The sequence below is a fragment of the Xenopus tropicalis genome, chromosome 6, assembly GCF_000004195.4.
Source record: "Xenopus tropicalis strain Nigerian chromosome 6, UCB_Xtro_10.0, whole genome shotgun sequence".
Classification (NCBI taxonomy): Eukaryota; Metazoa; Chordata; class Amphibia; order Anura; family Pipidae; genus Xenopus; species Xenopus tropicalis.
In genome coordinates, this window is record NC_030682.2 from 2,802,132 (window position 1) to 2,871,196 (window position 69,065).

A 69,065-nucleotide genomic window follows, 5' to 3' on the forward strand; every position below is an offset into this window, starting at 1 on the left:
TGAATAGGGCAGCGTAGTAGAGTGGGTGAGAGTGAGGGGGGCAGGTATTAGAGTAGGGGGCAGGGGGTAGTAGAGGTGGCGTGTGGGCGAGACTCGGAGGAATCAACACTCAGGCAGCTCTGAGCCTTTTCTTTTGCCTCCCCCTGAGCCGCCTGTGAGAGACTGACAGCTCCTCCCCCCTCACTGACTGTACCCGGCACCCCCGTCACATCTGCCCCCGCCCCTCCTCTCACTCCTCCCCCAGTGGGCGGGGCCGCCGCTTCCGGCCTGTGTTGCTGAGGAGAAGTGAGAGGCAGAGATTTCCCTCAGGGAGCGGCGGGAAGCGCATCCAGTGCGGGGGGGGGAGTCAGGGGTAACTCTCCTGCGGGGCGCTCCGCGTATCCCCGTATCCCCGGCCCCCGCCCCCGTATCCCCGGGGCGCGCGCCTCCGCGGGGTATCGCGCGCTATCCTGGCCCCCGCCCCCCTATCCCGGGGCCCCGCCCCCCTATCCCCGGGGGCCCGCCTCCCCCCGTATCCTGGCCCCCGCCCCCCCGTATCCCGGGGCGCCCCGCCAGTACAGCGGCACTGGCTTATAATTATTTTATTTAATGTTATTGGATGTTGAGGTCAGTCAGTGCGGTGGGAGGGTTATCTGTTTCATTGTCGAGTCGCGTGCGCCGCGAGTGAGTGGTGGCCCTTTATAGCCCCCTGGTTGAGTCCCTGATGTTGGCCGAACGCGGAATGAGTTTCCAGGGATCAGGGGAAAACTTCTAACAGTCTGTGTAACCTGGAGTGAGTGTGAGTGTGGTTTGGGGCGAGCCAGTGAATGATGTGAATGTGGGGTTGGGGGGGAGCCAGTGAGTGTAGGAGTGTGGGTTGGGGGAGCCCGGGCCGCCGCGAGTGGGGAGCCAGTGGGTTGTGAGTGTGGTTGGGGGGGAGCCAGTGGAGTGGTGAGTGTGGGTTTGGACGGGGAGCATGTGAGTGTGAGGTGGTTGGGGGGACCAGTGAGGGTGTGGGGGGGGAGCCAGGTGGAGTATGTGTGTGGTTTGGGGGGAGCCAGGGGCAGAGGAGGTGAGAACGGTGGAGTGGAAGGGGAGGGTGGAGGGACATATATACCACAAACTAACAATGTAAAAAAAAATTAAAGATAAGACCTACTTTCGGTGAGTGTGTGGTGTGGGGGGGACCAGGGTGAGTGTGCGGTTGGGGGACCAGTGAGTGTGTTTGGGGTTGGGGGAGTCAGGGAGTGTGTGTGTGTGGGGGGAGCCCACGTGAGTGAGTGTGTGGGCGGGGGAGCCAGTGAGTGTGTGTGTGGGTTGGGGGAGCCAGGAGTGTGTGTGTGGTTGGGGGGGAAGCCACGTGAGTGTGTTGTGTGGGTTTAGCCAGTGAGTGTGCTGTGTGGGTTGGTGGGGGAGCCAGTGAGTGTGTGTGTGGTTGGGGAGCCATGAGTGTGTGGGGTTGGGTGGGAGCCAGCTGAGTGTGTGTGTGAGGTTGGGGGAGCCAGTGAGTGAGTGGGTGGGGAGCCAGTGAGTTGTGTTGGGTTGGGGGTGGAGCCAGTGAGTGAGTGTGTGGTGGGGGAGACCAGTGAGTGAGTGTGTGGGTTGGGGCGGAGCCCAGTGATGAGTGTGAGTGTTGGTGGGGGGGGAGCCAGTGAGTGAGTTGTGGGTTGGGGGGAGCCAGTGAGTGTGAGTGTGGTTGGGGGACCAGGTGAGTTGAGTGTGGGTTGGCTGGGGGGCCAGTGAGTGTGAGTGTGGGTTGGGGGAGTCAGGAGTGTGTGTGTGGGTGGGAGGAGCCAGTGATGAGTGTGTGGGTTGCCGGTGGCAGCCAGTGAGTGTGTGTGTGGGTTGGGGGGAGCAGTGAGTGTGTGTGATGGGTGGGGGGGACCATTGTTGAGTGTGATGTGTGCGGTTCGGCGGGGGAGCCAGTGATGTTGTGTGTGGGTTGGGGGGGAGGCCAGTGAGTGTAACTGTTGTGGTTGGGGGGGAACAGTGAGTGTGTGTGTGGGTTGGGGGGAGCCAGTTGAGTATGAGTGTGGGTTGGGGGGGAGCCAAGTGAGTGTCATGTGGTGGGTTGGGGAGCCAGTGAGTGAGTGTGGTTGGGGAGCCAGGTGAGTGAGTGTGGGGTTGGGGGGAGCCAGTGTAGTGAGTGTGGGTTGGCAGGGGAGCCAGTGAGTGTGTGTGTGGTTGGGGAGCCAGTGATGAGTGTGTGGGTTGGGGGGGAAGCCAGTAGTGAGTGTGTGGGTTGGGGGGGAGCCAAGTGGTGTGGTGCTGGGTTGGGGAGACCGTGAGTGTGTGTGTGGGTTGGGGGGTGTGTGAGCCACGTAGTGTGTGTGTGGGTTGGGGCGGGAGCCATGTGAGTGTGTGTGTGCGGTTGGGGGAGCCATGTGGAGTGTGAGTGTGGGTTTGGGGGAGCACCAGTGAGTGTGGTGTGGGTTGGGGGGGAGCCAGTGAGTGAGTGTGTGGGTTGGGGGGAGCCAGTGAGTGTGTGTGTGGTTGGGGGGAGCCAGTGAAGTGGTGTGTGGGTTGGGGGGGAGCCAGTGAGTGTGCTTTTGTGGGTGGGGGAGCCAGGAGTGACGGGTGGTTGGGGGGAGCCCAGTGAGTGAGTGTTGTGGGTTGGGGGGGAGCCAGTGAAGTGTTGTGTGTGGGTTGGGGAGCATGAGTGTGTGTGTGGGTGGGGGAGCCAGTGAGTATGTGTGTATTGGGTGGCCAGTGAGTGTGGGTTGGGGGGAGGCCAGTGAGTGAGCGTGTGTGGTGGGGGAGCAGTGAGTGAGTGTGTGGGTTGGGGGGAGAGCAGTGAGTGTGTGTGTGGTTTGGGGAGCCAGTGAGTGTGTGTGTGGTTGCGGGGAGCCAGTGAGTGAGTGTGTGGGTTGGGGGGAGCCATGATGAGTGGTGTTGGGGGGAGCTGTGAGTGAGGTGTGGTTGGGGAGCCAGTGAGTGTGGGTGTGGTGGGGAGCCAGTGAGGAGTTGTGGGTTGGGGGGGAGCCAGTTGAGTTGTGTTGTGGGTTGGGGGGAGCCAGTGAGTGTGTGTGTGGGTTGGGGGGAGCCCAGTGAGTGAGGTGTGGTTGGGGGAGCCAGTGAGTAGTGTGATGGGGTTTGGGGGGAGCCAGTGAGTAGTGTGTGGTGGGGGGGAGCCCAGTGAGTGTGTGTGTGGGTGGGGGAGCCAGTGAGTGTGTTGTGGTTGGGGGGGAGCCAGTGGAGTTTGTGGGTTGGGGGGGAGCTGCACGTGAGTGTGTGTGGTGGGTTGGGGGGAGCCAGTGAGCGTGTGGGGTTGGGGGCGCAGTGAGGTGTTGTGTTGGGGGAGCCAGTGACTGTGTGGTGGTGGGGGCGAGCCAGTGAGTGTGTGTGTGGGTTGGGGGAGCCAGTGAGTGTTTGTGGGTTGGGGCGGAGCCAGTGAGTATGTGTGTGGTTGGGGGAGCCCAGTGAGTGAGTTGGTGTGGGGGAGCCAGTGAGATGTGTGTTGTGGTTGGGGGGAGCCAGTGAGTGTGTGTGTGGGTTGGGGGAGCCAGTTGAGTAGTATGGTTGGGGAGCCAAGTGAGTGAGTGTGTGGGTTTGGGGGAGCCACGTGAGTGTGTGTGTGTTGGGGGGGAAGCCAGTGAGGTGTGGTGGTTGGGCGGAGCCACCCAGCTCCCTGTGAGTGAGTGTGTGGCGTGCGAGGCGGGAGCCAGTGAGGTGAGTGTTGATGGGTTGGGGGGGCAGCAGTGAGTGTGTGTGTGGAGATTGGGGGGCCAGTGAGTGTGTGTGTGCGTTGGGCGGGAGCCACTGTGAGTGTCGTGTCTGGGTTGGGGGGAGCCAGTTGATTGTGTGTTGCGGTTGGGGGGAGCCAAGTGAGTGTGTGTGTGGGTTGGGGGGAGCCAGTGAGTGACGTGTGTGGGTTGGGGGTGGGAGCCATGAGTGAGGTGTGGGTTGGGGCGGAGCCAGTGGATTTGTGTGATGGGTGGGGGGAGCCAGTGAGTTGTGGTGGGTTGGCGCGGCGGGGAGCCATGTGAGTGTTGTGTGTCGGGTTGGGGACGCCAGTTGAGTGTGCAGATGTGGGATTTGGGGCAGCCAGTGAGTGAGTGTTGGTTGGGTGGGACCAGTGAGTGTGTGTGTGGGTGGGGGGAGCCATGTGAGTGTGTGTGGGTGGGGGCGAGCCAGTGAGTGTTGTGTGGGTTGGGGGGAGCCAGTGAAGTGAAGTGTGTGGGTTTTGGGGAGCAGTGAGTGTGTGTGTGGGTTGGGGGACCCAGTGAGTGTGCAAGTGTGGGTTGGGGGGCAGCATGTGAGTGAGTGTGTGGGTTGGGGGGGAGCCAGTGAGTTGACGCGTGGGTTGGCGGGGGATTGCCAGTGAGTGTTGTGTGGTGGGGGGGAGCCAGTGATGAGTGTGTGGTTGGCGGGAGCCAGTGAGTAGTGTTGTGTGGTTGGGGGGAGCCAGTGAGTGAGTGATGTGGGTTGGGGGGAGCCAGTGATGTGTTGTGTGGCGTTAGGGGGGAGCCAGTGAGTGTGTGTGTGGGTTGGGGGCGAGCCATGGAGTGGTGTGTGGTTGGGGAGCCGTGAGTGTCAGTGTGTGGGTTGGGTGCGGAAGGGGGGCCAGTGAGATGTGTGTGTGGGCTTGGCGGGAGCCAGTGATAGTGTGTGGGTTGGGGGGACCAGTGAGTGTGTGGGTTGGGGGGAGCCAGTTGAGGTGTGTGTGGTGGCGGGAGGGGCCGTGAGTGGTGTTGGGTTGGGGGAGGAGCCAGTGAGTGTGTTGTGGGTTGGGGGAGCCAGTGAGTGAGTGATGTTGGGGAGCCAGGTGGAGTGAGTGCTGTGGGTTGGGGGGAGCCAGTGAGTGAGTGTGTGGGTTGGGGGGGGAGCCAGTGAGTGAGTGTGTTGGGTTGGGGGAGCCAGTGAGTGAGTTGTGCGGGTTGGGGGCCAGTGAGTGTGTCTGTGGGTTGGGGCGGAAGCAGGACGTGAGTTGTGTGCGTTGGGGGGGAGCCAGTGATGTGGTGTGTGGGTGGGGGGACCAGTGAGTGTGTGTGTGGGTTGGGGGTGGGCAGCCAAGTGAGTTAGTGTGTGGTGGGGCGGGAGCAGTGATGTGTGTTGGGTTTGGGGAGCCACGGAAGTGAGTGAGTGTGTGGGTTGGGAGCCAGTGAGTGTGTGTGGGTTGGGGGGAGCCAGTGAGTGTGGGTGGGTGGGGGGCCAGTTGAGTGTGTGTGTGGGTTGGGGGAGCCAGTGAGTGAGTGTGTGGGTTGGGGGGAGCCAGTGAGTGAGTTTGTGTGGGTTTGGGGGGAGCCAGTAGTGAGTTGTGGGTGGGGCGGAGCCCAGTGAGTGAGTTTGGCGTTGGGGGAACGCCAGTGATGAGTGGTCCTGGGTGGGGAGCCAGTGAGTTTGTGTGTGGGTTGGGGGGGAGCCAGTGAGTCGTGTGTGTGGGTTGGGGGGAGCCAGTGAGGTGCACGTGTGGGTGGGGGGGCAGCAGTGAGTGTGTGGTGGGTTGGGGGGGAGCCCATGAGTGTGTGTGTGTGTGGGTTGGGGGGAGCCATGAGTGTGAGTGTGGGTTGGGGGGGAGCCAGTGAGTGTGTGGGTTGGGTTGGGGGGAGCCAGTGAGCTGAGTGTGTGGGTTGCGGGGGGAGCCAGTGAGTGTGTGTGTGGTTGGGGGGCGAGCCAGTGAGTGAGTGTGTCGTTGGGGGGAGCCACGTGAGTGAGTGTGTAGGGTTGGGGGGAGCCAGTGCAGTGTGAGTGAGTTTGTGGGTTGGGGGGGAAGCATGTTGAGATGTGAGTGTGGTTGGGGGGGAGCCAGTGAGTGAGTGTGTGGGTTGGGGGGAGCCAGGGAGTGAGTGTGTGCGTTTGGGGGGGAGCCAGTGACGTGTGAGTGAGTGTGTGGGTTGGGGGGAGCAGTGAGTGTGTGTGTGGGCTTGGGGGAGCAGTGAGTGTGTGTGTGGGTTTGGGGGGAGCCAGTGAGTGAGTGGTGGGTTGGGGGGGAGCCGTGAGTTGAGTGTGGGTTGGCGGGAAGCCAGTGAGTGTCGTGTGTGGGTTGGGGGGAGCCAGTGAGTTGTGAGTGTGGGTTGGGGGGAGCCAGTGGAGTGGTGTGTGGTTGGGGGGAGCATGTGAGTGAGTGGTGGTGGTGGCGGGGGAGCCAGTGAGTGTGACTGTGGGGTGGGGGGGAGCCAGTGAGTGGGTGTGGTTGGGGGGACCATGTGAGTGAGTGTGTGGTTGGGGGGGAGCCAGTGAGTGAGTGTGTGGTGGGGGGAGCCAGTGAGTGCAGTGTGTGGGTTGGGGGAGCCAGTGAGTGTGTGTGTGGGTGGGGGGAGCCATGTGAGTTGCTGTGTGGGTTGCGGGGGGAGCCAGTGAGTGTGTGTGTGGTGTCGGGGGGAGCCAGTGAGGAATGTGTGTGTATGGGGGAGCCAAGTGAGTGTGTGTGTGGGTTTGGGGGGAGCCAGTGAGTGTGTGTGTGGGTTGGGGGGGAGCCAGTGAGTGTGAGTGTGGGTTGGGGAAGCCAGTGAGGTGTGTGTGGGTGGGGCGGGGAGCCAGTGAGTGAGCGGTTGGGGGACAGTGAGTGTTGTGTGGTTGGGGGAGCCAGTGAGTTGTGTGTGTGGGTTGGGGGGGAAGCCAGTGAGTTGAGTGTGTGGGTTGCGGGGGAGCCAGTGAGTTGTGAGTGAGTGTGTGGGGGTTGCGGGGGGGAGCCAGTGAGTTGATGGGGGGGGGGCAGCCAGTGAGTTGAGTGTTGTGGGTTGGGGGGAGCAGTGAGTTGAGGGTGTGGTTGGCGGGAAGCCAGTGAGTGTGAGTTGAGGTGTTGGGTTGGCGGGGGGAGCCAAGTGATGTGTGTGTGGGGCTGGGGGAGCCAGTGAGTGTGTTGTGGGTTGGGGGAGCAGTGAGTGAGTGTGTGGGTTGGGGGGGAGCCAGTGAGTGTGAAGTGTGGGTTGGGGGAGCCAGTGAGTGTGTGTTGGGTTGGGGAGCCAAGTGGAGTTGGTGAGTGTGGGGGGGGGCAGCCAGTGAGTGTGTGTGTGGGTTGGGGGGAAGCCAGTGAGTGCAGTGTTGGGGTTGGGGAGCCAGTGAGTGTGTGTGTTGGTTGGGGGGAGCCATGAGTGTGTGTGTGGGTTGGGGGAGCAGTGAGGAGTTGTGTGGGTTTGGGGGGGAGCCAAGTGAGTGAGTGTGTGGGTTGGGGGAAGCCATGTTGAGTTGTGAGTTGAGTTGTGTGCGTTGGGGGGCCAGTGAGTATGTGTGGTGGGTTTGGGGGGAGCCAGTGAGTGTGTGTCGTTTTTCTGGGTTGGGGGGAGCCAGTGAGTGTGTGTGTGGGTTGGGGGGAGCCAGTGAGTGAGTGTGTTGGGATTGAGGGGGGAGGCAGTGAGTGAGTGTGTGGGTTGGGGGGGAGCCAGGGAGGTGTGAGTGAGTGTGTGGGTGGGGACCGTGAGTTGTGACTGTGGGTTGGGGGGGGAGCCAGTGAGGTGAGGGAGCTGTGTGGGTTGAGGGGGGAGCCAGTGAGTGTGGTGACTGTGGGTTGGGGGGCGCCAGTGAGTGTGTGGGTTGGTTGGGGGGGAGCCAGAGTGAGGTGTGTGTGCGGTTGGGGGAGCCAGTGAGTGTGACTGTGGTGGGGGAGCAGTGACTGTGAGTGTGTGGGTGGGGGGAGGCCATGAGGTGTTGTGGGTTGGGGGAGCCAGTGAGTGTGAGTGAGTGGTGGGTTGGGGGAGCCAGTGAAGTGAGTGTTGTGGGTTGGGGGGGTGGGACCCAGTGAGTGTGAGTGAGTGTGTGGGTTTGGCTTTGACGGGCGAGCCAAGTGAGTTGTGTGTGTGGGTTGGGGGGAGCCGTGAGTGTGATTGAGTGTGGGTTGGGGGAGCCAGTTGAGTGTGACTGTGGGTTGGGGGGGAGCCAGTGACTTGTGTGTGGTGGGGGGAGGCCAGTGATGAGTGTGTGGTTTGGGGGGGCCAGGAGGAGTGTGTGGGCTTGGGGGGGAGCCAGTGAGTGTGCAGGAGTGTGCTGAGGTTGGGGGGAGCCATGTGAGTGTGACTGTGGGTTTGGGGGGGGACCGAGACTGATGTGTGTGGGGTTGGGGGAGCCAAGTGAGTGAGTGTGGCGTTGGGGGGAGCCAGTGAGTGTGTGGGTGGGGGGAGCCAGTGAGTGAGTGTGTTGGAGGGGGAGCCATGAGTGACGTGTGTGGGTTGGGGGCAGCCAGTGAGTGAGTGTGGTGGCGGGGGAGCCAGTGAGGAGTGTTGTGGGAGAGCCAGGAGTGAGTGTGGGTTGGGGGACAGTGAGTAGTGTGTGGGTTGGAGGGAGCCACAGTGAGGTGAGTGAGTGTGTGGAGTTAGGGGGGAGCCAGGAGTGAGTGTGTGGGTTGGGGGGGAAGCCAGTGAGTGTGAGTGAGTGTTGGTTGGGGGCGGAGCCAGTGAGTGTGTGTGGTATGGGGGGGGCCAGTGAGTGAGTGAGTGTGTGGGTTGGGGGGAGCCAGTGAGTGGAGTGAGTGTGTGGTTGGGGGGGAGCCAGTGAGTGTGACTGTTAGGGTTGGGCGGACCATGTGAAGTAGTAGTGTGTGGGTTGGGGGGGAGCCAGTGACTGTGTGTGTGGGTTGGGGGGAGCCAGAGTGAGTGTGGGTTGGGGAGGGAGCAGTGAGTGAGTTGTGGGTGGGGGGGAGAGCCATGAGTGAGTGTGTGGGTTGGGGGGGAGCAGTGCAGTGAGTGTGCTGGGTTGGGGGGGAGCCAGTGAGTGAGGGGGTTGGGGAGCCAGTGAGTGAGTGTGTGGCGTTGGGGGTGGGGAGCCAACTTGAGTGAGGTGGTGGTTGGGGGAAGCCAGTGAGTGTGTGTGTGGTTGGGGGGGAGCCAGTGATGTGAGCGTGTGTGGGTGGGGGGCGGAGCCACTGAGTGAGTGTGTGGGTTGGGAGGAGCCAGTGATGTGTAGTGTGTGGGTTGGGGGAGCCAGTGAGTGTGTGTGGGTTGGGGGAGCCGTGAGTGGGGTGGGGGGAGCCAGTGAGGGGTGGGTTGGGAGGAGCAGTGAGTGTGGTGGGTGGGGGGGCCCAGTGAGTGGGTGTGGGTTGGGGGGAGCCAGTGAGTGAGTGTGTGGTATGGGGGGGAGCCAGTGAGTGTGCATGTGTGGGTTGGGGCGGAGCCCAGTGAGTGAGTGTGGGTTGGGGGGACCAGTGAGGTGAGTGTGTGGGTTGGGGGGAGCCAGTGGTGTGACGCGAGTTGTGTGGTTGGGGGGGAGCCAGTGAGTAGTGTGTGGGTTGGGGGAGCCAGTGATGTGATGATTGTGTGTGGGGGGAGCCAGTGAGTGTGCTTGTGGTGTGGGGGGGAGCCAGTGATGTGGATATAGAGAGTGTGTGGGTGGGGGGCCAGGAGTGTGAGGGCATGGGTGGGTTGGGGAGCCAGTGAGTGTGACTGTGGTTGGGGGGGAGCCAGTGACTGTGTGTGTGGTTGGGGGGAAGCCAGCTGAGTGATGTGGGTTGGGGGGAGCAGTGAGTGAGGTGTGGGTTGGGGGGAGCCAGTGAGTGAGATGGGGTGGGGGGGAGCAGTGAGTGAGTGTTGTGGGTTGGGGGGAGCCATGACGTGAGTGTGGGTTGGGGGGAGCCAGTGAGTGTGTGGTGTGGTTGGGGGGAGCCAAGTGATTTGAGTGTGGGTTGGGGGGGAGCCAGTGAGATGAGTGTGTGGGTTGGCGGGGGAGCCAGTGAGTGGAGTGAGTGTGTGGTTGGGGGGAGGCCAGTGAGTGTGAGTGAGTGTGTGGGTTGGGAGGGGAGGCAGTTGAGGTGTGTGTGGCGTTGGGCCGGAGCCACGTGAGTGAGTGTGTGGGTTGGGGGGGAGCAGTAGTGGAGTGAGTGTGTGGTTGGGGGGGAGCCAGTGAGTGTGACTGTGGGTTGGGGAGCCAGGAGTTGGGTTGGGGGAGCCATGAGTGAGTGTGGGTTGGGGAGCCAGTGAGTGTGTGTGTGGTTGGGGGCGGAGCCCATGACGTGAGTGTGGGTTGCGGGGGCAGGCCAGGGAGTGAGTGTGTGGTGTTGGGGGGGAGCCAGTGAGTGTGTTGGTTGATCAGGGGAGCCAGTGACTTGTGTGTGGGTTGGGGGGAGCCAGTGAGTGAGTGTGTGGGTTGGGGGGAGCCAGTGAGTTGTGAGTGTGGGTTGGGGGGAGCCATGTGAGTGTGTGTGTGGGTTGTGGGGAGCCATGAGTGTGGGTTGGGGGGGAGCCAGTGATTGACTCAAGTGTGTGGGTGGGGAGCCAGTGAGGTGTGTGTGTGGGTTGGGGGAGCCAGTGAGTGTGTGTGTGGGTTGGGGGGGGAGCCAGTGAGTGGTGTGTTGGGTTGGGCGGGAGCCGTGAGTGTGTGTGTGGGTTGGGGGAGCCAGTGAGTTGTGTGTGTGGGTTGGGGGACCAGTGAGTGTGTTGTGTGGGTTGGGGGGAGCCAGTGAGGTGTGTGTGGGTTGGGGAGCCAGTGGTGTGTGTGGGGTTGGGGGGGGGGAGCCAGTGAGTGTCGACTGTTGGCTTGGGGGAGCCAGCTGGTGTGTGTGTGGGTTGGGGGAGCCCAGTGAGCGTTGAGTGTGGGTTTGGGGGCAGCCAGTGAGTGTGTGTTTGTGATGTGGTGGGGGGAGCCCACTGTGAGCCGTGAGTGTGGTGGGGGCAGCCAGGAAGTTGATGTGTGAGTGTGGTTGGGGGGAGCCAGTGAGTGAGTGTGTGTGGGGGGGAGCCAGTGAGTGTGTGTGTGGGTTGGGGAGGCAGTGAGTGTGGTGTGTGTTGGGGAGCAGGCCAGTGAGTGTGTGTGTGATGTCGGTTGGGGAGCCAGTGAGCGTGAGTGTGATGGGGGGAGCCAGGAGGTGTTGTGTGGCGTTGGCGGACCAGTGAGTGTTGGTGGGTTGGGGGAGCCAGTGAGTGTGTTGTGTGGTTGGGGGGGAGCAGTGAGCGTGAGTGTGGTTGGGGGCAGCCAGTGAGTGTGTGTGTGAGTGTGGTTGGGGAAGCCAGTGAGCATGAGTGTGGTTGGGGGCAGCCAGTAGTGTGTGTGTGAGTGTGGGTGGGGGGGACCAGTGAGTGAGTGTGTGGTTGGGGGAACCATAATGAGCAGTGAGTGTGAGGTTGGGGGGAGCCAGTGAGTGTGTGTGTGGGTTGGGGGAGCCAGTGAGTGAGTGTTGGGTTGGGGGAGCCAGTGACTGCTGTGTGTGGTTGGGGGAGCCAGTGGATGAGGTGTGGGTTGGGGGGAGCCAGTGAGTGGTGTGTGGGTTGGGGGGAGCCATGTGAGTTTGTGTGTGGGTTAGGGGGGGACCAGTGAGTGTGTGTGTGGGTTGGGGGGAGCATGTGAGTGGATGTGGGGTTGGGGGAGCCAATAGTGTGGGTGTCCGTTGGGGGAGCCAGTGAGTGTGTGTGTGGTTGGGGGGAGCCACGTGAGTTGGTGTGTGTGTGGGTGGGGGAGCCAGTGAGTGTGTGTGTGGGTTGGGGACCAGTGGTGTGTGCTGTGGGTTGGGGGGAGCCAGTGAGTGTGTGTGTGGGTTGGGATGGGGAGCCAGTGAGTGTGTGTGTGGGTTGGGGGGAGCCATGAGCCGTGGTGTGGTTTGCAGGGGCAGCCAGTGAGTGTGAGTCCTTGGGTTGGGCGGAGCCCAGTGTGCGGAGTCTGGGTTGGGGGCAGCAGTGAGTTGTGGGTGAGTTGGTTGGGGGGAGCCAGTGAGATTGTTGGTTGGGCGGGAGCCAAGTGAGCGTGAGTGTGGGTTGGGGCGGGAGCAGTGATGTGTGTGTGGGTTGGGGAGCCAGTGACCTGTGTGGGGGGGTTGGGTGGGAGCCAGTGATGAGTGTTGGGTTGGGGGGGAGCCCAGGAGTGTGTGTGCTGGGTTGGGGGGTGAGCCAGTGAAGTGAGTGTGTGGAGTTGGGGGGAGCCAGTGAGTGAGTGTGTGGTGGGCGAGCCAGTGAGTGAGTTGTTGGGTTGGGGGAGCAGGGAGTGTGTGTGTGGCGTTGGCGGGGACCAGTGAGTGCAGTGTGTGGGTGGGGGGGAAGCCCATGGTGTGTGTGTGGGTGGGTGGGGAGCCAGTGAGTGTGTGGGGTTGGGGGAGCCAGTGAGGTGGAAGTTGGGGGGGGGAGCCAGTGAGTTATGGGTGGGTTGGGGGTGAGCCAGTGAGTGTGTGTTGGTTGGGGGGCCACGTGAGTCTGTGTGTGGGTTGGGGGAGCCAGAGAGTGTGGTTGTGGGTTGGGGAGCCAGTGAGTGTGAGTGTGTGTGTGGGTTGGGGGGAGCCAGTGAGTGAGTGTGTGGGTTGGAGCGGGGAGCCAGTGAGTGTGTGTGTGTGGGTTGGGGGGAGCCAGTGAGTGTGTGTGTGGGTGGGGGGAGCCAGTGAGTGTGGGTTGGGGGGAGCCAGTGAGTGTGTGTGTGGGTTGGGGGGAGCCAGTGAGTGTGTGTGTGGTTGGGGGGAGCCAGTGAGTGTGTGTGTGGGTTGGGGGGGAGCCAGTGAGTGTGAGTGTGGGTTGGGGGGGAGCCAGTGAGTGTGTGTGTGGGTTGGGGGGGAGCCAGTGAGTGTTGTGTGTGGGTTTGGGGGGGAGCCAGTGAGTGTCTGAGTGTGGTGTTGGGGCGGAGCCAGTGAGTGTGTGTGTGGGTTGGGGGGAGCCAGTGAGGTGTGTGTGGGTTGGGGGGGAGCCAGTGATGGTCAATGTGTGGGTGGGGGGAGCCAGTGAGTGTGTGTGTGGGTTGGGGGAGCCAGTGAGTGAGTGTGTGGGTGGGGGGAAACCAGTGAGTGTGTGGGTTGGGGGGAGCCAGTGAGTGTGGGTGGGGGGAGCCAGTGAGTGTGTGTGTGGGTTGGGGGGGAGCCAGTGAGTGTGTGTGTGGGTTGAGGGGGGAGCCAGTGAGTGAGTGGTGGTGGGGGGAGCCAGTGTGTGTGTGGGTTGGGGGGAGCCAGTGAGTGAGTGTGTGGGTTGGGGGGAGCCATGAAGTGAGTGTGTGGGTTGGGGGGAGCCAGTGAGTGTGTGTGTGGTTGGGGGGGAGCCAGTGAGTGTGTGTGTGGGTTGGGGGGGAGCCAGTGAGTGTGTGTGTGGTTGGGGGGAGCCCAGTGAGTGTGTGTGTGGGAGGGGGGAGCCAGTGAGCTGTGAGTGTGGGTTGGGGGGAGCCAGTGAGTGTGTGTGTGGGTTGGGGGGGAGCCAGTGAGTGTGTGTGTGGGTTGGGGGGAGCCAGTGAGTGTGTGTGTGGGTTGGGGGGGAGCCAGTGAGTGTGTGTGTGGGTTGGGGGGAGCCAGTGAGTGAGTGTGTGGTTGTGGGGGAAACCAGTGAGGTGTTGTGGGTTGGGGGGGAGCCAGTGAGTGTGGTTGGGGGGAGCCAGTGAGTGTGTGTGTGGGTTGGGGGGAGCCAGTGAGTGTGTGTGTGGGTTGGGGGGGAGCCAGTGAGTGTGTGTGTGTTGGGGGGAGCCAGTGAGTGAGTGTGGGTTGGGGGGAGCCAGTGAGTGTGTGTGTGGGTTGGGGGAGGCCAGTGAGTGAGTGTGTGGGTTGGGGGGAGCCCAGGAGGAGTGTGTGGGTTGGGGGGAGCCAGTGAGTGTGTGTGTGGGTTTGGGGGGAGCCAGTGAGTGTGTGTGTGGGTTGGGGGGGAGCCAGTGAGTGTGTGTGTGGGTTGGGGGGGAGCCAGTGGTCTGTGTGTGGGTTGGGGGGGAGCCAGTGAGTGTGTGTGTGGGTTGGGGGGAGCCAAAGTGAGTGTGTGTGGCAGTGGAGGCGGCGGGAGCCAGTGTGTAGTCTAATCGCTGTGACTGGTGAGTATTTACGGGGGGCGCTCCCAGTGCGCAGTTCTGTGACTCGTGTCCACGTTGCGGGAGCCAGTGATCGTGCATGTGTGTTGGGAGCCACGTGATGAGTGTGTGGGTTGGGGGGAGCCAGCTGAGCTGTGTTGTGTGGTTTGGGAGAGGAGCCACCGCTGACAATGTGACCAGTGTGTGCGTGGGGGCGGGAGCCAGTGAGTGTGTGTGTGGGTTGGGGGAAAGCCAGTGAGTGTGTGGGTGGGGGGAGCCAGTGAGTGTGTGTTTGGGTTGGGGGAGCCAGTGAGTGTGTGTGTGCGTTGGGGGGAGCCAGGTTGAGTGAGTGTTGGTTGGGGGGCGTAGCCAGTGAGTGTGGTGTGGGTTGGGGGGGAGCCAGTGAGTGTGTGGGTTGGGGAGGAGCCGTGAGTGTGTGTGTGGTTGGGGGGGAGCCATGGTGTGTGGGTTTGGGGGAGGAGCCAGTGAGTGTTGGTTGGGGGACCCAGTGAGTGTTGTGGGTTTGGGGGGCCAGTGAGGTGGGTTGGGGGAGCCAGTGAGTGAGTGTGGGTGGGGGGAGCCAGTGAGTGAGGTGTGGTTTGCGGGGGAGCCAGTGGAGTGGAGTGGTTGTTGGGGGGGAGCCAAGTGAGTGTGTGTGTGGGTTGGGGGAGCCAGTGAGTGAGTTTTGTTGGGGAGCCAGTGAGTGTGATGTGTGGTTTGGGGGAGCCAGTGAGTGATTTTATGCCATTTTATAGTGTGTGGGTTGGGGGGGAGCCATGTGATGATGTGTTGCGTTGGGGGAGCCTTATGTGTAGTGAGTGTTCGTTTGGGGGAGCCAGTGAGTGTGTTGTGGTTGGGGGAGCCAGTAAGGTTGTGTGTGGTGGGATTGGGAGCATATATTTGGTTTTGGGAGCCAGTGAGTGGTGTGTGTGGTGGGAGCCAAGTTGAGTGGTGTGGGTTGGGGGAGCCCAGTGCAGTTGTGTGTGTGGTTGGGCGGTGAGCCAGTGAGTGGTGTGTGTGGTTTGGGGGGGAGCCAATGAGTGAGGTGTGTGGGTTCTTGGGGGCGGGAGCCAGTGAGTGGTGTGTGGGTTGGGGGGAGCCAGTGAGTGTTGTGGCGTTGGGAGAGCCAGTAGGGGTGTGTTGGGTTGGGGGGACCCAGTGAGTGTGATGATTGTTGGTTGGGGGAGCCAGTGGGTGGGTTGGGGGGAGCCAGTGAGTGAGTGTGGGTTGGGGGAGCCAGTGAGTGATGTGTGGGTTGGGGGAGCCAGTGAGTGAGTGTGTGGGTTGGGGGGAAAACCAGTGAGTGTGTGTGTGGTGGGCGGAGCCAGTTGAGTCGTGTGTGGGTTGGGGGGAGCCAGTGAGTGTGTGTGTGGGTTGCGGGCATGAGTGTGTGGTGGTTGAGGGGGGGAAGCCAGTGATTGTGTGACTGTGAGTTGGGGGCAGCCAGTGAAGTGTGACTTGGGTTTGGGGGCGGGAGCAAGTGATGAGTGGTGTGGGTTGGGGGAGCCAGTGAGGTTGAGTGTGTGGTGTGGGGATCCAGTGAGTGTGTGTGTGGGTTGGGGGGGAGCCCAGTGGTGAGTGTGTGGGTTGGGGGGGAGCCAGTGAGTGTGTGTGTGGGTTGGGGAGCCATGAGTTGTGGGTTGGGCGGACCATGGAGTGTGTGTGTGGGTTGGGGGGAGCCAGTGAGTGAGTGTGTGCGTTGAGGGCGCGGAGCCAGTGAGTGTGTGTGTGGGTTGGGGGAGCCAGTGAGGTGTGGGTTGGGGAGACCAGTAAGGGTGTTGTGTGGGTTGGGGGACCCAGTGAGTGTGGTGTGGGTTGGGGGAGCCAGTGATGTGGGTTAGGGGGGAGCCGTGATGGAGTGTGGGTTGGGGGGGAGCCCAGTGAGTGAGTGTGTGTTGGGCGGGGAGCAGTGAGTGGTGTTGGGTTCGGGGGGAGCCAGTGAGTGTGTGTGTGGTGGGGACACAGTGAAGTGAGTGTGTGGGTTGGGGGTGGAGCCGTGCAAAGTGTGTGTGTGTTTTGGGGGGGGAGCCAGTGCAGTGAGTGTGTGGTTGGGGTGGAGCAGTGAGTGAAGTGTGTGGGTTGGGGGGAGAGTGAGTGTGACTGTAGGCGGGGGAGCCAGCTGATGTGAGCGTGTGGTTGGGGAGCCAGTGAGTGTGTGGTGGGGTTGGGGGAGCCAGGAGTGAGTGTGTGGGTTGGGGGAGCCAGTGAGTGTGTGTGTGGGTTGCGGGGACCAGTGAGTGCTGTGTGTGGGTTTGGGCGGAGCCAGTGAGTGTGTTGTGGTGGGGGGAGCCAGTGATGGTGTGTGGTTGGGGGGGAGCCAGTAGTGAGTTGTGGTTGGGGGGGAGCCAGTGAGTGGTGGTGTGTAGTGTGGGTTGGGGGGAGCCCAGTGAAGTGTGAGTGTGGGTTGGGGGGAGAGCCAGTGCGATGTGAGTGTGGGTTGGGGGGAGCCAGTTGAGGTGTGTGTGGTTGGGGACGCCAGTGAGTGAGTGTTGGGTTGGGGGGGAGGCCAGTGAGTGTGTGTGTGTGGTGGGTTGGGGGGGAGCCAGGAGTGTGAGTGGTTGGGTGGGGAAAGGGCCCAGTTTTGGGAGTGTCGTGTGTGGTTGGGGGAGCCACGTGAGTGCTGAGTGTGGTTGGGGGGACCAGTGAGTGTGAGTGTGCGGTGGGCGCGCGGTGAGCAGTGAGTGTGTGGTGGTTGTGCGCGGGAGCCAGTGAGTCGTGAGTGTGGATTGCGGGGGGAGCCAGTGGACTGTCGTGTGTGGGTGGGGGGGGAGCCAGTGAGTGAGTGTGTGGCGTATGGGCGGGGCCAGTAGTGTGATGCGGGTTGCGTGGGGGAAGCCAGTGAGTGTGTGTTGTGGGTTGGGGGGGAGCCAGTGAGTGTGTGACTGTGGGTTGGGGGCGAGCCAGTGAGTGTGTGTGTGGCGTTGGCGGGGGGAAGCCATGTTGAGTGTATTGTGTGGGGTTGGGGAGCCACGTGAGGTGTGGTGGCGTTGGGGGACCAGTGAGTGTGAGTAAGTGTGGGTGGGGCGGGACCAGTGAGGTGGGTTGGGGGAGCCGAGTGAGTGAGCGTGTGTGGGTGGGGGGGAGCCAGTGATGGGTGTGGGGGGGGGGGTGAGCCAGTGCAGTGCGTTGTGTGTGGTTGGGGGGAGGCCATGAGTGTGTGTGGGTTGGGGGAGCCAGTGAGTGTGTGTGTGGATTGGGGGGGAGCCAGGTGAGTGTGGTGTGGTTGGGGGGAGAGCCAGTGAGTTGTGTGGTGGGTTGGGGGGGAGCCAGGTGTGAGTGGGTGGGGGAGCCAGTGAGTGTGTGTGTGGGGTGGGGGTAGCATGAGGTGTGTGTGTGGGTTGGGGGAAGCAGTAGCGTGAGTGTGGGTTGGGGCAGCCACGTGAGTGTCGTGTGTGAAGTGTGGTCTGGGGGGAGCCCAGTGAGCTGTGGCTTGGGGGGGAGCCAGTGAGTGAGTGTGTGGGTGGGGGGCAGCCAGTGAGTGTGGTGTGAGTGTGGTTGGGGGGCAGCCAGTGAGTGTGTGTGTGAGGTGGGTTGGGGGGAGCCAGTGACGTGTAGTGTGGCTTGGGGGGGAGCCAGTGAGTGAGTGCTGTGGGTTTGGGGCAGCCAGAATGAGTGAATGTGTGGGTTGGGGAGCCAGTGAGTTGAGTGTGGCGTTGGGGGGAGCCAGTGAGTGTGTGTGTGGGTTGGGGGAGCCAGTGAGCGTGAGTTGTGGGTGGAGGAGCATGTGAGCCGTGAGTGTGGTTGGGGGAGCTAGTGAGTGTGTGTGTGAGTGTGGGTTGGGGGAAAAGCCAGTGAGTGTGTGTTGGTTGGGGGGGAGCCAGGTAGCGTACGTGTTGGGTTGGGGGGAGCCAGTGAGTGTGGTTGGGGGGAGGCCAGTGAGGTTGTTGTGGGTGGGGGGGAGCCAGTGACTGTTGTGTGTGGGTTGGGGGAGCCAGTGAGTGTGTGTGTGTGAGTTTGGTTGGGGGGAGCCAGGAGTGAAGGTGTGGGTTGGGGGGGAGGCCGTGAGTGTGTGTGTGCGTTGGGGGGGAGCCAGTGCGCGTTGAGTGTGGGTTGGCGGCGGAGCCAGGTGAGTGTGTGTGCTGGGTTGGGGGGGGAGCCATACTGTGTGTGTGGGTCGGGTGGGAGCCAGTGAGGTGTGTGTGGGTTGGGGGGGAGCCAGTGAGTGTGGTTGGCGGGGACCAATGAGTGTGTGTGTGAGTGTGGGTTGGGGGAGCCAGTGAGTGTGGTGTGAGTGGGCGTTGGGGGGGAGCCAGGTGAGATCTGGTGTGTGTGAGTGTGGGTTGGGGGGGAGCCAGGTGAGTGTGTGTGTGAGTGTTGGGTTGGGGAGCCGAGTGGAGTTAGGTGTTGGGTTGGGGGGAGCCAAGTGATGTGGGTTGGGGGGAGCCAGTGAGGTGTAGTGTGTGGCGTTGGGGGCGGACCCAGGTGAGTGAGTGTGTCGGTTGGGGGACAGCTGTAGTGTGAGTGTGGTCGACATGGGTGGGAGCCAGTGAGTGGTGTAATGTGGTTGGGAGCCAGTGAGTGTGTAGGTTGGGGGGAGCCAGTGAGTGTGTGTGTGTGGTTGGGGGGGGTCAGTGAGTGTGTGTGTGGCGGTTGGGGGGGTCAGTGAGTGTGTGTGTGGTGGGGGGGCAGGAGTGAGTGTGGTTGGGGGGAGCCAGTGAGTGTAGTGTGGGTTGGGGGGAGCCAGTAGTTTTGTTGTGGGTTGGGGGGGAGCCAGTGAGTGTGTGTGTGGGTTGGGGTGGAGCCATGAGTGTGTTGGGGGGGAGCCATGAGTGTGTGTGTGGGTTGGGGGGAGCCAGTGAGTGTGTTGTGTGGGTTGGGGGGGAGCAGTGAGTGTGTGTGTGGTGGGGGGAGCCATGAGTGTGTGGTGGGGAGCCAGTGAGTGGATGTGTGGTTGGGGGAGCCAGGTGAGTGTGTGGTGGTTGGGGGGGAGCCAGTGAGTTGTGTGGTGGTGGGGGCGGGAGCGGAGCCAGTGAGTGGTGTTGTGGGTTGGGGGAGCCAGTGATGACACTGGCAGGTGTTGGGGGAGCCAGTGAGTGTGTGTGTGGGTTGGGGGGGAGCCCAGTTGAGTGGGTTGGGGAGCCAGTGAGTGTGTGGTGGGTTGGGGGTGCCAGTGAGTGTGTTGTTGGGTTGGGGGGGAGCCAGTGAGCGTGAGTGTGGTGGGGGCAGCCAGTGAGTGTGTGTGTGAGTGTGGTTGGGGGGCAGCCAGTGAGCGTGAGTGTTGTGGGGGGGGAGCCAGTGAAGTGAGTGTTGTGGGTTGGGGGGCAGCCAGTGAGTGTTGTGTGAGTGTGGGTTGGGGGCAGCCAGTGAGTGTGTGTGTGAGTGTGGTTGGGGGGACCAGTGAGGCGTGAGTGTGGCTTGGGGGGAGCCAGTGAGTGAGTGTGTGATTGGGGGGGAGCCAGTTGTGAGTGTGGGTTGGGGGGGAGCCAGTGAGTGTGAGTGTGGGTTGGGGGGGGCCACCAGTGAGTGGGTGTGTGGGTTGGGGGAGCCAGTGAGCGTGAGTGTGGGTTGGGGAGCCAGTGGAGTGTGGGTTGGGGGGAGCTAGTGAGTGTGTGTGTGAGTGTGGGTTGGGGGGGAGCCAGTGAGTGTGTGTGTGGGTTGGGGGGGAGCCAGTGAGCGTGAGTGTGGGTTGGGGGAGCCAGGTGAGCGTGAGTGGGTTGGGGGAGTGAGTGTGTGTGTGGTTGGGGGGAGCCAGTGACTGTGTGTGGTGGGGTTGGGGGGGAGCCAGTGAGTGGTGTGTGGTTGGGGGGGGGAGCCAGTGAGTGGTGTGTGGTTGGGGGGGAGCCAGTGAGGTGGTTGGTTGGGGGGGAGCCAGTGAGTGTGATGGTAGTGTGGGTTGGGGGGGAGCCAGTGAGTGTGTGTGTGGGTTGGGGGGGGAGCCAGTGAGTGTGTGTGTGGGTTGGGGGGAGCCAGTGGAGTGTGATGGTGTGGGTTGGGGGGGGAGCCAGTGAGTGTGGGTTGAGGGGGGAGCCATATGAGTGTGTGTGTGAGTGTGGGTTGGGGGAGCCAGTTGAGTGTGTGTGTGAGTGTGGGTTGGGGGGGAGCCAGTGAGTGTGTGTGTGAGTGTGGGTTGGGGGGGAGCCAGTGAGTGGGGTGTGAGTGTGGGTTGGGGGGGAGCCAGTGAGTGAGTGTGTGGGTTGGGGGGAGCCAGTGAGTGTGGTTGGGGGGGGAGCCAGTGAGTGGTGTGTGGGTTGGGGGGGAGCCAGTGAGTGAGTGTGTGGGTTGGGGGGGAGCCAGTGAGTGTGATTGTGGTGGGGGGGAGCCAGTGAGTGTGTTATGGGTTGGGGGAGCCAGTGAGTGTGTAGGTTGGGGGGGAGCCAGTGAGTGTGTGTGTGGGTTGGGGGGGGTCAGTGAGTGTGTGTGTGGGTTGGGGGGGGTCAGTGAGTGTGTGTGTGGGTTGGGGGGGAGCCAGTGGCAGAATCTCAGCGATAAAGCAGGGCAGGACTGCTGCTTACAATGGGGGGATCAGATAGGATCTGTGCCACTGTGACAGAATGCTCTGTTATACAGATAGCTAGAATCTCAGCCATAAAGCAGGGCAGGACTGCTGGCTTACAATGGGGGATCAGATAGGATCTGTGCCACTGTGACAGAATGCTCTGTTATACAGATAGCTAGAATCTCAGCCATAAAGCAGGGCAGGACTGCTGCTTACAATGGGGGGGATCAGATAGGATCTGTGCTACTGTGACAGAATGCTCTGTTATACAGATAGCTAGAAATCTCAGCCATAAAGCAGGGCAGGACTGCTGCTTACAATGGGGGGATCAGATAGGATCTGTGCCACTGTGACAGAATGCTCTGTTATACAGATAGCTAGAATCTCAGCCATAAAGCAGGGCAGGACTGCTGCTTACAATGGGGGGATAGGATCTGTGCCACTGTGACAGAATGCTCTGTTATACAGATAGCTAGAATCTCAGCCATAAAGCAGGGCAGGACTGCTGCTTACAATGGGGGGATCAGATAGGATCTGTGCCACTGTGACAGAATGCTCTGTTATACAGATAGCTAGAATCTCAGCCATAAAGCAGGGCAGGACTGCTGCTTACAATGGGGGGATCAGATAGGATCTGTGCCACTGTGACAGAATGCTCTGTTATACAGATAGCTAGAATCTCAGCCATAAAGCAGGGCAGGACTGCTGCTTACAATGGGGGGATAGGATCTGTGCCACTGTGACAGAATGCTCTGTTATACAGATAGCTAGAATCTCAGCCATAAAGCAGGGCAGGACTGCTGCTTACAATGGGGGGATCAGATAGGATCTGTGCCACTGTGACAGAATGCTCTGTTATACAGATAGCTAGAATCTCAGCCATAAAGCAGGGCAGGACTGCTGCTTACAATGGGGGGATAGGATCTGTGCCACTGTGACAGAATGCTCTGTTATACAGATAGCTAGAATCTCAGCCATAAAGCAGGGCAGGACTGCTGCTTACAATGGGGGATCAGATAGGATCTGTGCCACTGTGACAGAATGCTCTGTTATACAGATAGCTAGAATCTCAGCCATAAAGCAGGGCAGGACTGCTGCTGACAATGGGGGGATCAGATAGGATCTGTGCCACTGTGACAGAATGCTCCGTTATACAGATAGCTAGAATCTCAGCCATAAAGCAGGGCAGGACTGCTGCTTACAATAGGGGGGATCAGATAGGATCTGTGACAGAATGCTCTGTTATACAGATAGCTAGAATCTCAGCCATAAAGCAGGGCAGGACTGCTGCTGACAATGGGGGGATCAGATAGGATCTGTGCCACTGTGACAGAATGCTCTGTTATACAGATAGCTAGAATCTCAGCCATAAAGCAGGGCAGGACTGCTGCTTACAATGGGGGGATCAGATAGGATCTGTGACAGAATGCTCTGTTATACAGATAGCTAGAATCTCAGCCATAAAGCAGGGCAGGACTGCTGCTTACAATGGGGGGGGATCAGATAGGATCTGTGCCACTGTGACAGAATGCTCTGTTATACAGATAGCTAGAATCTCAGCCATAAAGCAGGGCAGGAGTGTTGTTTTTCTAGAATAAGGAAATAAAAATTTTGAACTTGAATTAAATGCTGAATTACTTTCGTTTTCCCTTTTTACATATTTACATGAAATAAAGAAGAGGGTGAGAAGCCCCGGAAGTCAACAATTTCAGATTTTTTTGGATAAAAACAAGAAACCATCAGACAAGACAAATCTGAGAAAAAGCTTTAGTGCAATGAACATTCCCAACTCCCAGATGGAACTTCCCTCAGTGGCACAAAACTACGAATGCCCAGAATGTGGGATAAGATTCTGGACAAAAAGCTGCCTTAATAACCATCAGGATGTTCATAGCGGGGAGAAACCATTCACATGCACGGAATGTGAGAAAAGTTTCAGGCAAAAACAAGCTCTTAAAAAACACCTGAGAACTCACACAGGGGAGAAACCATTTGCATGTACAGAATGTGGGAAAAAATTCCCTAGGAAGTATCATCTGGTCATCCACCAGCACAGTCACACCGGGGTGAAACCATTCATGTGCACCGAGTGCGGGAAACGCTTCTCCCAGATCAGCAACCTGCACAACCACTTCAAAATTCACAAAGGGGAGAAACCCTTCTCTTGCTCAGAATGCGGGAAGAGCTTTCGGCTAAAGATCGACCTGACCCGCCATCACACGGTTCATACGGGGGAGAAACCATTCACTTGTACTCAGTGCGGGAAAAGCTTCTCTACCAGCAGCAATTTGAGTTCACACCGAAGGCTCCACAACGGGGAGAGACTTTTCACGTGTACGGACTGCGGGGAGCAGTTCATCCGGAAGTACCGGCTGGAAGAACACGTTCTGATTCACGCCGAATATAATCCCTTTACGTGTACGGAATGCGGGAAAAGCTTTTTCAGTAAGAGGAGCCTCCGACTCCACCACGCAACTCACACGGCGCTGAGACATTTCCCCTGCGCGGAATGCGGCAAGGTTCTGTGTTCCGAGAAGTACCTCATCAAGCACCAGAGAACCCATATACGGGGACAGAATGTACGGAACCTTAACCTGCCAAGTCCAGTGGGCAACAGCGCCATGTAGTTTATATGGGGATGGAACCTCTCACTTGCACAGAATGGGGTTCCCCCAGTAGTAGCTTCTCCTCCCCCAGAACATTCATATACGGGAAGAGAGGCCACTGTGTATTTCTCCCATGATTCTCCCATGCCAATGTTCCCTACTGGCAGACATAACTGCCCAGCGAATCATATTCTAAGGTACAAACATATATGGATATTGCCTACAAGCAAATACGAGCAGTTACGGCAGGCAGGGCCGGAACTAGGGGTAGGCAGAAGAGGCAGCTGCCTAGGGTGCAATGACTGGGGGCGTCTCCTGCCTACCCCTAGTGCTACTTTGTCATTGCCTCCGCCGCTTGTCATTAGCGGCGGAGGCAATGACCGATCTAATCGCCGTGCCCCCTGTGCTTTGGCGCGCATGTGCCGTTCGGGGGGGAGCGGGGAGGTGGGCGGAGTTGGCCGACTGGGTTGCCTAGGGCGCCGGGTTGGCTTGGCCCGCCCCTGACGGCAGGGGTGGGCAAAACATTGATCGCGGTCCACCAGTTGATCCCCCGTGGTTTCTGGTGGACTGCGTTGAAGCTGGGAAAAGCGGCGGTTACATTGGGTATGCGTACGTTCGTGGGGAGGGGCCAAAAGTTGACCGCGGGGGGGAAAAAGTCTGGGCACCCCTGAGTTATGGGGTATGTTTATCGAAGGGTGACGTTTAGTGCTGGGCGGTATACCGGTAAAAACCGATCACCGGTGTTTTTTTTGAAACCGATATGCATTTTCTACATACCCCCATACCGGTGTGCTGAATACTTCCGGGTGCGCACGTGACGTCAGCGCGCACACTCTACAAAAGCGCCATCGCATTCAGAGTCGGATACCAATGTGAGCTGTCGGGGGTGGGGGTGCCTGGCAAGTAATTATATTTTATGTGAAGGGGATGGGGGGGTGTTATTTATGTGAAGGGGATGGGGGGGTGTTATTTATGTGAAGGGGATGGGGGGGTTGTGATGGGGTGGGGTGGGGGGTTATATTTATGTGAAGGGGATGGGGGGCTGTTTGGGGTGGGGTGGGGGGGTGTGCGGATGGGGGGTGTTTGGGGTGGGGGGGTGTGTGCGGATGGGGGGTGTTTGGGGTGGGTTGGGGGGGAGTGTGCGGATGGGGGGGGTGTTTGGGGTGGGTTGGGGGGGAGTGTGCGGATGGGGGGGGTGTTTGGGGTGGGGTTGGGGGGTGTGTGCGGATGGGGGGGTGTTTGGGGTGGGGTGGGGGGGTGTGTGCGGATGGGGGGTGTTTGGGGTGGGGGGGGTGCGTGCGGATGGGGGGTGTTTGGGGTGGGGTGGGGACGTGCGTGCGGATGGGGGGGTGGGGGGGCTGCGTGCGGATGGGGGGGTGTTTGGGGTGGTGGGGGGGGTGCGGGTGGCGGGTGTTTGGGGTGGTCACCTAATCATGCATGGGGAAAAAAAAATACCGTCAAATACCGTGATACCGATATAATTTTGAAAAATACCGTGATATAAATTTTTGGTCATACCGCCCAGCACTAGTGACGTTAGAGCTTTCCGCAGTGAAATTCCGCCCCTATGAGTCCCTGGGGGAGTTAGTAGGGTGTAATGGGAGGTGCATCAATATTAACAGTTTAACGACCCTTTGTGTAAATGTCCTTTTCTGTTATTAACGTAAATATGACTTTGGGGCAGATTTAGTCGAATAAACTTTATCCATTTTATTTTTAATTGACAGAAAGTAACACCGCTGAGCTGTTTCTCCTCTTTTCTCTCAGTTGCCATCTTGTCTCAGAAATGGGCAGTTTCAGAGCCAGAACTAGGGGTATGTGCCATGGTGGGGGTCACTATTCCTAAAAAAAAAATAATATATGCCACTCCCACTGCTCTAAGCCTGGCCTGTCCCAGCTGGATCGGCAGAGGTACAATAAGGCGGTGTTCTTGCCAGAGGTGCCGGATTTCTCCCCAGTTTCCCTTGGGGTTTCCGAGTGAATGATGTGAGACCAATGATGATCTTCTTTACTGGTGTTTGTACCAGTAGGAAACTGCCCTAGAGGCGGGGCTAAATTTCTCTGTAGGCACTTGGGGTTCTGATGAAATAGTAAAAAGATGAAATGATTATCAAAGTGCAAAGAGAATTGTAATTATTCAAGGGATTCCTCCTCCCATGTAACTGGAGGAGTCCCAAGCCGGACTTGGATTTCTTACTATTGAGTGCTATTCTGATACCTACTGGGAGCTGCTATCTTGCTCCCTTCCCATTGTTCTGCTGATCGGCTGCTGGGGGTAAGGGGGGATATCACTCCAACTTGCAGCGCAGCAGTAAAGTGTGCCTGAGTCTGAGCTTTCAGCCAGCGCTACACATTAGAACTGCTTTCAGCTAACCTATTGTTTCTCCTACTCCCATGTAACTGGAGGAGTCCCAAGCCGGACTTGGATTTCTTACTATTGAGTGCTATTCTGATACCTACTGGGAGCTGCTATCTTGCTCCCTTCCCATTGTTCTGCTGATCGGCTGCTGGGGGTAAGGGGGGGGATATCACTCCAACTTGCAGCGCAGCAGTAAAGTGTGCCTGAGTCTGAGCTTTCAGCCAGCGCTACACATTAGAACTGCTTTCAGCTAACCTATTGTTTCTCCTACTCCCATGTAACTGGAGGAGTCCCAAGCCGGACTTGGATTTCTTACTATTGAGTGCTATTCTGATACCTACTGGGAGCTGCTATCTTGCTCCCTTCCCATTGTTCTGCTGATCGGCTGCTGGGGGTGAGGGGAGGGGATATCACTCCAACTTGCAGCGCAGCAGTAAAGTGTGCCTGAGTCTGAGCTTTCAGCCAGCGCTACACATTAGAACTGCTTTCAGCTAACCTATTGTTTCTCCTACTCCCATGTAACTGGAGGAGTCCCAAGCCGGACTTGGATTTCTTACTATTGAGTGCTATTCTGATACCTACTGGGAGCTGCTATCTTGCTCCCTTCCCATTGTTCTGCTGATCGGCTGCTGGGGGTAAGGGGGGGGATATCACTCCAACTTGCAGCGCAGCAGTAAAGTGTGCCTGAGTCTGAGCTTTCAGCCAGCGCTACACATTAGAACTGCTTTCAGCTAACCTATTGTTTCTCCTACTCCCATGTAACTGGAGGAGTCCCAAGCCGGACTTGGATTTCTTACTATTGAGTGCTATTCTGATACCTACTGGGAGCTGCTATCTTGCTCCTTCCCATTGTTCTGCTGATCGGCTGCTGGGGGTAAGGGGGGGGATATCACTCCAACTTGCAGCGCAGCAGTAAAGTGTGCCTGAGTCTGAGCTTTCAGCCAGCGCTACACATTAGAACTGCTTTCAGCTAACCTATTGTTTCTCCTACTCCCATGTAACTGGAGGAGTCCCAAGCCGGACTTCTTACTATTGAGTGCTATTCTGATACCTACTGGGAGCTGCTATCTTGCTCTTGTGAATAAATCCCGCCCACTTTCCTATCTGTGCCGTCTCACAGGGAAGGGGGGGGGGGGGTAGAAGGAGCAGAAAATACTTGGGGTCCTGAAAAACTGAAATCTTTTTAAAATCCAGTTTTCGCTGGAAAAAAAAACTACAAACTTAAAAAAGACTAAAAAGTGAAAATAAATAAGAATAACAAATCTGCGAGTTATTGAACCAAAATGAATGAATCCCACCAAGCGGCCGACTGTCTCGAAACTCTTGATTGGCCTAAAATATCCCTATAATGTGTGTGTGAGATACGGCGCCCCCATAATCATGGGGTAACGGGGTTCCAAGCCACACTGGCCCAGCACCTCCCTATCAACCAAATCAGCTTATTGCAAATACTGTTCCGCTTGTACCATGAAATGTTCCGTCCCTGGTCCTGAGCAGCGAAGCGTAAAACTCCCACCCACCTACGTGTAAGTGAGTTGTAGTTCAGCCGGCTCCTCACTGTACTTGGGTTTCTCCCGTTTAACCGTACCGTGTTGTAAATAGCCCACCGGGGAGTCTTATAGCCAAACATCCAGTCAGAGCCGGAGGCAACACAGAATGGGCATCCGATAGAGCTGCATTTGCACCAATAACTAGAGGCCGCTCCCCGTAACTCCCAATAAAGGCAAAGGCGTCCCTCACTAACTACGCTAGAGGCCGCTCCCCGTAACTCCCAATAAAGGCAAAGGGGTCCCTCACTAACTACGCTAGAGGCCGCTCCCCGTAACTCCCAATAAAGGCAAAGGCATCCCTCACTAACTACGCTAGAGGCCGCTCCCCGTAACTCCCAATAAAGGCAAAGGCGTCCCTCACTAACTACGCTAGAGGCCGCTCCCCGTAACTCCCAATAAAGGCAAAGGCGCCCCTCACTAACTACGCTAGAGGCCGCTCCCCGTAACTCCCAATAAAGGCAAAGGCGTCCCTCACTAACTACGCTAGAGGCCGCTCCCCGTAACTCCCAATAAAGGCAAAGGGGTCCCTCACTAACTACGCTAGAGGCCGCTCCCCGTAACTCCCAATAAAGGCAAAGGGGTCCCTCACTAACTACGCTAGAGGCCGCTCCCCGTAACTCCCAATAAAGGCAAAGGGGTCCCTCACTAACTACGCTAGAGGCCGCTCCCCGTAACTCCCAATAAAGGCAAAGGCATCCCTCACTAACTACGCTAGAGGCCGCTCCCCGTAACTCCCAATAAAGGCAAAGGCGTCCCTCACTAACTACGCTAGAGGCCGCTCCCCGTAACTCCCAATAAAGGCAAAGGGGTCCCTCACTAACTACGCTAGAGGCCGCTCCCCATAACTCCCAATAAAGGCAAAGGCATCCCTCACTAACTACGCTAGAGGCCGCTCCCCGTAACTCCCAATAAAGGCAAAGGGGTCCCTCACTAACTACGCTAGAGGCCCCTCCCCGTAACTCCCAATAAAGGCAAAGGCGTCCCTCACTAACTACGCTAGAGGCCCCTCCCCGTAACTCCCAATAAAGGCAAAGGCGCCCCTCACTAACTACGCTAGAGGCCGCTCCCCGTAACTCCCAATAAAGGCAAAGGGGTCCCTCACTAACTACGCTAGAGGCCACTCCCCGTAACTCCCAATAAAGGCAAAGGCGTGCCTCACTAACTACGCTAGAGGCCGCTCCCCATAACTCCCAATAAAGGCAAAGGCGTCCCTCACTAACTACGCTAGAGGCCGCTCCCCGTAACTCCCAATAAAGGCAAAGGCGTCCCTCACTAACTACGCTAGAGGCCGCACCCCGTAACTCCCAATAAAGGCAAAGGCGTCCCTCACTAACTACGCTAGAGGCCGCTCCCCGTAACTCCCAATAAAGGCAAAGGCGTCCCTCACTAACTACGCTAGAGGCCGCTCCCCGTAACTCCCAATAAAGGCAAAGGGGTCCCTCACTAACTACGCTAGAGGCCACTCCCCGTAACTCCCAATAAAGGCAAAGGCGTGCCTCACTAACTACGCTAGAGGCCGCTCCCCATAACTCCCAATAAAGGCAAAGGCAACCCTCACTAACTACGCTAGAGGCCGCTCCCCGTAACTCCCAATAAAGGCAAAGGCGTCCCTCACTAACTACGCTAGAGGCCGCACCCCGTAACTCCCAATAAAGGCAAAGGCGTCCCTCACTAACTACGCTAGAGGCCGCTCCCCGTAACTCCCAATAAAGGCAAAGGGGTCCCTCACTAACTACGCTAGAGGCCACTCCCCGTAACTCCCAATAAAGGCAAAGGCGTGCCTCACTACGCTAGAGGCCGCTCCCCATAACTCCCAATAAAGGCAAAGGCGTCCCTCACTAACTACGCTAGAGGCCGCTCCCCGTAACTCCCAATAAAGGCAAAGGCGCCCCTCACTAACTACGCTAGAGGCCGCTCCCCGTAACTCCCAATAAAGGCAAAGGCGTCCCTCACTAACTACGCTAGAGGCCGCTCCCCGTAACTCCCAATAAAGGCAAAGGCGTCCCTCACTAACTACGCTAGAGGCCGCTCCCCGTAACTCCCAATAAAGGCAAAGGAGTCCCTCACTAACTACGCTAGAGGCCACTCCCCGTAACTCCCAATAAAGGCAAAGGCGTGCCTCACTAACTACGCTAGAGGCCGCTCCCCGTAACTCCCAATAAAGGCAAAGGCGTCCCTCACTAACTACGCTAGAGGCCGCTCCCCGTAACTCCCAATAAAGGCAAAGGCGCCCCTCACTAACTACGCTAGAGGCCGCTCCCCGTAACTCCCAATAAAGGCAAAGGCGTCCCTCACTAACTACGCTAGAGGCCGCTCCCCGTAACTCCCAATAAAGGCAAAGGCGTCCCTCACTAACTACGCTAGAGGCCGCTCCCCGTAACTCCCAATAAAGGCAAAGGGGTCCCTCACTAACTACGCTAGAGGCCACTCCCCGTAACTCTCAATAAAGGCAAAGGTGTCCCTCACTAACTACGCTAGAGGCCGCTCCCCGTAACTCCCAATAAAGGCAAAGGCATTCCTCACTAACTACGCTAGAGGCCGCTCCCCGTAACTCCCAATAAAGGCAAAGGCGTCCCTCACTAACTACGCTAGAGGCCGCTCCCCGTAACTCCCAATAAAGGCAAAGGGGTCCCTCACTAACTACGCTAGAGGCCACTCCCCGTAACTCCCAATAAAGGCAAAGGCGTCCCTCACTAACTACGCTAGAGGCCGCTCCCCGTAACTCCCAATAAAGGCAAAGGCGTCCCTCACTAACTACGCTAGAGGCCGCTCCCCGTAACTCCCAATAAAGGCAAAGGTGTCCCTCACTAACTACGCTAGAGGCCGCTCCCCGTAACTCCCAATAAAGGCAAAGGGGTCCCTCACTAACTACGCTAGAGGCCGCTCCCCGTAACTCCCAATAAAGGCAAAGATGTCCCTCACTAACTACGCTAGAGGCCGCTCCCCGTAACTCCCAATAAAGGCAAAGGTGTCCCTCACTAACTACGCTAGAGGCCGCTCCCCGTAACTCCCAATAAAGGCAAAGGGGTCCCTCACTAACTACACTAGAGGCCGCTCCCCGTAACTCCCAATAAAGGCAAAGGGGTCCCTCACTAACTACGCTAGAGGCCGCTCCCCGTAACTCCCAATAAAGGCAAAGGCGTCCCTCACTAACTACGCTAGAGGCTGCTCCCCGTAACTCCCAATAAAGGCAAAGGCGTCCCTCACTAACTACGCTAGAGGCCGCTCCCCGTAACTCCCAATAAAGGCAAAGGGGCCCCTCACTAACTACGCTAGAGGCCGCTCCCCGTAACTCCCAATAAAGGCAAAGGTGTCCCTCACTAACTACGCTAGAGGCCGCTCCCCGTAACTCCCAATAAAGGCAAAGGCGTCCCTCACTAACTACGCTAGAGGCCGCTCCCCGTAACTCCCAATAAAGGCAAAGGCGCCCCTCACTAACTACGCTAGAGGCCGCTCCCCATAACTCCCAATAAAGGCAAAGGCGTCCCTCACTAACTACGCTAGAGGCCGCTCCCCGTAACTCCCAATAAAGGCAAAGGCGTCCCTCACTAACTACGCTAGAGGCCGCTCCCCGTAACTCCCAATAAAGGCAAAGGCGTCCCTCACTAACTACACTAGAGGCCGCTCCCCGTAACTCCCAATAAAGGCAAAGGCGTCCCTCACTAACTACGCTAGAGGCCGCTCCCCGTAACTCCCAATAAAGGCAAAGGCGCCCCTCACTAACTACGCTAGAGGCCGCTCCCCGTAACTCCCAATAAAGGCAAAGGCGTCCCTCACTAACTACGCTAGAGGCCGCTCCCCATAACTCCCAATAAAGGCAAAGGCGCCCCTCACTAACTACGCTAGAGGCCGCTCCCCGTAACTCCCAATAAGGCAAAGGCGCCCCTCACTAACTACGCTAGAGGCCGCTCCCCGTAACTCCCAATAAAGGCAAAGGCGCCCCTCACTAACTACGCTAGAGGCCGCTCCCCGTAACTCCCAATAAAGGCAAAGGCGTCCCTCACTAACTACGCTAGAGGCCGCTCCCCGTAACTCCCAATAAAGGCAAAGGCGTCCCTCACTAACTACGCTAGAGGCCGCTCCCCGTAACTCCCAATAAAGGCAAAGGCGTCCCTCACTAACTACGCTAGAGGCCGCTCCCCGTAACTCCCAATAAAGGCAAAGGCGCCCCTCACTAACTACGCTAGAGGCCGCTCCCCGTAACTCCCAATAAAGGCAAAGGTGTCCCTCACTAACTACACTAGAGGCCGCTCCCCGTAACTCCCAATAAAGGCAAAGGCGTCCCTCACTAACTACGCTAGAGGCCGCTCCCCGTAACTCCCAATAAAGGCAAAGGCGTCCCTCACTAACTACGCTAGAGGCCGCTCCCCGTAACTCCCAATAAAGGCAAAGGCGCCCCTCACTAACTACTCTAGAGGCCGCTCCCCGTAACTCCCAATAAAGGCAAAGGCGCCCCTCACTAACTACGCTAGAGGCCGCTCCCCATAACTCCTAATAAAGGCAAAGGCGTCCCTCACTAACTACACTAGAGGCCGCTCCCCGTAACTCCCTCTTTCCGCCGATATACTTCTGCCGTGAGATTATATTTTTTGATAAGAGCTTCTTTAGTTCCTCATAGTCCCCATCCAGCTCTGGTGGGAGTTCCACAAAGGCAACTGAAGCTTTGCCTTTTAAACCAGGTGTTAAATGCCTTGCCCAGTGCTCTGGTGGAGTGAGGCTGCACCTTTATTGTGTTAAATAGTTTCCCCCCAGGGGGCAAATTAAGGCTCCACCCTCTCGTTATCCCATGCTAATTACCTGCCTTTGATAAACATGTGACTATGCTAATGAAGGGCGTTAGAGTACAGGAACCCATCAGCCTTCCTTTCCATATTGTGGGAGGAACCTTTTCCCCCAAACAAAGGCCCCGCCCATAGGGGGTGGGATCCAAAATGGGCTAAAAAGCTGCGGGAATGAGAGCTGAGTTAGTTTGGGGAAGAGACGTGTGGGTACAGGGTACAGGGGCTCTGCAGGCTAATGAGGAGACTCTGCCCAAGGACAGGTAACTATATCAGTGTTTCCTTGGCACTGATCCCTGAATTCTGTGCCACTGGGCTCAGCTTGTGGCTACTGATTTGCCTATTTGTTTGCCTCTCATACTGCTCACTTATTGCTTTTGTGCCCTTATGTCATACTGTGCTTATGGCTCATTTATTCATGTTGGGGGGATTTATTGGGGCGCGGGCTCCCTTTGTTTAATGCTGCATTGCACTTACTGGGGGGCTTGGGGCCCCTGGGATCTGCTCTCCGTTTGTCATTGTGGGTTTGTCTTTGTGATATTTATGTGGTTTCTGTAACCGGTGTTTTGTCCTTTTCCGTGATTATTTTATTGTATATTATTATTTGTAATATTCACCCCAAACTCCCCCTAACTGGCCTTCAGGCTGGGCCCCCTTAGCCCATAACAAGGTTACAGATATATAGAAACATTGGGGTAACAGTCACCCCGCTATAGTTCCAGGGGTACCCAGGGCACAAATAAGCATTCACCCCAAATCCCCCCTAACTGGCCTTCAGGCTGGGCCCCCTTAGCCCATAACAAGGTTACAGATATATAGAAACATTGGGGTAACAGTCACCCCACTATAGTTCCAGGGGTACCCAGGGCACAAATAAGCACTCACCCCAAATCCCCCCCTAACTGGCCTTCAGGCTGGGCCCCCTTAGCCCATAACAAGGTTACAGATATATAGAAACATTGGGGTAACAGTCACCCCGCTATAGTTCCAGGGGTACCCAGGGCACAAATAAGCACTCACCCCAAATCGCCCCTAACTGGCCTTCAGGCTGGGCCCCCTTAGCCCATAACAAGGTTACAGATATATAGAAACATTGGGGTAACAGTCACCCTGCTATAGTTCCAGGGGTACCCAGGGCACAAATAAGCACTCACCCCAAATCCCCCCCTAACTGGCCTTCAGGCTGGGCCCCCTTAGCCCATAACAAGGTTACAGATATATAGAAACATTGGGGTAACAGTCACCCCGCTATAGTTCCAGGGGTACCCAGGGCACAAATAAGCACTCACCCCAAATCCCCCCCTAACTGGCCTTCAGGCTGGGCCCCCTTAGCCCATAACAAGGTTACAGATATATAGAAACATTGGGGTAACAAAAACTTTTTTGTGCCTAAAATTCAAAATGTAAAAATGTAATTATTGATTAAAATGCTCTTTTTTTCTTACCCTTTTAGTTATTTATTTAAAAACAGAAGAGGCACAGAAGCCCCAGAAGCTGACAATTCTCTGATTCTTTGGATAAAGACAAGAGGCCATTAGACCGTGCAACTTCTCCAACACCAGGAAATCCACACATTGGAGAGAAAAATCTGTATCCAATTGAAAAAAAGCTTTAGTTCAATGAGCATTCCCAACTCCCAGATGGAACTTCCCTCAGTGGCACAACATGAATGCCCAGAATGTGGGAAAAGATTCTCGTACAAAAACAAACTTATTATTCATTACAGAGTCCACACTGGGGAGAAACCATTCATGTGCACGGAATGTGGGAAAAAGTTCAGGAGAAAGCAAGACCTTACAGAACACCAATTAATTCACACGGGGGAGAAACCATTCATGTGCACAGAATGTGATAAACAATTCAATAAAAGGAGTAACCTTCTCAGCCACCAGAGGATTCATACAGGGGTAAAACCATTTGTGTGCATGGAATGTGGGAAAAGCTTCTCCGACAAGAGCTCCATTCAGAATCACCAGAGAATTCACACAGGGGAGAAACCATTTTCTTGCACAGAATGTGGGAAACGTTTTACCACAAAGAGCCAGCTTAGCAGCCATTACATGGTTCACACAGGGGAGAAACCCTTTGCTTGTGCAGATTGTGGGAAAAGTTTTGTTTTAAAGGGAAACCTTACCAAACACCAAACACGCATTCATGCCTGAGAGTAACTTTCATGTGTACTGCAAACTACTGCAAAGTCCAACCGTCATCCCCATAAGGTAGAAACCATTCACTTGCACAGAATGGGGTTTCCCCAATAGAAGGTTTCATCGCCTCCCCCAGAACATTCATACAGGGGAAGAGATACAGTCACTGATTTCTCCTCCATATTCTCCCATTCCAACATTGCCTATTGGCCATTGGAGCTGCCAATCATATCTGTAGGTACCAACCCACACACTATGGGGTTATTTGTATCTAAAATATATTCCTCAATAAATGTAATGCAATATTTCAGTTGTTTATTCCTCGTTTTATGTTTATTTTAGTGCTTCTTAGAGTTCGGTGCATTCTCTATGTGCTTAAGGGCAATTACACCTTTCCATGGGAAATTTCCTAAATGAAAAATGTTTTTGATGCCTTGGGAATGTCTTGCCGAGGGCCAAGTGCAATGAGCATTCCCAACTCCCAGATGGAACTTCCCTCAGTGGCAAAAAGTTGTGAATGCCCAGAATGTGGGAAAAGATTCTTGAACAAAATAAATCGTATTCTTCACCAGAGAGTTCACACAGGGGAGAAACCATTCATGTGCAGAGAATGTGGGAAGAGTTTCAGGCATAAACAGGCCCTTGTACAACACCAGTTAATTCACACAGGGGAGAAAACCTATGCCTGTACTGTGATAAAACGACTTTATCTCTCCTGCTATAATGTAACTGTGGGGCAGATGGTATATCCTGTGTTTATGTCTGTTTAATATTATGTGTAGCCGCCTGAATCCCTGTTCTCCCAAGGTAACTGACCCCTGCTGTGAGGGCAAATAAAGCCCGGACCCTCTGTATTCCAATACACATAGTTGGCCCCAACACCCCCTGTTAGAGCTGTGCCCTGTCTGGATCCTGCATACACACTAAACTGGGAATGCTCACTAAATGTCACCTCATTGGCCCAGTGTTATTAGCTGCGATTGGCCCCTCTGGAAGCTGCCTTTGGGTTGGCAGAAGGAATCAAACCCTGTTCTGCATTTACGACAGAGGCTGCTCCCTTTCTGGCTTACAAAGGAGGCCGCCAACAATTCCAATTTGTTAGTCTTTATTATACACAAAGAAGATCCCACAGACTGCCCGGCTGTAACCATCACAGCTGTACCCACAAGTTCCAGTGCCTGGAAGTAGCAGTGCCCTGGCGCCCCCCGCAGGTAGAACCGCTAAGTGCAGGCTGGCTACCATAGGAACTCTGAGCAAACTGGCAATGCTGACGCTACAATAAAGAGCCTCATTGTCTAAAGGAATTGTGTGTGTGAGTCCGACCCTATGTCCACGTCCTTCACACGGCTCGTGCCATCACATGTACAGAGTGTGGGAAACTGTTCTTTCAATGGAGAAATCTTCTCAGCCACCAGAATGTCCATACAGGATTAAAACCATTTGTGTAAACGGAATGTGGGAAAAGCTTCTCTGATAAAAGCTGCCTTCCCAAGCACCAGAGAATTCACACGGGGAGAAACCCTTCACTTGCACAGAATGTAGCAAAAGCTTTTCTCAAAAGAACCACCTTCAGTTCCACTGTAAATCCCACACGGGGGAGAAACCATTTCCTTGTGCTGAATGTGGGAGGAGTTTTGCATCTAATAGTTACCTCACCAAACACCAGGCAATTCATGTATGAGGGCAACTTCATTATGTACAGAATTGATACAGCTCCATCTGTATATGGATTTCTTCTGTTGGAGCAAGTTCATATCTCTATGATGAATATTATTCATCCTGAATCCAGTTGTTCATTCCATACATACAGGGAGGAGCCCATACATGCAAGAGAAGCCCCTCCCATATATACAGTGGGGGAGGGGATACAATATATGTTTGAACCCAGGAGTTTGGGTTCCTATCAAGCACTGTCTCTGGGTTGGGTGGTCACATTTTGCTCCTCCCTCTCCCCATGTGATCCTGAATCCAGTTGTACATCCCATAAATACAGGGAGGAGCCCATACATGCAAGAGAAGCCCCTCCCATATATACAGTGGGGGAGGGATTACAATATGTGTTTGTACCCAGGAGTTTGGGTTCCTATCAAGCACTGTCTCCGGGTTGGGGGGGGGGTCACATTTTGCTCCTCCCTCTCCCCATGTTATCTTGAATCCAGTTGTACATTCCATAAATACAGGGAGGAGCCCATACATGCAAGAGAAGCCCCTCCCATATATACAGTGGGGGAGGGGATACAATATGTGTTTGTACCCAGGAGTTTGGGTTCCTATCAAGCACTGTCTCTGGGTTGGGGGGGTCACATTTTGCTCCTCCCTCTCCCCATGTGATCCTGAATCCAGTTGTACATCCCATAAATACAGGGAGGAGCCCATACATGCAAGAGAAGCCCCTCCCATATATACAGTGGGGGAGGGGTTACAATATGTGTTTGTACCCAGGAGTTTGGGTTCCTATCAAGCACTGTCTCTGGATTGGGGGGGGTCACATTTTGCTCCTCCCTCTCCCCATGTGATCCTGAATCCAGTTTTACATCCCATAAATACAGGGAGGAACCCATGCATGAAAATTAAATTCTTGCCCTGCCGCTCACGCTCACCCGGCTGCACAACAATGGCCTCCTCTCCATCAACTGCACACTTACAGGGGACAGGACAACTATATATAAATAATCTCTACCCAGCCCCATTCTCCTTGGCAACAAAATGAAGCCAATGGGAAGGCAGGAACAATGTTGAATGGCATTTTATGAGCCCAATTGGATTTATTTTTACAGGGGGGTGGTGCTAGCGTTACACAGGGATTTTTTTTGTTAATGACAAATTACGGGGATGGTTCACAGGGCAATTTTCTACAATTGGTCTTGAAAACAGGGCTTGTCCCCTATGGGGGGCCATTTGTCCAAAGTACATTTTCTCTATATAAATACATTCTATATACAAAAAGCAATCCCCAGTAGACAGAATTCAAGTGTGGATATAAACACTGGTAAAACATATACAAAATATATATTTCTAGTGAAGAATGAGAACAAAATCAATTTTAAGCACAAAAGAATATTATTATATTACAAACTCCATTCTGTAAATTTTAACAAGCATTCTGTCTCACAAAGTGTTTAACATCCATACAAAAAACGGTTATGTGTAAAGTTACTTAAAGAATGAATAATTTAATACAAAACTTCAACAAAATATATAATGGTGTAACTGAATAACATATTCCAGCTAGATTTTCATGACAAAATAGATGCGTGTGACAGAAAGCAGGATTCTATAGCACAGAATTCATTCTATCAACAAAATGAACACTCAGTTCCACAAAACTGATGAAATACTGTCAGACAAATTACTGAGCCAATAAGAAACAGGGATATTCATTATCCAATAATATGCAGGTTTTAACTGGAGTCAATTTACTGGTCTTCCCACTGTTTTAATTTGTCTATAAAATGTTCACACGCACACAACAGAATGATTTGTTTGACAATATGAAATGCTGCCAGCTCAGCCCCACAAGGCCCCACAAATTTAGCCAATGGGAAGGCAGGAACAATCTTGAATGGCATTTTATCAGCCCAATGAGATTTATTTTTATAGGGGGATGTTGCTAGCGTTACACAGGGATTTTTTTTGTTAATGCAATTTACAGGGATGGTTCACGGGGCAATTTTCTATGAGGCGAGTGGTCTTGAAGCAGGGCCTGTCCCCTATGGGGTGCCATTTGTCCAAAGTAGATTTTGTCTATATAAATACAGTGGTGTGAAAAACTATTTGCCCCCTTCCTGATTTCTTATTCTTTTGCATGTTTGTCACACAAAATGTTTCTGATCATCAAACACATTTAACTATTAGTCAAAGATAACACAAGTAAACACAAAATGCAGTTTTTAAATGAGGGTTTTTATTATTTAGGGAGAAAAAAAATCCAAACCTACATGGCCCTGTGTGAAAAAGTAATTGCCCCCTGAACCTAATAACTGGTTGGGCCACCCTTAGCAGCAATAACTGCAATCAAGCGTTTGCGATAACTTGCAACGAGTCTTTTACAGCGCTCTGGAGGAATTTTGGCCCACTCATCTTTGCAGAATTGTTGTAATTCAGCTTTATTTGAGGGTTTTCTAGCATGAACCGCCTTTTTAAGGTCATGCCACAACATCTCAATAGGATTCAGGTCAGGACTTTGACTAGGCCACTCCAAAGTCTTCATTTTGTTTTTCTTCAGCCATTCAGAGGTGGATTTGCTGGTGTGTTTTGGGTCATTGTCCTGCTGCAGCACCCAAGATCACTTCAGCTTGAGTTGACGAACAGATGGCCGGACATTCTCCTTCAGGATTTTTTGGTAGACAGTAGAATTCATGGTTCCATCTATCACAGCAAGCCTTCCAGGTCCTGAAGCAGCAAAACAACCCCAGACCATCACACTACCGCCACCATATTTTACTGTTGGTATGATGTTCTTTTTCTGAAATGCTGTGTTACTTTTACGCCAGATGTAACAGGACACGCACCTTCCAAAAAGTTCAACTTTTGTCTCGTCGGTCCACAAGGTATTTTCCCATAAGTCTTGGCAATCATTGAGATGTTTTTTAGCTAAATTGAGACGAGCCATAATGTCCTTTTTGCTTAAAAGTGGTTTGCGCCTTGGAAATCTGCCATGCAGGCCGTTTTTGCCCAGTCTCTTTCTTATGGTGGAGTCATGAACACTGACCTTAATTGAGGCAAGTGAGGCCTGCAGTTCTTTAGATGTTGTCCTGGGGTCTTTTGTGGCCTCTCGGATGATTTGTCTCTGCGCTCTTGGGGTAATTTTGGTCGGCCGGCCACTCCTGGCAAGGTTCACCACTGTTCCATGTTTTTGCCATTTGTGGATAATGGCTCTCATTGTGGTTCGCTGGAGTCCCAAAGCTTTAGAAATGGCTTTATAACCTTAACCAGACTGATAGATCTCAATTACTTTTGTTCTCATTTGTTCCTGAATTTCTTTGGATGTTGGCATGATGTCTAGCTTTTGAGGTGCTTTTGGTCTACTTCTCTGTGTCAGGTAGCTCCTATTTAACTGATTTCTTGATTGAAACAGGTGTGGCAGTAATCAGGCCTGGGGGTGACTACACAAATTGATATTGAAATTGAAAATTGAAATTGATAAACCACAGTTAAGTTATTTTTTAACAAGGGGGGCAATCACTTTTTCACACAGGGCCATGTAGATTTGGAGTTTTTTTTCTCCCTTAATAACGTAAACCTTCATTTAAAAACTGCATTTTGTGTTCAGTTATGTTATCTTTGACTAATAGTTAACGGTTTTTGATGAGCAGAAACATTTAAGTGTGACAAACATGCAAAAGAATAAGAAATCAGGAAGGGGGCAAATAGTTTTTCACACCACTGTACATTCTATATACAAAAAGCAATCCCCAGTAGACAGAATTAAAGTGTGGATATAAACTCTGGCAAAAAATATACAAAAGATATATTTCTAGTGAAGAATGAGAACAAAATCAATTTTATGCACAAAAGGATATTATTATATTACAAACTTCCTTCTGTAAATTTTAACAAGCATTCTGTCCATACAAAAAAACCAGTTATGTGTAAAGTTACTTACAGAATGAATTATGTAAAACAAAACTTCGACAAAATATATAATGGTGTAACTGAATAGCATATTCCAGCTAGATTTTCATGACAAAATAGATGCGTGTGACAGAAAGCAAGATTCTATAGCACAGAATTAATTCTATCAATAAAATGAATATTCAGTTCCACAAAACTGCTAAAATATCCATTCTGTGAAACAAGATATTAACAAGCAAGTATATTCATTATCCAATAACATGCAAGTTTTAATTGGCCAACCCTGGTTTATACTGTACTCACGGGGTGCGTATCTCAGATATACTGAGTTACATTGCTGCTATAAATATCTGCTGTATTGTACTTTACCCAGGGGCCCCTCACCCAGTAGTTATGCTGCTAATATGATTAATGTGCTAATATGGTTGATATGATAGGATTAAGATATTGTGTTTTATTGACTTGTATGTTAATGGGGGGATATTAGGCATATAATAATGAGGGTTAGGCTGGGAGATAATAGGAATAGCCTTAAGTTATCATATTAATGTTTATTGTTTTGTTTTCTTTAAAGCTCATTCTCAGGAACAAAATCCCTAGAAACATCATTACATCAGTGTTATGGTGCAGCATCAGTACAGCACTATATTCCCCATCCATTTGGAAGACCTTCTGGTTAAAAACCTACAACAGAACAGCCATTAGAGGGCGCCCTCTATAGCAGGCCAGACAGTATCCTCAGCACTAGGGATAATGTAGCCTTGTGGGGCAGAGCTGGTAGCATTTCATATTCACAAGCAAATCTAACAAACAAATCATTCTGTTGTGTGCGTGTGAACATTTTATAGACAAATTAAAACAGTGAGAAGACCAGTAAATTGACTCCAGTTAAAACCTGCATATTATTGGATAATGAATATCCCTGTTTCTTATTGGCTCAGTAATTTGTCTGACAGTATTTCATCAGTTTTGTGGAACTGAGTGTTCATTTTGTTGATAGAATGAATTCTGTGCTATAGAATCCTGCTTTCTGTCACACGCATCTATTTTGTCATGAAAATCTAGCTGGAAAATGTTATTCAGTTACACCATTATATATTTTGTTGAAGTTTTGTTTTTGTATTCATTCTGTAAGTAACTTTACACATAACTGTTTTTTGTATGGATGTTAAGCACTTTGTGAGACAAAATGCTTGTTAAAATTTACAGAATGGAGTTTGTAATATAATAATATTCTTTTGTCCTTAAAATTGATTTTGTTCTCATTCTTCACTAGAAATATATATTTTGTATATGTTTTACCAGTGTTTATATCCACACTTGAATTCTGTCTACTGGGGATTGCTTTTTGTATATAGAATGTATTTATATAGAGAAAATGTACTTTGGACAAATGGCCCCCCCATAGGGGACAAGCCCTGTTTTCAAGACCAATTGTAGAAAATTGCCCTGTGAACCGTCCCCGTAATTTGTCATTAACAAAAAAAGTCCCTGTGTAACGCTAGCACCACCCCCCTGTAAAAATAAATCTAATTGGGCTCATAAAATGCCATTCAACATTGTTCCTGCCTTCCCATTGGCTTCATTTTGTTGCCAAGGAGAATGGGGCTGGGTAGAGATTATTTATATATAGTTGTCCTGTCCCCTGTAAGTGTGCAGTTGATGGAGAGGAGGCCGTTGTTGTGCAGCCGGGTGAGTGTGAGCGGCAGGGCAAGAATCAAGCGCAACTTACTTTACACTCGGCAGACTCGGAATGAAAGTTAAGAGCAACACCACTTTATTGAGCTCCGTACTCTGTCAGTAATACTTTGTAGTACTTTGTAGCTCCGTACTCTGTCAGTAATACTTTGTAGTACTTTGTAGCTCCGTACTCTGTCAGTTATACTTTGTAGTACTTTGTAGCTCCGTACTCTGTCAGTTATACTTTGTAGTACTTTGTAGCTCCGTACTCTGTCAGTTATACTTTGTAGTACTTTGTAGCTCCGTACTCTGTCAGTAATACTTTGTAGTACTTTGTAGCTCCGTACTCTGTCAGTTATACTTTGTAGTACTTTGTAGCTCCGTACTCTGTCAGTAATACTTTGTAGTACTTTGTAGCTCCGTACTCTGTCAGTAATACTTTGTAGTACTTTGTAGCTCCGTACTTTGTCAGTAATACTTTGTAGTACTTTGTAGCTCCGTACTCTGTCAGTAATACTTTGTAGTACTTTGTAGCTCCGTACTCGGTCAGTTATACTTTGTAGTACTTTGTAGCTCCGTACTCTGTCAGTAATACCTTGTAGTACTTTGTAGCTCCGTACTTTGTCAGTAATACTTTGTAGTACTTTGTAGCTCCGTACTTTGTCAGTAATACTTTGTAGTACTTTGTAGCTCCGTACTTTGTCAGTAATACTTTGTAGTACTTTGTAGCTCCGTACTCTGTCAGTAATACCTTGTAGTACTTTGTAGCTCCGTACTTTGTCAGTAATACTTTGTAGTACTTTGTAGCTCCGTACTTTGTCAGTAATACCTTGTAGTACTTTGTAGCTCCGTACTTTGTCAGTAATACTTTGTAGTACTTTGTAGCTCCGTACTTTGTCAGTAATACTTTGTAGTACTTTGTAGCTCCGTACTCTGTCAGTAATACTTTGTAGTACTTTGTAGCTCCGTACTCTGTCAGTAATACTTTGTAGTACTTTGTAGCTCCGTACTCTGTCAGTAATACTTTGTAGTACTTTGTAGCTCCGTACTTTGTCAGTAATACTTTGTAGTACTTTGTAGCTCCGTACTCTGTCAGTAATACTTTGTAGTACTTTGTAGCTCCGTACTCGGTCAGTTATACTTTGTAGTACTTTGTAGCTCCGTACTCTGTCAGTAATACCTTGTAGTACTTTGTAGCTCCGTACTTTGTCAGTAATACTTTGTAGTACTTTGTAGCTCCGTACTTTGTCAGTAATACTTTGTAGTACTTTGTAGCTCCGTACTCTGTCAGTAATACCTTGTAGTACTTTGTAGCTCCGTACTCTGTCAGTAATACTTTGTAGTACTTTGTAGCTCCGTACTCTGTCAGTAATACTTTGTAGTACTTTGTAGCTCCGTACTTTGTCAGTAATACTTTGTAGTACTTTGTAGCTCCGTACTCTGTCAGTAATACCTTGTAGTACTTTGTAGCTCCGTACTCTGTCAGTAATACCTTGTAGTACTTTGTAGCTCCGTACTTTGTCAGTAATACTTTGTAGTACTTTGTAGCTCCGTACTTTGTCAGTAATACTTTGTAGTACTTTGTAGCTCCGTACTTTGTCAGTAATACTTTGTAGTACTTTGTAGCTCCGTACTTTGTCAGTAATACTTTGTAGTACTTTGTAGCTCCGTACTCTGTCAGTAATACCTTGTAGTACTTTGTAGCTCCGTACTCTGTCAGTAATACCTTGTAGTACTTTGTAGCTCCGTACTCTGTCAGTAATACCTTGTAGTACTTTGTAGCTCCGTACTCTGTCAGTAATACTTTGTAGTACTTTGTAGCTCCGTACTCTGTCAGTAATACTTTGTAGTACTTTGTAGCTCCGTACTCTGTCAGTAATACTTTGTAGTACTTTGTAGCTCCGTACTCTGTCAGTAATACTTTGTAGTACTTTGTAGCTCCGTACTCGGTCAGTTATACTTTGTAGTACTTTGTAGCTCCGTACTCTGTCAGTTATACTTTGTAGTACTTTGTAGCTCCGTACTCTGTCAGTAATACTTTGTAGTACTTTGTAGCTCCGTACTCTGTCAGTAATACTTTGTAGTACTTTGTAGCTCCGTACTCTGTCAGTAATACTTTGTAGTACTTTGTAGCTCCGTACTCGGTCAGTTATACTTTGTAGTACTTTGTAGCTCCGTACTCTGTCAGTTATACTTTGTAGTACTTTGTAGCTCCGTACTCTGTCAGTTATACTTTGTAGTACTTTGTAGCTCCGTACTCTGTCAGTAATACTTTGTAGTACTTTGTAGCTCCGTACTCTGTCAGTAATACTTTGTAGTACTTTGTAGCTCCGTACTCTGTCAGTAATACTTTGTAGTACTTTGTAGCTCCGTACTCGGTCAGTTATACTTTGTAGTACTTTGTAGCTCCGTACTCTGTCAGTTATACTTTGTAGTACTTTGTAGCTCCGTACTCTGTCAGTTATACTTTGTAGTACTTTGTAGCTCCGTACTCTGTCAGTAATACTTTGTAGTACTTTGTAGCTCCGTACTCTGTCAGTAATACTTTGTAGTACTTTGTAGCTCCGTACTCTGTCAGTAATACTTTGTAGTACTTTGTAGCTCCGTACTCTGTCAGTTATACTTTGTAGTACTTTGTAGCTCCGTACTCTGTCAGTAATACTTTGTAGTACTTTGTAGCTCCGTACTCTGTCAGTAATACTTTGTAGTACTTTGTAGCTCCGTACTTTGTCAGTAATACCTTGTAGTACTTTGTAGCTCCGTACTTTGTCAGTAATATTTTGTAGTACTTTGTAGCTCCGTACTCTGTCAGTAATACTTTGTAGTACTTTGTAGCTCCGTACTCTGTCAGTAATACTTTGTAGTACTTTGTAGCTCCGTACTCTGTCAGTAATACCTTGTAGTACTTTGTAGCTCCGTACTCTGTCAGTAATATTTTGTAGTACTTTGTAGCTCCGTACTCTGTCAGTAATACTTTGTAGTACTTTGTAGCTCCGTACTCTGTCAGTAATACTTTGTAGTACTTTGTAGCTCCGTACTCTGTCAGTAATACTTTGTAGTACTTTGTAGCTCCGTACTCTGTCAGTAATATTTTGTAGTACTTTGTAGCTCCGTACTCTGTCAGTAATACTTTGTAGTACTTTGTAGCTCCGTACTCTGTCAGTAATACTTTGTAGTACTTTGTAGCTCCGTACTCGGTCAGTTATACTTTGTAGTACTTTGTAGCTCCGTACTCTGTCAGTTATACTTTGTAGTACTTTGTAGCTCCGTACTCTGTCAGTTATACTTTGTAGTACTTTGTAGCTCCGTACTCTGTCAGTAATACTTTGTAGTACTTTGTAGCTCCGTACTCTGTCAGTAATACTTTGTAGTACTTTGTAGCTCCGTACTCTGTCAGTAATACTTTGTAGTACTTTGTAGCTCCGTACTCGGTCAGTTATACTTTGTAGTACTTTGTAGCTCCGTACTCTGTCAGTTATACTTTGTAGTACTTTGTAGCTCCGTACTCTGTCAGTTATACTTTGTAGTACTTTGTAGCTCCGTACTCTGTCAGTAATACTTTGTAGTACTTTGTAGCTCCGTACTCTGTCAGTAATACTTTGTAGTACTTTGTAGCTCCGTACTCTGTCAGTAATACTTTGTAGTACTTTGTAGCTCCGTACTCTGTCAGTTATACTTTGTAGTACTTTGTAGCTCCGTACTCTGTCAGTAATACTTTGTAGTACTTTGTAGCTCCGTACTCTGTCAGTAATACTTTGTAGTACTTTGTAGCTCCGTACTTTGTCAGTAATACCTTGTAGTACTTTGTAGCTCCGTACTTTGTCAGTAATATTTTGTAGTACTTTGTAGCTCCGTACTCTGTCAGTAATACTTTGTAGTACTTTGTAGCTCCGTACTCTGTCAGTAATACTTTGTAGTACTTTGTAGCTCCGTACTCTGTCAGTAATACTTTGTAGCTCCGTACTCTGTCAGTAATACTTTGTAGTACTTTGTAGCTCCGTACTCTGTCAGTAATACTTTGTAGTACTTTGTAGCTCCGTACTCTGTCAGTAATACTTTGTAGCTCCGTACTCTGTCAGTAATACTTTGTAGCTCCGTACTCTGTCAGTAATACTTTGTAGTACTTTGTAGCTCCGTACTCTGTCAGTAATACTTTGTAGTACTTTGTAGCTCCGTACTCTGTCAGTAATACTTTGTAGTACTTTGTAGCTCCGTACTCTGTCAGTAATACTTTGTAGCTCCGTACTCTGTCAGTAATACTTTGTAGCTCCGTACTCTGTCAGTAATACTTTGTAGTACTTTGTAGCTCCGTACTCTGTCAGTAATACTTTGTAGTACTTTGTAGCTCCGTACTCTGTCAGTAATACTTTGTAGTACTTTGTAGCTCCGTACTCTGTCAGTAATACTTTGTAGCTCCGTACTCTGTCAGTAATACTTTGTAGTACTTTGTAGCTCCGTACTCTGTCAGTAATACTTTGTAGTACTTTGTAGCTCCGTACTCTGTCAGTAATACTTTGTAGTACTTTGTAGCTCCGTACTCGGTCAGTTATACTTTGTAGTACTTTGTAGCTCCGTACTCTGTCAGTTATACTTTGTAGTACTTTGTAGCTCCGTACTCTGTCAGTTATACTTTGTAGTACTTTGTAGCTCCGTACTCTGTCAGTTATACTTTGTAGTACTTTGTAGCTCCGTACTCTGTCAGTAATACTTTGTAGTACTTTGTAGCTCCGTACTCTGTCAGTAATACTTTGTAGTACTTTGTAGCTCCGTACTCGGTCAGTTATACTTTGTAGTACTTTGTAGCTCCGTACTCTGTCAGTAATACTTTGTAGTACTTTGTAGCTCCGTACTCTGTCAGTTATACTTTGTAGTACTTTGTAGCTCCGTACTCTGTCAGTAATACTTTGTAGTACTTTGTAGCTCCGTACTCTGTCAGTAATACTTTGTAGTACTTTGTAGCTCCGTACTTTGTCAGTAATACCTTGTAGTACTTTGTAGCTCCGTACTTTGTCAGTAATATTTTGTAGTACTTTGTAGCTCCGTACTCTGTCAGTAATACTTTGTAGTACTTTGTAGCTCCGTACTCTGTCAGTAATACTTTGTAGTACTTTGTAGCTCCGTACTCTGTCAGTAATACTTTGTAGCTCCGTACTCTGTCAGTAATACTTTGTAGTACTTTGTAGCTCCGTACTCTGTCAGTAATACTTTGTAGTACTTTGTAGCTCCGTACTCTGTCAGTAATACTTTGTAGTACTTTGTAGCTCCGTACTCTGTCAGTAATACTTTGTAGCTCCGTACTCTGTCAGTAATACTTTGTAGTACTTTGTAGCTCCGTACTCTTTCAGTAATACTTTGTAGCCAAACTCCTGGGTACAAACTCATATTGTATCCCCTCCCCAACTTTATATATGGGAGGGGCTTCTCTTGCATGTATGGGCTCCTCCCTGTATGTATGGAATGTACAACTGGATTCAGGATCACATGGGGAGAGGGAGGAGCAAAATGTGACCCCCCCAACCCAGAGACAGTGCTTGATAGGAACCTAAACTCCTGGGTACAAACTCATATTGTATCCCCTCCCCAACTTTATATATGGGAGGGGCTTCTCTTGCATGTATGGGCTCCTCCCTGTATGTATGGAATGTACAACTGGATTCAGGATCACATGGGGAGAGGGAGGAGCAAAATGTGACCCCCCCCAACCCAGAGACAGTGCTTGATAGGAACCTAAACTCCTGGGTACAAACACATATTGTATCCCCTCCCCAACTTTATATATGGGAGGAGCTTCTCTTGCATGTATGGGTTTGTCCCTGTATTTATGGGATGTACAACTGGATTCAGGATCACATGGGGAGAGGGAGGAGCAAAATGTGACCCCCCCAACCCAGAGACAGTGCTTGATAGGAACCCAAACTCCTGGGTACAAACACATATTGTAGGTTGTTCTTTTGAGAAAAGCTTTTGTCACATTCTGTGCAAGTGAAGGGTTTCTCCCCCGTGTGGATCTTCTGGTGCCTGAGCAGATGGATTTTTAAAGAGAATTTGTTGCCACATTCGGTACAAGTGAAAGATTTCTCCCCTGTGTGGATTTGGTCCCTGCCAGAAGCACAGTAGGAGGGGGAGAGCCAATCACAGCCCTGCACTCACACAAGCACAGACAGGCTTCAGTTCCCTATCAGGCCAGCCTAGCTGCTGATTGGTTCCTATCCTACAGTGCCGCCACCCCCCTTCACAGCCTGGGAAAGGAGGCAGCAGGAAGTGGAACAGATGGGCGGGGCTAGTGGGGTTTTGGTGGATGCACAATCCTTCTCTATTTAGATGAGTACAACTCATTGGCACAATATTGTTTTCCACATAATATTTCCCCTTTAAGTTGGCACTCAGCCCTAGATATTCCCACGGCATCAAAACCATTTTTCATTTAGGAAATTTCCCATGGAAAAGGTGTAATTGCCCTTAAGCACATAGAGAATGCACCGAACTCTAAGAAACACTAAAATAAACATAAAACGAGGAATAAACAACTGAAATATTGCATTACATTTATTGAGGAATATATTTTACATACAAATAACCCCATAGTGGGTGGGTTGGTACCTACAGATATGATTGGCAGCTCCAATGGCCAATAGGCAATGTTGGAATGGGAGAATATGGAGGAGAAATCAGTGACTGTATCTCTTCTCCTGTATGAATGTTCTGGGGGAGGAGATGAAACCTTCTATTGGGGAAACCCCATTCTGTGCAAGTGAATGGTTTCTCCCCTGTGGGGATGATGGTGTTGCTGGTTGGACTTTGTAGAATAAGGTTTCCAGAATTCCCTACACATAAAAGTTGATCTTGCAAATGAATTCTCTGGTGTTTGGTAAGGCTTCCCTGTAAAACGAAACATCTCCCACAATCTGCACAAGCAAAGGGTTTCTCCCCTGTGTGAACCTTGTAATGACCGCTAAGCTGTCTCTTTGTGGTGAAACATTTCCCACATTCTGTGCAAGAAAATGGTTTCTCCCCTGTGTGAACCTTGTAATGGGCGTTAAGATTGGTCTTTTTGGTGAAACATTTCCCACATTCTGTGCAAGAAAATGGTTTCTCCCCCGTGTGAATTCTCTGGTGGCTCTGAAAGGTGCTCTTGTCGGAGAAGCTTTTCCCACATTCCATGCACACAAATGGTTTTACCCCTGTATGAATCTTCTGGTGGCTGAGAAGGTTACTCCTTACATTGAATTGTTTATCACATTCTGTACATGCATAGGGTTTCTCCCCTGTGTGAAGTCTCTGGTGTTGTATTAGTATTCTTTTTACTCTAAAACTTCTCCCACATTCCATGCACATGAATGGTTTCTCCCCTGTGTGAATTAATTGGTGTTCTGTAAGGACTTGCTTTTGCCTGAAACCTTTCCCACACTCTGTGCATATGAATGGTTTCTCCCCCGTGTGAATAAATTGGTGTTCTGTAAGGTGTTGTTTTTTCCTGAAACTTTTCCCACATTCCGTGCACATGAATAGTTTCTCCCCGGTGTGACATCTGTAATGAATAGTAAGTTTGGTTTTTTCCAAGAATCTTTTCCCACATTCTGGGCATTCATGTTGTGCCACTGAGGGAAGTTCCATCTGGGAGTTGGGAATGCTCATTGCACTAAAGCTTTTTCTCAGTCGGATACAGATTTTTCTCTCCAATGTGTGGATTTCCTGGTGTTGGAGAAGTTGCACGGTCTAATGGCCTCTTGTCTTTATCCAAAGAATCAGAGAATTGTCAGCTTCTGGGGCTTCTGTGCCTCTTCTGTTTTTAAATAAATAACTAAAAGAGAAAGAAAAAAGAGAATTTTAGTCAATAATTACGTTTTGTCATTTTGCATTTTAGCCACTCACGTTTCTGTTACCCCAATGTTTCTATATATCTGTAACCTTGTTATGGGCTAAGGGGGCCCAGTCTGAAGGCCAGTTAGGGGGGGATTTGGGGTGAATATTACAAATAATAATATACAATAAAATAATCAGGGAAAATGGCAAAACACCAGTTACAGAAACCACATAAATATCACAAAGACAAACCCACAATGACAAACGGAGAGCAGATCCCAGGGGCCCCAAGCCCCCCAGTAAGTGCAATACAGCATTAAACAAAGGGAGCCCGCGCCCCAATAAATCCCCCCAACATGAATAAATGAGCCATAAGCACAGTATGACATAAGGGCACAAAAGCAATAAGTGAGCAGTATGAGAGGCAAACAAATAGGCAAATCAGTAGCCACAAGCTGAGCCCAGTGGCACAGAATTCAGGGATCAGTGCCAAGGAAACACTGATATAGTTACCTGTCCTTGGGCAGAGTCTCCTCATTAGCCTGCAGAGCCCCTGTACCCTGTACCCACACGTCTCTTCCCCAAACTAACTCAGCTCTCATTCCCGCAGCTTTTTAGCCCATTTTGGATCCCACCCCCTATGGGCGGGGCCTTTGTTTGGGGGAAAAGGTTCCTCCCACAATATGGAAAGGAAGGCTGATGGGTTCCTGTACTCTAACGCCCTTCATTAGCATAGTCACATGTTTATCAAAGGCAGGTAATTAGCATGGGATAACGAGAGGGTGGAGCCTTAATTTGCCCCCTGGGGGGAAACTATGTAACACAATAAAGGTGCAGCCTCACTCCCTCAGGCACCTGTTTAACATGAATGTCCCACTGTCTGTGTGTGAGTTGGGCCTTTTCTCATTATTATTATCAGGTGAGAGTGCAAATGCAGTCTAATAATATTCTGGTAACTGTCTCGCCAAACATACGGCTGCGTAAGGCTGGGGGCACGTGGGGGATATTCGCCACCAATATCGGAGCTTATAGTGAGGGAGGCTTTATGGCTGCAGACAAAACAAAGCAAAGACAAAATGGAACCCGTTGGTTGTTGCTAACAGGCTTTGGGCAGCTGACCACATTGGTAAAGGCAGAACTGGAAACAGAGACGACTCTCAATACAATAAGTTTCTAATTTTTGGATGAGCTTTGCTTATTTAGGCAAAATGTGGGTGTTTATTGGCCCCCCAAACACAAGCTTATGGGGAGATTATTGTAATAATGCAACTGTAATTATTCATTGTGTTTGTTTTGATTTCTTGTTGGATTTTCTTTATTCCGTCTTCTCTAGCCCCTACTCATTACTGGGCAGCAGCGGCCCCCACACCAACATGCCCGGTGATAAGGGGCCCAACAGGACCAGGGCCCAGCGGGTTTTTATCCAATGCCCTGTTGGGCCAGTCCAACCCTGTACCCCAATATCCCAGTTTGGGTGCCAGTGTGTAGGTGCTGTTTGCTGATCCCCAAGATGGCTGCTGGGAACAGGTGGGGCCAATGCTGTCGGGCAGCTCTGTAGTTCTGCCCCTGCTATGGGGGCGCAGATAAGTTGGGGCAAATGTCAGTGAAGTGGTTAAAGAGGGGGCACTGCTGCTAAAACTAATAATTTGCCTGGGAGGCTTTACTTTTCCTTTTAATAAAAATGTTTCCAACATATTCACTCAAAATGTTATTATTGCCTCACTAAAACTCCCATAACCGTGCAAATGTGAGGGAAAAAGGTTTTATATATAAGATATAAATTCAATTTTGTTTTAATCACTGTTTTACTTGTTTATAAAATGTTAATGAGGCTTTTTGCCCCTATTGTTCCAGGGTGAGACAGAGACTTGCCCCCATAACAATAGGCTGCTAATCCCCATTAATATGTTACTGACCCCCCAATGGGGCCCCCACCTTAGGTGTGAAATGGAGACGGGGTGAAACCAAACAAAACAGCAGAGCTTAGAATTGGTCTGACAGTTACACTGAGCTTCACTCCATTTTGAAAATGTCGGGAAAAAAAGTCGTATAAATGTCGTTTAAACGACAAATTCACAAAAGTGTCTGTAAACTGTCTTTCTTTCACCAAAAACGGAAAAGTGGCGGATGAGTCGGAATTTAGGCGGATTTCTGTTTGTGAATCTGGAGGAAGTGTTTTCCACCACTTTTTCCACCAGTTTTACTCCAAAAAAGGGCTCCCTCCACTTTTGTGAATTCCCCCCAAGCAGTCTATAAAGTGTGTGGACAATCGCACAAGTTCTCATGGCCACAAGGGGGGGCTGTTACCCCAGGGAGACTTGCTTGCATCATATCTCTGTTAAATAGAATATGTGTGTATTTTATATATACATTGTAACTTGTGTATATAAGAATGTTCAGCCATTTACAGATACAATCAGGTTACAACAGATACAAGCTTCAAACCCACCCTATCTAGCGCCCAGTTGCTAAGTCTCCTCCCCTTTGACCAAGGGAGGTTGGAAATTCAATCCCTTTTGTCTCCAACTGCATTTTCCCAACTTCCATTGACCAACCTGCCTCAGGAATCTATGGCCTACTCCCTAAAGTTCACTTAATAGTCATTAGCCAATCAGAACTTGCCACATCAACTATGACCAATTGGTTCAGTTTTAGTAGTGAGTTCCTGGAGTGGGGACACAGATGCCTGACTCAATGGAAGGATGAGTATAAGGGGGGCAGTTGGGTTCTATGTAACATATCCACCTTTATAATTATCTCTCTTAATATCAGTTATAAACATAAAACGAGGCCTAACGGTCCCTGCCAGAAGCACAGTAGAAGGGGGAGAGCCAATCACAGCCCTGCACTCACACAAGCACAGACATGCTTCAGTTCCCTATCAGGTCAGCCTAGCTGCTGATTGGTTCTTATCCTACAGTGCCGCTGCCCCCCTGCACAGCCTGGGAAAGGAGGCAGCAGGAAGTGGAACAGATGGGCGGGGCTAGTGAGGTTTGGGGGAATTTCTCAATAAATCAGTCTGAAACACAACATTTTTTAAGCACAATCCTTCTCTAGTTAGATGAGTACAATTCATTGGCACAATATTGTTTTCCACATAATATTTCCCCTGTAAGTTGGCACTCAGCCCTAGATATTCCCACGGCATCAAATCCATTTTTCATTTAGGAAATTTCCCATGGAAAAGGTGTAATTGCCCTTAAGCACATAGAGAATGCACCGAACTCTAAGAAGCACTAAAATAAACATAAAACGAGGGATAAACAACTGAAATATTGCATTACATTTATTGAGGAATATATTTTACATACAAATAACCCCATAGTGTGTGGGTTGGTACCTACAGATATGATTGGCAGCTCCAATGGCCAATAGGCAATGTTGGAATGGGAGAATATGGAGGAGAAATCAGTGACTGTATCTCTTCCCCTGTATGAATGTTCTGGGGGAGGAGATGAAACTTTCTATTGGGGGAACCCCATTCTATGCGAGTGAATGGTTTCTCCCCGGTGGGGATGACGGTGTTGATGGTTGGACTTTGCAGTATAAGGTTTCCCAAATTCCCTACACATGAGTTTCTCGCACATGAGTTCCCTGGTGTCTGGTAAGGTTTCCCTTTAAAGCAAAACTTCTTCCACAATCTGCACAAGCAAAGGGTTTCTCCCCTGTGTGAACCGTGTAATGGCCGCTAAGCTTGGTCTTTGTGGTGAAACGTTTCCCACATTCTGTACAAGAAAATGGTTTCTCCCCTGTGTGAATTCTCTGGTGGCCCTGAAAGGTGCTCTTGTTGGAGAAGCTTTTCCCACATTCCATGCACACATATGGTTTCACCCCTGTATGAATCCTCTGGTGCTTGATAAGGTTACTCCTTTTATTGAATGGTTTATCCTATTCTGTACATGCATAGGGTTTCTCTCCTGTATGAAGTCTCTGGTGATCTGTTAGGATTTGCTTTCTCCTAAAATTTTCCCCACATTCTGTGCATATGAATGGTTTCTCCTCTGTGTGAGATAATTGGTGTTCTGTAAATTGTTGCTTTTTCCTGAAACTTTTCCCACATTCCGTGCACATGAATGGTTTCTCCCCAGTGTGGATTCTGTAATGAATAATAAGTGGGTTTTTTTTCGAGAATCTTTTCCCACATTCTGGGCATTCATGTTGTGCCACTGAGGGAAGTTCCATCTGGGAGTTGGGAATGCTCATTGCACTAAAGCTTTTTCCGGAGCCCGATACAGATTTTTCTCTCCAATGTGTGGATTTCCTGGTGTTGGAGAAGTTGCACGGTCTAATGGCCTCTTGTCTTTATCCAAAGAATCAGAGAATTGTCAGCTTCTGGGGCTTCTGTGCCTCTTCTGTTTTTAAATAAGTAAAAGGGTAAGAAAAAAATAGAATTTTAGGCAATAATTAGGTTTTTTATTTTGCATTGAACAGGGCTGTGGAGTCGGAGGCAATCTAGGATACCTGGAGTCGGAGTCTGCAAAAAATGAACCGACTCCGACTCCTACTAAATTTAAATGGGAATAAATAAAAAAAATAAAGCAAGTTTAAATGTCCCAATTCACAAACAGTGATAATTAATTACTTCTCTGCTATAAGAATAAAGTTCAATGCACGCAGTGCATAAACGAACAAACAGAATGCTTGTTAAAATTTACAGAATGGAGTTTGTAATATAATAATATTCTTTTGTGCTTAAAATAGATTTTGTTCTCATTCTTCACTAGAAATATATATTTTGTATATTTTTTGCCAGTGTTTATATCCACACTTGAATTCTGTCTACTGGGGATTGCTTTTTGTATATAAAATGTATTTATATAGAGAAAATGTACTTTGGACAAATGGCCCCCCATAGGGGACAAGCCCTGTTTTCAAGACCAATTGTAGAAAATTGCCCTGTGAACCATCCCCGTAATTTGTCATTAACAAAAAAAATCCCTGTGTAACGCTAGCACCACCCCCCTGTAAAAATAAATCCAATTGGGCTCATAAAATGCCATTCAACATTGTTCCTGCCTTCCCATTGGCTTCATTTTGTTGCCAAGGAGAATGGGGCCGAGTAGAGATTATTTATATATAGTTGTCCTGTCCCCTGTAAGTGTGCAGTTGATGGAGAGGAGGCCATTGTTGTGCAGCCGGGTGAGCGTGAGCGTCAGGGCAAGAATCAAGCGCAACTTACTTTACACTCGGCAGACTCGGAATGAAAGTTAAGAGCAACACCACAACTTTATTGAGCTCCGTACTCTGTCAGTAATACTTTGTAGTACTTTGTAGCTCCGTACTCTGTCAGTAATACTTTGTAGTACTTTGTAGCTCCGTACTCTGTCAGTAATACTTTGTAGTACTTTGTAGCTCCGTACTCTGTCAGTAATACTTTGTAGTACTTTGTAGCTCCGTACTCTGTCAGTAATACTTTGTAGTACTTTGTAGCTCCGTACTCTGTCAGTAATACTTTGTAGTACTTTGTAGCTCCGTACTTTGTCAGTTATACTTTGTAGTACTTTGTAGCTCCGTACTTTGTCAGTAATACTTTGTAGTACTTTGTAGCTCCGTACTCTGTCAGTAATACTTTGTAGTACTTTGTAGCTCCGTACTCTGTCAGTAATACTTTGTAGTACTTTGTAGCTCCGTACTCTGTCAGTAATACTTTGTAGTACTTTGTAGCTCCGTACTCTGTCAGTAATACTTTGTAGTACTTTGTAGCTCCGTACTCTGTCAGTAATACTTTGTAGTAATTTGTAGCTCCGTACTCAGTAATACTTTGTAGTACTTTGTAGCTCCGTACTCTGTCAGTAATACTTTGTAGTACTTTGTAGCTCCGTACTCTGTCAGTAATACTTTGTAGTAATTTGTAGCTCCGTACTCTGTCAGTAATACTTTGTAGTACTTTGTAGCCAAACTCCCGGGTACAAACTCATATTGTATCCCCTCCCCCACTTTATATATGGGAGGGGCTTCTCTTGCATGTATGGGTTCGTCCCTGTATTTATGGGATGTACAACTGGATTCAGGATCACATGGGGAAAGGGAGGAGCAAAATATGACCCCCCCAACCCAGAGACAGTGCTTGATAGGAACCCAAACTCCTGGGTACAAACACATATTGTATCCCCTCCCCAAATTTATATATGGGAGGGGCTTCTCTTGCATGGGTTCATCCCTGTATTTATGGGATATAAAACTGGATTCAGGATCACATGGGGAGAGGGAAGAGCAAAATATGACCCCCCCAACCCAGAGACAGTGCTTGATAGGAACCTAAACTCCTGGGTACAAACACATATTGTAGGTTGTTCTTTTGAGAAAAGCTTTTGTCACATTCTGTGCAAGTGAAGGGTTTCTCCCCCGTGTGGATCTTCTGGTGCCTGAGCAGATGGATTTTTAAAGAGAATTTTTTGCCACATTCGGTACAAGTGAAAGATTTCTCCCCTGTGTAGATTTGGTCCCTGCCAGAAGCACAGTAGGAGGGGGAGAGCCAATCACAGCCCTGCACTCACACAAGCACAGACAGGCTTCAGTTTCCTATCAGGCCAGCCTAGCTGCTGATTGGTTCCTATCCTACAGTGCCGCCACCCCCCTTCCTTCACAGCCTGGGAAAGGAGGCAGCAGAAAGTGGAACAGATGGGCGGGGCTAGTGGGGTTTTGGTGGATGCACAATCCTTCTCTATTTAGATGAGTACAACTCATTGGCACAATATTGTTTTCCACATAATATTTCCCCTTTAAGTTGGCACTCAGCCCTAGATATTCCCACGGCATCAAAACCATTTTTCATTTAGGAAATTTCCCATGGAAAAGGTGTAATTGCCCTTAAGCACATAGAGAATGCACCGAACTCTAAGAAGCACTAAAATAAACATAAAACGAGGAATAAACAACTGAAATATTGCATTACATTTATTGAGGAATATATTTTACATACAAATAACCCCATAGTGTGTGGGTTGGTACCTACAGATATGATTGGCAGCTCCAATGGCCAATAGGCAATGTTGGAATGGGAGAATATGGAGGAGAAATCAGTGACTGTATCTCTTCCCCTGTATGAATATTCTGGGGGAGGTGATGAAACCTTCTATTGGGGAAACCCCATTCTGTGCAAGTGAATGGTTTCTCCCCTGTGGGGATGATGGTGTTGCTGGTTGGACTTTGTAGAATAAGGTTTCCAGAATTCCCTACACATAAAAGTTGATCTTGCAAATGAATTCTCTGGTGTTTGGTAAGGCTTCCCTGTAAAACGAAACATCTCCCACAATCTGCACAAGCAAAGGGTTTCTCCCCTGTGTGAACCTTGTAATGACCGCTAAGCTGTCTATTTGTGGTGAAACATTTCCCACATTCTGTGCAAGAAAATGGTTTCTCCCCTGTGTGAATCTTGTAATGGGCGTTAAGATTGGTCTTTTGGGTGAAACATTTCCCACATTCTGTGCAAGAAAATGGTTTCTCCCCCGTGTGAATTCTCTGGTGGCTCTGAAAGGTGCTCTTGTCGGAGAAGCTTTTCCCACATTCCATGCACACAAATGGTTTTACCCCTGTATGAACCCTCTGGTGGCTGAGAAGGTTACTCCTTGTATTGAATTGTTTATCACATTCTGTACATGCATACGGTTTCTCCCCTGTGTGAAGTCTCTGGTGTTCTATTAGTATTCTTTTTACTCTAAAACTTCTCCCACATTCCATGCACATGAATGGTTTCTCCCCTGTGTGAATTAATTGGTGTTCTGTAAGGACTTGCTTTTGCCTGAAACATTTCCCACATTCTGTGCATATGAATGGTTTCTCCCCCGTGTGAATAAATTGGTGTTCTGTAAGGTGTTGTTTTTTCCTGAAACTTTTCCCACATTCCGTGCACATGAATAGTTTCTCCCCGGTGTGACATCTGTAATGAATAGTAAGTTTGGTTTTTTCCAAGAATCTTTTCCCACATTCTGGGCATTCATGTTGTGCCACTGAGGGAAGTTCCATCTGGGAGTTGGGAATGCTCATTGCACTAAAGCTTTTTCTCAGTCGGATACAGATTTTTCTCTCCAATGTGTGGATTTCCTGGTGTTGGAGAAGTTGCACGGTCTAATGGCCTCTTGTCTTTATCCAAAGAATCCGAGAATTGTCAGCTTCTGGGGCTTCTGTGCCTCTTCTGTTTTTAAGTAAATAACTAAAAGAGAAAGAAAAAAGAGAATTTTAGTCAATAATTACGTTTTATCATTTTGCATTTTAGCCACTCACGTTTCTGTTACCCCAATGTTTCTATATATCTGTAACCTTGTTATGGGCTAAGGGGGCCCAGCCTGAAGGCCAGTTAGGGGGGGATTTGGGGTGAGTGCTTATTTGTGCCCTGGGTACCCCTGGAACTATAGCGGGGTGACTGTTACCCCAATGTTTCTATATATCTGTAACCTTGTTATGGGCTAAGGGGGCCCAGCCTGAAGGCCAGTTAGGGGGGGATTTGGGGTGAGTGCTTATTTGTGCCCTGGGTACCCCTGGAACTATAACGGGGTGACTGTTACCCCAATGTTTCTATATATCTGTAACCTTGTTATGGGCTAAGGGGGCCCAGCCTGAAGGCCAGTTAGGGGGGGATTTGGGGTGAGTGCTTATTTGTGCCCTGGGTACCCCTGGAACTATAGCGGGGTGACTGTTACCCCAATGTTTCTATATATCTGTAACCTTGTTATGGGCTAAGGGGGGCCAGCCTGAAGGCCAGTTAGGGGGGGATTTGGGGGCTTATTTGTGCCCTGGGTACCCCTGGAACTATAGCGGGGTGACTGTTACCCCAATGTTTCTATATATCTGTAACCTTGTTATGGGCTAAGGGGGCCCAGCCTGAAGGCCAGTTAGGGGGGGATTGGGGTGAATATTACAAATAATAATATACAATAAAATAATCATGGAAAATGGCAAAACACCAGTTACAGAAACCACATAAATATCACAAAGACAAACCCACAATGACAAACGGAGAGCAGATCCCAGGGGCCCCAAGCCCCCCAGTAAGTGCAATACAGCATTAAACAAAGGGAGCCCGCGCCCCAATAAATCCCCCCAACATGAATAAATGAGCCATAAGCACAGTATGACATAAGGGCACAAAAGCAATAAGTGAGCAGTATGAGAGGCAAACAAATAGGCAAATCAGTAGCCACAAGCTGAGCCCAGTGGCACAGAATTCAGGGATCAGTGCCAAGGAAACACTGATATAGTTACCTGTCCTTGGGCAGAGTCTCCTCATTAGCCTGCAGAGCCCCTGTACCCTGTACCCACACGTCTCTTCCCCAAACTAACTCAGCTCTCATTCCCGCAGCTTTTTAGCCCATTTTGGATCCCACCCCCTATGGGCGGGGCCTTTGTTTGGGGGAAAAGGTTCCTCCCACAATATGGAAAGGAAGGCTGATGGGTTCCTGTACTCTAACGCCCTTCATTAGCATAGTCACATGTTTATCAAAGGCAGGTAATTAGCATGGGATAACGAGAGGGTGGAGCCTTAATTTGCCCCCTGGGGGGAAACTATGTAACACAATAAAGGTGCAGCCTCACTCCCTCAGGCACCTGTTTAACATGAATGTCCCACTGTCTGTGTGTGAGTTGGGCCTTTTCTCATTATTATTATTATTATCAGGTGAGAGTGCAAATGCAGTCTAATAATATTCTGGTAACTGTCTCGCCAAACATACGGCTGCGTAAGGCTGGGGGCACGTGGGGGATATTCGCCACCAATATTGGAGCTTATAGTGAGGGAGGCTTTATGGCTGCAGACAAAACAAAGCAAAGACAAAATGGAACCCGTTGGTTGTTGCTAACAGGCTTTGGGCAGCTGACCACATTGGTAAAGGCAGAACTGGAAACAGAGACGACTCTCAATACAATAAGTTTCTAATTTTTGGATGAGCTTTGCTTATTTAGGCAAAATGTGGGTGTTTATTGGCCCCCCGAACACATGCTTATGGGGAGATTATTGTAATAATGCAACTGTAATTATTCATTGTGTTTGTTTTGATTTCTTGTTGGATTTTCTTTATTCCGTCTTCTCTAGCCCCTACTCATTACTGGGCAGCAGCGGCCCCCACACCAACATGCCCGGTGATAAGGGGCCCAACAGGACCAGGGCCCAGCGGGTTTTTATCCAATGCCCTGTTGGGCCAGTCCAACCCTGTACCCCAATATCCCAGTTTGGGTGCCAGTGTGTAGGTGCTGTTTGCTGATCCCCAAGATGGCTGCTGGGAACAGGTGGGGCCAATGCTGTCGGGCAGCTCTGTAGTTCTGCCCCTGCTATGGGGGCGCAGATAAGTTGGGGCAAATGTCAGTGAAGTGGTTAAAGAGGGGGCACTGCTGCTAAAACTAATAATTTGCCTGGGAGGCTTTACTTTTCCTTTTAATAAAAATGTTTCCAACATATTCACTCAAAATGTTATTATTGCCTCACTAAAACTCCCATAACCGTGCAAATGTGAGGGAAAAAGGTTTTATATATAAGATATAAATTCAATTTTGTTTTAATCACTGTTTTACTTGTTTATAAAATGTTAATGAGGCTTTTTGCCCCTATTGTTCCAGGGTGCGACAGAAACTTGCCCCCTAACAATAGGCTGCTAATCCCCATTAATATGTTACTGACCCCCCAATGGGGCCCCCACCTTAGGTGTGAAATGGAGACGGGGTGAAACCAAACAAAACAGCAGAGCTTAGAATTGGTCTGACAGTTACACTGAGCTTCACTCCATTTTGAAAATGTCGGGAAAAAAAGTCGTATAAATGTCGTTTAAACGACAAATTCACAAAAGTGTCTGTAAACTGTCTTTCTTTCACCAAAAACGGAAAAGTGGCGGATGAGTCGGAATTTAGGCGGATTTCTGTTTGTGAATCTGGAGAAAGTGTTTTCCACCACTTTTTCCACCAGTTTTACTCCAAAAAAGGGCTCCCTCCACTTTTGTGAATTCCCCCCAAGCAGTCTATAAAGTGTGTGGACAATCGCACAAGTTCTCATGGCCACAAGGGGGGGCTGTTACCCCAGGGAGACTTGCTTGCATCATATCTCTGTTAAATAGAATATGTGTGTATTTTATATATACATTGTAACTTGTGTATATAAGAATGTTCAGCCATTTACAGATACAATCAGGTTACAACAGATACAAGCTTCAAACCCACCCTATCTAGCGCCCAGTTGCTAAGTCTCCTCCCCTTTGACCAAGGGAGGTTGGAAATTCAATCCCTTTTGTCTCCAACTGCATTTTCCCAACTTCCATTGACCAACCTGCCTCAGGAATCTATGGCCTACTCCCTAAAGTTCACTTAATAGTCATTAGCCAATCAGAACTTGCCACATCAACTATGACCAATTGGTTCAGTTTTAGTAGTGAGTTCCTGGAGTGGGGACACAGATGCCTGACTCAATGGAAGGATGAGTATAAGGGGGGCAGTTGGGTTCTATGTAACATATCCACCTTTATAATTATCTCTCTTAATATCAGTTATAAACATAAAACGAGGCCTAACGGTCCCTGCCAGAAGCACAGTAGAAGGGGGAGAGCCAATCACAGCCCTGCACTCACACAAGCACAGACATGCTTCAGTTCCTTATCAGGGCAGCCTAGCTGCTGATTGGCTCCTATCCTACAGTGCCACTGGCCCCCCCTGCACAGCCTGGGAAAGGAGGCAGCAGGAAGTGGAACAGATGGGCGGCACTCAGCCCTAGATATTCCCATGGCATCAAAAACATTTTTCATTTAGGAAATTTCCCATGGAAAAGGTGTAATTGCCCTTAAGCACATCGAGAATGCACCGAACTCTAAGAAGCACTAAAATAAACATAAAACGAGGAATAAACAACTGAAATATTGCATTACATTTATTGAGGAATATATTTTACATACAAATAACCCCATAGTGGGTGGGTTGGTACCTACAGATATGATTGGCAGCTCCAATGGCCAATAGGCAATGTTGGAATGGGAGAATATGGAGGAGAAATCAGTGACTGTATCTCTTCCCCTGTATGAATGTTCTGGGGGAGTAGATGAAACTTTCTATTGGGGAAACCCCATTCTGTGCGAGTGAATGGTTTCTCCCCGGTTGGGATGACGGTGTTGATGGTTGGACTTTGCAATATAAGGTTTCCAGAATTCCCTACACATGAAAGTTGATCTTGCAAATGAATTCTCTGGTGTTTGGTAAGGTTTCCCTGTAAAACGAAACTTCTCCCACAATCTGCACAAGAAAAGGGTTTCTCCCCTGTGTGAACCGTGTAATGGGCGCTAAGATTGGTCTTTGTGGTGAAAAGCTTCCCACATTCTGTGCAAGAAAACGTTTTTTACCCCGTGTGAATTCTCTGGTGGCTCTGAAAGTTGCTCTTGTTGGAGAAGCTTTTCCCACATTCCATGCACACAAATGGTTTTACCCCTGTATGAATCCTCTGGTGGCTGAGAAGGTTACACCTTTTATTGAATTTTTTATCACATTCTGTACATGCATAGGGTTTCTCCCCTGTGTGAAGTCTCTGGTGTTGTATTAGTATTCTTTTTACTTTAAAACTTCTCCCACATTCCGTGCACATGAATGGTTTCTCCCCTGTGTGAATTAATTGGTGTTCCGTGAGTTGTTGCTTTTGCCTGAAACTTTTCCCACATTCCGTGCACATGAATGGTTTCTCCCCTGTGTGAATTAATTGGTGTTCCGTGAGTTGTTGTTTTTTCCTGAAACTTTTCCCACATTCCGTGCACATGAATGGTTTCTCCCCTGTGTGAATTAATTGGTGTTCCGTGAGTTGTTGCTTTTGCCTGAAACTTCTCCCACATTCCGTGCACATGAATGGTTTCTCCCCCGTGTGAATAAATTGGTGTTCTGTAAGGTGTTGTTTTTTCCTGAAACTTTTCCCACATTCCGTGCACATGAATGGTTTCTCCCCTGTGTGAATAGATTGGTGTTCTGTAAGAGACTGCTTTTGCCTGAAACTTTTCCCACATTCTTTGCACATGAATGGTTTCTCCCCAGTGTGAATAGATTGGTGTTCTGTAAAGTGTTGCTTTTGCCTGAAACTTTTCCCACATTCCGTGCACATGAATGGTTTCTCCCCGGTGTGAACTCTGTAATGAATAGTAAGTTTGGTTTTTCCCGAGAATCTTTTCCCACATTCTGGGCATTCATGTTGTGCCACTGAGGGAAGTTCCATCTGGGAGTTGGGAATGCTCATTGCACTAAAGCTTTTCTCAGTCTGATACAAATTTTTCTAATGGCCTCTTGTCTTTATCCAAAGAATCAGAGAATTTTCAGCTTCTGGGGCTTCTGTTCCTCTTCTGTTTCTAAGTAAATAAGTAAAAGAGAAAGAAAAAAGAGAATTTTAGTCAATAATTACGTTTTATCATTTTGCATTTTAGCCACTCAAGTTTTTGTTACACCAATGTTTCTATATATCTGTAACCTTGTTATGGGTTAAGGGGGCCCAGCCGGAAGGCCAGTTAGGGGGGGATTTGGGGTGAGTGCTTATTTGTGCCCTGGGTACCCCTGGAACTATAGCGGGGTGACTGTTACCCCAATGTTTCTATATATCTGTAACTTTGTTATGGGCTAAGGGGGCCCAGCCTGAAGGCCAGTTAGGGGGGGATTTGGGGTGAGTGCTTATTTGTGCCCTGGGTACCCCTGGAACTATAAAGGGGTGACTGTTACCCCAATGTTTCTATGTATCTGTAACCTTGTTATGGGCTAAGGGGGCCCAGCCTGAAGGCCAGTTAGGGGGGGATTTGGGGTGCTTATTTGTGCCCTGGGTACCCCTGGAACTATAGTGGGGTGACTGTTACCCCAATGTTTCTATATATCTGTAACCTTGTTATGGGCTAAGGGGGCCCAGCCTGAAGGCTAGTTAGAGGGAGTTTGGGGTGAATATTACAAATAATAATGTACAATAAAATAATCAAGGAAATGGCAAAACACTAATTACAGGAACCACATAAATATCACAAAGACAAACCCACAATGACAAACGGAGAGCAGATCCCAGGGGCCCCAAGCCCCCCAGTAAGTGCAATATAGCATTAAACAAAGGGAGCCCGCGCCCCAATAAATCCCCCCAACATGAATAAATGAGCCATAAGCACAGTATGACATAAGGGCACAAAAGCAATAAGTGAGCAGTATGAGAGGCAAACAAATAGGCAAATCAGTAGCCACAAGCTACTGGTAAAGGTAATTAACCCTTCAAAGCCCGTCCTTTGTTCTTCTGTAAGAGGAGAAGACAATAAATGCAGAGAGGGGAGACCCCTGCACACAAACATTACCCGCCCCACCCAAATGCTCGCAGTATTTTTTGGAGATTTTTGTTCATTGTGACAGTTTGAATTACCGTGTTTATTATTACACAAGGTGCCCAAGGGGGGAAGAGTATAAGGCGCTGATTAGAAATGGGCACTCTTGTATATACACAATAACATGGAACCGTTTGCCTTGGAATGAGCCAACTACTGTACAAACCAACAGAAACCCAATGAACATGGGAGCTATTTCCAACTGTAATTATTCATTGTGTTTGTTTTGATTCCTTGTTGGGTTTTCTTTATTCCGTCTTCTCTAGCCCCTACTCATTACTGGGCAGCAGCCACCCGGCCCCCACACCAACATGCCCGGTGAATAGAGGCCCAACCGGACTAGGGCCCACTGGGTTTTTATCCAATGCCCTGTTGGGCCAGTCCAACCCTGTACCCCAATATCCCAGTTTGGGTGCCAGTGTGCATGTGCTGTTTGCTGATCCCCAAGATGGCGGCTGGGAACAGGTGGGGCCAATGCTGTCAGGCAGCTCTGTAGTTCTGCCCCTGCTATGGGGCACAGATAAGTTGGGGCAAATGTCAGTGAAGTGGTTAAAGAGGGGGCACTGCTGCTAAAACTAAAAATTTGCCTGGGAGGCTTTACTTTTCCTTTTAATAAAAATGTTTCCAACATATTCACTCAAAATGTTATTATTGCCTCACTGATTCAGCTAAATCTCCCATAACAAAGCAAATGTGAGGGAAAAAGGTTTTCTATATATAAGATATAAATTCAATTTTGTTTTAATCACTGTTTTACTTGTTTATAAAATGTTAATGAGGCTTTTTGCCCCTATTGTTCCAGGGTGCGATAGAAACTTGCCCCCATAACAATAGGCTGCTAATCCCCATTAATATGTTACTGACCCCCCAATGGGGCCCCCACCTTAGGTGTGAAATGGAGACGGGGTGAAACCAAACAAAACAGCAGAGCTTAGAATTGGTCTGACAGTTACACTGAGCTTCACTCCATTTTGAAAATGTCAGGAAAAAATGTCGTATAAATGTCGTTTAAACGACAAATTCACAAAAGTGTCTGTAAACTGTCTTTCTTTCACCAAAAACGGAAAGTGGCGGATGAGTCGGAATTTTGGGCGGATTTCTGTTTGTGAATCTGGAGAAAGTGTTTTCCACCACTTTTTCCACCAGTTTTACTCCAAAAAAGGGCTCCATAAAGTGTGTGGACAATCGCACAAGTTCTCATGGCCACAAGGGGGGGCTGTTACCCCAGGGAGACTTGCTTGCATCATATCTCTGTTAAATAGAATATGTGTGTATTTTATATATACATTGTAACTTGTGTATATAAGAATGTTCAGCCATTTACAGATACAATCAGGTTCCAACAGATACAAGCTTCAAACCCACCCTATCTAGCGCCCAGTTGCTAAGTCTCCTCCCCTTTGACCAAGGGAGGTTGGAAATTCAATCCCTTTTGTCTCCAACTGCATTTTCCCAATTTCCATTGTCCAACCTGCCTCAGGAATCTATGGCCTACTCCCTAAAGTTCACTTAATGGTCATTGGCCAATCAGAACTTGCCACATCAACTATGACCAATCTCTAGGTTAATAGCAGGGGTTAAGTTTTAGTAGTGAGTTCCTGGAGTGGGGACACAGATGCCTGACTCAATGGAAGGATGAGTATAAGGGGGGCAGTGGGGTTCTATGTAACATATCCACCTTTATAATTATCTTTTTTAAATATCAGTTATAAACATAAAACGAGGCCTAACGGTCCCTGCCAGAAGCACAGTAGGAGGGGGAGAGCCAATCACAGCCCTGCACTCACACAAGCACAGACAGGCTTCAGTTCCCTATCAGGTCAGCCTAGCTGCTGATTGGTTCCTATCCTACAGTGCCGCCGCCTCCCTGCACAGCCTGGGAAGGGAGGAAGCAGGAAGTGGAACAGATGGGCGGGGCTAGTGGGGTTTTGGGGGAATTTCTCAATAAATCAGTCTGAAATACAACATTTTTTAAGCACAATCCTTCTCTAGTTAGATGAGTACAACTCATTGGCACAATATTGTTTTCCCCTTTAAGTTGGCACTCAGCCCTAGATATTCCCACGGCATCAAAACCATTTTTCATTTAGGAAATTTCCCATGGAAAAGGTGTAATTGCCCTTAAGCACATAGAGAATGCACCGAACTCTAAGAAGCACTAAAATAAACATAAAACGAGGAATAAACAACTGAAATATTGCATTACATTTATTGAGGAATATATGTTACATACAAATAACCCCATAGTGTGTGGGTTGGTACCTACAGATATGATTGGCAGCTCCAATGGCCAATAGGCAATGTTGGAATGGGAGAATATGGAGGAGAAATCAGTGACTGTATCTCTTCCCCTGTATGAATGTTCTGGGGGAGGAGATGAAACTTTCTATTGGGTGAACCCCATTCTGTGCAAGTGAATGGTTTCTCCCCTGTGGGGATGACGGTGTTGCTGGTTGGACTTTGTAGAATAAGGTTTCCCAACTTCCCTACACATGAAAGTTGCTCTCGCACATGAGTTCCCTGGTGTCTGGTAAGGTTTCCCTTTAAAGCGAAGCTTCTTCCACAATCTGCACAAGCAAAGGGTTTCTTCCCTGTGTGAACCGTGTAATGGGCGCCAAGCTTGGTCTTTGTGGTGAAACATTTCCCACATTCTGTGCAAGAAAATGGTTTCTCCCCTGTGTGAATCTTGTAATGGCCGTTAAGCTTGGTCTTTGTGGTGAAACGTTTCCCACATTCTGTGCAAGAAAATGGTTTCTCCCCTGTGTGAATTCTCTGGTGGCCCTGAAAGTTGCTCTTGTTGGAGAAGCTTTTCCCACATTCGATGCACACATATGGTTTCACCCCTGTATGAATCCTCTGGTGCTTGATAAGGTTACTCCTTTTATTGAATGGTTTATCACATTCTGTACATGCATAGGGATTCTCCCCTGTATGAAGTCTCTGGTGATCTGTTAGGATTTGCTTTCTCCTAAAACTTTCCCCACATTCTGTGCACATGAATGGTTTCTCCCCTTTATGAGATAATTGGTGTTCTGTAAGTTGTTGCTTTTTCCTGAAACTTTTCCCACATTCTGTGCACATGAATGGTTTCTCCCCTGTGTGAGATAATTGGTGTTCTGTAAGGTGTTGCTTTTGCCTGAAACTTTTCCCACATTCCGTGCACATGAATGGTTTCTCCCCAGTGTGGATTCTGTAATGAATAATAAGTGGGTTTTTTTTCGAGAATCTTTTCCCACATTCTGGGCATTCATGTTGTGCCACTGAGGGAAGTTCCATCTGGGAGTTGGGAATGCTCATTGCACTAAAGCTTTTTCTCAGTCGGATACAGATTTTTCTCTCCAATGTGTGGATTTCCTGGTGTTGGAGAAGTTGCACGGTCTAATGGCCTCTTGTCTTTATCCAAAGAATCAGAGAATTGTCAGCTTCTGGGGCTTTTGTGCCTCTTCTGTTTTTAAATAAGTAAAAGGGTAAGAAAAAAAATAGAATTTTAGGCAATAATTAGGTTTTTTATTTTGCATTTAACAGGGCTGTGGAGTCGGAGGCAATCTTGGGTACCTGGAGTCGGAGTCTGCAAAAAATGAACCAACTCCTACTAAATTTAAATGGGAATAAATAAAAAAAATAAAGCAAGTTTAAATGTCCCAATTCACAAACAGTCATAATTAATTACTTCTCTGCTATAAGAATAAAGCCCAATGCACGCAGTGCATAAACGAACACGTTGAGTGACCATGAAGCTTTTCATTGGCTGTATGAATGTATAAAATACATTAGCATATTAAAACAGAGGAGTCGGAGTCGTGGAGTCGGAAGTATCAGAAACTGAGGAGTCGGAGAATTTATCTACCGACTCCACAGCCCTGGCATTTAAGAGACTCAAGTTTTTGTTACCCCAATGTTTCTATTTATCTGTAACCTTGTTATGGGCTAAGGGGGCCCAGCCTGAAGGCCAGTTAGGGGGGGATTTGGGGTGAGTGCTTATTTGTGCCCTGGGTACCCCTGGAACTATAGCGGGGTGACTGTTACCCCAATGTTTCTATATATCTGTAACCTTGTTATGGGCTAAGGGGGCCCAGCCTGAAGGCCAGTTAGGGGGGGATTTGGGGTGAGTGCTTATTTGTGCCCTGGGTACCCCTGGAACTATAGCGGGGTGACTGTTACCCCAATGTTTCTATATATCTGTAACCTTGTTATGGGCTAAGGGGGCCCAGCCTGAAGGCCAGTTAGGGGGGGATTTGAGGTGAGTGCTTATTTGTGCCCTGGGTACCCCTGGAACTATAGCGGGGTGACTGTTACCCCAATGTTTCTATTTATCTGTAACCTTGTTATGGGCTAAGGGGGCCCAGTCTGAAGGCCAGTTAGGGGGGATTTGGGGTGAGTGCTTATTTGTGCCCTGGGTACCCCTGGAACTATAGCGGGGTGACTGTTACCCCAATGTTTCTATATATCTGTAACCTTGTTATGGGCTAAGGGGGCCCAGCCCGAAGGCCAGTTAGGGGGGGATTTGGGGTGAGTGCTTATTTGTGCCCTGGGTACCCCTGGAACTATAGCAGGGTGACTGTTACCCCAATGTTTCTATATATCTGTAACTTTGTTATGGGCTAAGGGGGCCCAGCCTGAAGGCCAGTTCAGGGGAAAACCAGGAAACCCAAGCCCCCCAGTAAGTGCAATACAGCATTAAACAAAGGGAGCCCAAGCCCCAATAAATCCCCCCAACATGAATAAATGAGCCATATTGAATTGTTCAATTTAAAAGAGTTTTCAAATGCTGTAGCAGTAATATATATATATATATATATATATATATATATATATATATATATATATATATATATATATATATATATATATATATATATATATATATATATATATATATATATAGTCTTGAAAAGAATCGGCACTCACCAGTATCGGGCACAGGCTGGGTGCTGACAAAAATAATACATCAAACTCAACAGTAGAAAGCACTCACAGCTACAGCATCAATCAGGTCAGTGATTTATTTCAGCATACCATCTACGCGTTTCGATCACCACAGGATCGTCATCAGGATCATCCTGATGACGATCCTGTGGTGATCGAAACGCGTGGATGGTATGCTGAAATAAATCACTGACCTGATTGATGCTGTAGCTGTGAGTGCTTTCTACTGTTGAGTTTGATATATATATATATATATATATATATATATATATATACAGTGGAGGAAATAATTATTTGACCCTTCACTGATTTTGTAAGTTTGTCCAATGACAAAGAAATGAAAAGTCTCAGAACAGTATCATTTCAATGGTAGGTGTAACAGTGGCAGATAGCACATCAAAAGGAAAATGGAAAAAATAACTTTAAATAAAAGATAGCAACCCATTTGCATTTCATTGAGTGAAATAAGTTTTTGAACCACTACCAACCATTAAGAGTTCTGGCTCCCACAGAGTGGTTAGACACTTCTACTCAATTAGTCAACCTCATTAAGGACACCTGTCTTAACTAGTCACCTGTATAAAAGACACCTGTCCACAGAATCAATCAATCAAGCAGACTCCAAACTCTCCAACATGGGAAAGACCAAAGAGCTGTCCAAGGATGTCAGAGACAAAATTGTAGACCTGCACAAGGCTGGAATGGGCTACAAAACCATTAGCAAGAAGCTGGGAGAGAAGGTGACAACTGTTGGTGCGATTGTTCGAAAATGGAAGGAGCACAAAATGACCATCAATCGACCTCGCTCTGGGGCTTCACGCAAGATCTCACCTCGTGGGGTGTCAATGATTCTGAGAAAGGTGAAAAAGCATCCTAGAACTACACGGGAGGAGTTAGTTACTGACCTCAAATTAGCAGGGACCACAGTCACCAAGAAAACCATTGGAAACACATTACACCGCAATGGATTAAAATCCGGCAGGGCTCGCAAGGTCCCCCTGCTCAAGGCGGCACATGTGCAGGACTGAAGTTTGCCAATGAACACCTGAATGATTCTGTGAGTGACTGGGAGAAGGTGCTGTGGTCTGATGAGACCAAAATAGAGCTCTTTGGCATTAACTCAACTCGCTGTGTTTGGAGGAAGAAAAATGCTGCCTATGACCCCCAAAACACCGTCCCCACCGTCAAGCATGGGGGTGGAAACATTTTGCTTTGGGGGTGTTTTTCTGCTAAGGGCACAGGACAACTTATTCGCATTAACGGGAAAATGGACGGAGCCATGTATCGTGAAATCCTGAACGACAACCTCCTTCCCTCTGCCAGGAAACTGAAAATGG

General features: G+C 49.8%; 4 protein-coding genes across 8 annotated transcripts; 2 read left to right on the plus strand and 2 right to left on the minus strand.

Annotated features, from left to right (window-relative positions):
* Window positions 1-281: 281 nt before the first annotated feature.
* Window positions 282-24,728, plus strand: LOC734083 (novel zinc finger protein). The gene is given in 3 exon segments (NM_001045758.1): window positions 282-335; window positions 21,689-23,315; window positions 24,151-24,728. A coding segment is annotated over 1 exon segment (852 nt). The 5' UTR covers window positions 282-335; window positions 21,689-21,789; the 3' UTR covers window positions 22,642-23,315; window positions 24,151-24,728.
* A 6,185-nt stretch (window positions 24,729-30,913) lies between these two features.
* MGC146893 (uncharacterized protein) lies at window positions 30,914-34,369 on the plus strand. 2 transcript variants are annotated; one of them, XM_012964882.3, is made up of 2 exons: window positions 30,914-31,570; window positions 32,761-34,369. In XM_012964882.3, the coding sequence occupies exon 2, from the start codon at window positions 32,927-32,929 to the stop codon at window positions 33,467-33,469; it is 543 nt and encodes a 180-aa protein (XP_012820336.1). In that variant the 5' UTR covers window positions 30,914-31,570; window positions 32,761-32,926; the 3' UTR covers window positions 33,470-34,369. The 2 variants fall into 2 exon arrangements, with proteins under 2 accessions (XP_012820336.1, NP_001072248.1); NM_001078780.1 differs by having other exon boundaries at window positions 31,551-31,570; window positions 32,779-33,764.
* A 12,861-nt stretch (window positions 34,370-47,230) lies between these two features.
* LOC116406443 (gastrula zinc finger protein XlCGF8.2DB-like) lies at window positions 47,231-49,416 on the minus strand. Of its 2 annotated transcripts, none has more exons than XM_012964272.3 (2): window positions 49,025-49,416; window positions 47,231-48,509 (listed from the first exon to the last, which is right to left on the minus strand). In XM_012964272.3, the coding sequence occupies exon 2, from the start codon at window positions 48,341-48,343 to the stop codon at window positions 47,309-47,311; it is 1,035 nt and encodes a 344-aa protein (XP_012819726.1). In that variant the 5' UTR covers window positions 48,344-48,509; window positions 49,025-49,416; the 3' UTR covers window positions 47,231-47,308. The 2 variants fall into 2 exon arrangements, with proteins under 2 accessions (XP_012819726.1, XP_031760351.1); XM_031904491.1 differs by having other exon boundaries at window positions 47,231-48,491; window positions 49,025-49,409.
* A 5,971-nt stretch (window positions 49,417-55,387) lies between these two features.
* Window positions 55,388-58,113, minus strand: znf3 (zinc finger protein 3). 3 transcript variants are annotated; one of them, XM_031903222.1, is made up of 2 exons: window positions 57,713-58,113; window positions 55,388-56,631 (listed from the first exon to the last, which is right to left on the minus strand). In XM_031903222.1, the coding sequence occupies exon 2, from the start codon at window positions 56,495-56,497 to the stop codon at window positions 55,463-55,465; it is 1,035 nt and encodes a 344-aa protein (XP_031759082.1). In that variant the 5' UTR covers window positions 56,498-56,631; window positions 57,713-58,113; the 3' UTR covers window positions 55,388-55,462.
* Window positions 58,114-69,065: the final 10,952 nt, after the last annotated feature.

Coding starts and splice junctions, on each gene's coding strand:
- MGC146893 (XM_012964882.3), top strand. CDS start 32,927: ATGAGCATTCCCAACTCCCAGATGGAACTTCCCTCAGTGGCACAACAT.
- znf3 (XM_031903222.1), bottom strand. CDS start 56,497: ATGAGCATTCCCAACTCCCAGATGGAACTTCCCTCAGTGGCACAACAT.
- LOC116406443 (XM_012964272.3), bottom strand. CDS start 48,343: ATGAGCATTCCCAACTCCCAGATGGAACTTCCCTCAGTGGCACAACAT.